This window comes from Lactuca virosa, chromosome 7 (assembly GCF_052849685.1).
Source record: "Lactuca virosa cultivar CGN04683 chromosome 7, Lactuca_virosa_CGN04683_v6, whole genome shotgun sequence".
Lineage (NCBI taxonomy): Eukaryota > Viridiplantae > Streptophyta > Magnoliopsida > Asterales > Asteraceae > Lactuca > Lactuca virosa.
Genome location: NC_136432.1, coordinates 244043035 through 244115123, shown reverse-complemented (window position 1 = coordinate 244115123; position 72089 = coordinate 244043035).

The following is a 72089-nucleotide window of genomic DNA, read 5'->3' as shown; positions in this document are numbered from 1 at the left end:
TTGCTCACTTACTTAAACAAAAATCACGTGCACTGAAAGAACTGTTCACTGTAGAAATGGCTAACGGAAAAACTGAGAGCACTAGCTGTATATACATAGGATGTACTCTAACTCTAGATATCCATTCATTCCCAATCGACCTCATGCCTGTCTCAATTAAAAGTTTTGACGTCATTATTGGCATGGATTGGTTGAGTCTTCATCGTGCTGACATCATGTGTTATGAAAAGGTCATTCGTCTTAATCTACCATCTAATGAAACTCTAGTTATCTATGGCGACAAACCCGACACGAACCTTCGTATCATCTCGAGTACACAATCCCAGAAGTACTTACGAAAGGAATGTCATGCATTCCTTGCTCATGTAGTCGATATGAGCCAAGAGATGAAAGACATAAAGAACATCCCAGAAGTATGCGACTTTCCCGACATCTTTCCAGAAGAACTACCAGGATTACCACCATAGCGTCAAGTCGAGTTCAGAATCGACTTAGTTCTAGGGGCTACCCCAGTATCCAAATCGCCCTATCGTCTAGCACCAGCTGAGATGCAGGAGCTATCCGGTAAACTTAACGAACTGCTCGCTTTATTAGACCAAGCTTCTCTCCCTAGGGAGCACCGGTCTTGTTCGTGAAGAAGAAAGACGGATTGTTCCGTATGTGCATCGACTACAGAGAACTAAACAAGCTTACCGTCAAGAATCGTTACCCTCTACCTCGCATAGACGACTTGTTCGACCAACTGCAAGGGGCGAATTACTTTTCAAAGATTGATCTGAGATCCGGGTATCACCAGTTACGAGTGTTAGAGGAAGATGTTCCCAAGACAGCCTTCCGAACTCGTTATAGACACTACGAGTTTATAGTGATGCCATTCGGATTGACCAATGCGCCTGCCGTATTCGTGGACTTAATGAATAGGGTGTGTCGTCCTTATTTGGATCAGTTCGTCATTGTATTCATCGATGACATACTTATCTACTCTCGAAGTAAGGAGGAGCATAGTCAACATCTATGTCAGATCTTAGAAACACTACGATCAGAGAAACTCTACGCGAAGTTCTCTAACTGCGAATTTTGGATTCGAAGAGTCGAATTCTTGGGTCACGTGGTTAGCGAAGAGGGAATTCACGTGGACCCTTCCAAAATAAAGGCCATTGAGAACTGGTCAGCTCCGAAGACGCCAACAGAAATTCGTCAATTTCTAGGCCTCGCTGGCTACTATCGCAGGTTCATTCAGAACTTCTCTAGGATCGTGAAACCGCTTACTACACTGACCTAGAAAGGCGTGGCCTTTGACTGGGAAGAGAAACAAGAAAAGGCGTTCCAAACGCTGAAGCGAGCCTTATGCAGCGCACATATACTATCCCTCCCAGAAAGGATAGAAGACTTCGTGGTTTATTGCGATGCATCCAACCAAGGGCTTGGTTGTGTTCTTATGCAACGAGGTAAGGTCATCGCCTATGCCTCAAGACAGCTAAAGACACACGAAGTCAACTACACTACACATGATCTTGAGTTAGGAGCAGTAGTATTTTCTCTGAAGATCTGGAGACACTACCTGTATGGTGCAAAAAGCACTATCTTTACAGACCACAAGAGCCTTTAACATATATTCGACCAGAAGGAGCTCAATATGAGACAACGATGGTGGGTCGTGCTACTCAATGACTACGAATGCGAAATTCGTTATCATCCGGGTAAAGCCAACGTAGTAGATGACGCCCTAAGTCGGAAAGAATACTCTGGTCGTAGAGTCAAATCATTGACTATGACTATCCATTCACATCTGTCCACACAAATTAAGGAGGCTCAGCTAGAAGCCTTGAAACCTGAAAATGTGGCGGGTGAATCCCTGAGAGAGATGGATAAAAACTTGGTAGTCAAGGGTGGTGGAGCCTTATATCTCATGGATCGGATTTGGACACCGAGGCACGGTGGTTTCAGAGACTTGGTCATGACCGAAGCGCACAACACTCGATATTCCGTCCACCCAGGTTCAGATAAGATGTACCTGGATCTCAAAAAGTGATACTGGTGGCCTAACATGAAAGTAGAGATTGCTACCTTCGTGAGTAAGTGTCTTACTTGCGCCAAGGTTAAGGTCGAATACCAGAAACCCTCAGGTTTACTACAACAACCAAAGATACCGGAATGGAAGTGGGAGCGGATCACAATGGACTTCATAACCAAGTTGCCCAAGACAACGGGTGGTATCAATACCATTTGGGTGATCGTAGACAGGTTAACAAAGTCTACACACTTCCTGCCTATCAAAGAAACTGACAAGATGGAGAAACTAACGAGAACCTACATTAGGGAGATCGTACGACTGCATGGTGTTCCCATATCCATTATCTCTGATAGAGATAGTAGATTCACTTCAAGGTTCTGGCAGTCGCTACAAGGTTCCCTAGGAACTAGGTTGGACATGAGTACAGCCTACCATCCGCAAACCGACGGACAAAGTGAGAGGACTATTCAAAATTTGGAAGATATGTTGCGAGCTTGTGTGATAGACTTTGGGAAGGCATGGGATACTCATTTACCCCTTGTCGAGTTCTCCTACAATAACAGTTATCACACCAGCATAAAGGCTGCTCCATTTGAAGCCCTCTATGGCTGGAAGTGCAGATCCCCTCTGTGTTGGGCTGAGGTGGGTGACACACAGTTAGCTAAAGGATGAGTTCCTGACAGCACTCTCACGGGTCCGAAAATCATTCGGGAAACGACAGAGAAGATCGTCCAAATTTGTAAACGATTGAAAGCCTTTAGAGACCGACAGAAAAGCTACGCAGACAAGAGAAGGAAACCTTTGGAATTCCAGGTTGGTGATCGTGTTTTATTGAAGGTCTCACCCTGGAAGGGCTTGATATGCTTCGGAAAGCGTGGAAAGCTAAATCCAATATACATAGGGCCTTTTGAGATTCTTGTTTGAATCAGCCCTGTAGCTTACAAACTCAAACTACCTCAAGAACATAGTAACGTACACCCTACTTTCCACGTTTCGAACCTGAAAAAGTGTCTATCCAATGAGACTCTTGTAATCCCACTCGACGAAATCGAGATCAACGAGAGCCTCAACTTCGTGGAAGAACCAGTAGAGATCATGGACCGAGAGGTCAAGCAAACGAAGCAAAGCCGTATCCCGATAGTGAAGGTTCGTTGGAATGCCAAGCGGGGAACTGAATTCACTTGGGAGCGGCAGGATCAAATGAAACTGAAATATCCACATCTTTTCCCCTAGTTATCTGTATTTGCTTAAACTCTAATTTCGGGACGAAATTCTCTTTAACAGGGGGATGATGTGACAACCCAAAATTTCTATTGAAGCCATTCAATTCAATCAAAAGTCAAACTTGTTTCTGTTGACTTTTAGCTTTGTTAAGGGTCTGTTTGAGAGTTCTAAGCCTAGTATACTCAAGGATTGGGTGTTAGGAAGTATTTACTTGAGTTCATTGAGTTGCAATTGAGCCGGAACCACCTTCACAAGGAGTTCACGGCCGCAAACTAGGGTTTACGACCGTAAACCCATGTTGGCCGTGAACCCCTCTTCATTAGTATGAAGATCCTTTATTATTCTTCATTTCTCACATCTTCAAGTCAAGAACTCTCATTTCTCTCTCAAGTATCATCAAGGATATCCTCCTTGATCTTCAAAAGTGTAAGTGATTCTTCAATTCTTTCTTGATATCCTTCTTATTCAAGTGAAACCCTATGATTTCATCCATGAATTCAACTCTTTTTGGTTTAGATTTTCAAATCATCATCTTTACACCAATAACACCAAGAACACACACTTGTTCTTGGGGCCGTAAAGACATTCAAGACTTCCATTACGTAAGTATCTCTTCCATATATTTGTTATCCATTAGAAGCTCTTGATTTCCAACCAAGAAACAACCACTTTATGCATGATCTTCAATAGTTTACGGTCGTAAACCCTTCATTGGGCCGTAAACCCTTCAAAGATCATACGGTGGCCGTGAACCCTTTAACCCATGGCCGTAAACCCTTCATAGGATCAAGCCTAGGGCCGTAAACACTTCATGTGTGGTCGTAAACCCTCATATGGCCGTAAACACTTATAGTGTGGCCGTGAACACCCTTTCATACAATCATATATGATTGTAACACCTCATTCCAAGTGTTTCCTAGCACCTAAGATTGTTCCCTTTCATGATTAGTTGTTATATACACTAATTATATACATATATGTGTCCTTATATGCTTAATAGGATCCGTTTGTGCTCGAGACTTCACTTGGCATACTTAGCATCCTAATCGATCTTTCATTCGAATCACTCACTACAGGTGAGTTCGTACCCCTAAACTTATCTTTTAAATGATTTTAAATGCTTTTATGGGGGGAGGGGATACAAGTAGAAAACATTATAGTTATAGTATCAATCACATGTGATTTATAACTATCAAACAAAAGGATTTCTTAGACTTCAAAACTGTGTTATCAAACAAACTGTTTCAAATCATTTTATAGATTGACATCAAGTCATCAATAGCCATTCAAATGGTTAAAACTCTTTTATATGATAAACTCTTTATCGTTTTTTACAAAACTCTTTTAAACTTATATATTGTCAAAAGCATGTCTATATAGATATAGTTATATAAATAAGGTTGAAAGGGCTTAGGACTGATAACTCGCTTTATTTCCTGTTCCTTGTTTGGTTGTGGACTTAGGGTATCGGTTGTTTGTCCGAGTGTCGTTTAAATCTTCGTTATATATATATATATATATATATATATATATATATATATATATATATATATATATATATATATATATATATATGTAGATATAAAAGTTCTTCCAATCAGTTCAATACCTTTGGGTAGCAAAGGTGTACAAACATGATCAGTCATTCAAACAACAATACTAGTAAACTATAATAAGTATAGTTTAGAGGATTACTACTTACTACTTCTAGAACGTTGAAACTTCAAGAGTCAGTTCATACATGAGTTAGTTCAAACATACTATAACGAGAACAGAAAGAACATACTATACACTAGAACAGAAGGAACATACTATACACTAGAACAGAAGGAACATACTATACACTAGAACAGAAGGAACATACTATACACTAGAGCAGAAGGAACATATTACACTAATACAAGAACAATATAACATTAATGTGAGCCACTACTTCATGACATTGGCAATATATTGTTGTGTCACGTTTTGTAACCAGAGTCTCCTGGAGGGAGAGCGTGAGTTTGTGTATAGATCTATACGGGATTGACCATCCTACACCTTGCTGCTAGCTACAGTGGGACCGGCAGGTCTACGGGTGACGAATGTCATACCATTTCGATGTCTTTGGAACGTCGTGTTTTATACTAGTCAATCAAGCATGGTTATAACCTCATCACATTTTACCTTAATTAAACAAGTTGGTCTTAAGGTAGTTAGTACATCTGTAGTTACTATATACAATACTACTGTACATCTTCATTTTCCCATTACATTCATATAGTGATCTTCTCACATAAACGGTAATGTAAACCATTTTCTGATAAAGATAGTCATACACTTGGGAAAACACTCACTTTTACAAAAGAGCAAACATACAGAACAGTCGGGTCTTGGTAGAAGACTACTCTCCATTTTAGTAGAAAATATAGGATTTTCTAGGAAGTATACAAACATTTACATCAAACACTTACAAACTTTACATCAAACACTTACAAACTTTCATCAAACTTATACAAACATTTGACACTAAAATACTTATGAACTCACCAGCTTAAATGTTGATCTACTCTTTCAAAATAACTTGTATTCTCAGGTCACCAGTAGACAGGTACACCGCTGACCAGGTTTTGAGAAGACAGAGCATGTTCAAGACTCGTTTTTTATATTGATTCATATTTTGGTGTCTTTCAAACTTTACACAGAACACACTTGTATTAAATTATATTATTAATGCAATGGATGATGTTGTTGCTTGTTTTACTATTGTGCATTGTTATGATACTGTACATGACATCCTCCGCCCCCGAACGTTTCCGCCGTTCTGGTTTGGGGGTATGACAGTTTCAGATAACATACTACTAACCAGTCAGCAAACAGACAAATAGATCTCACAGATCACTAAGCATAGCAACATCCTAAATACCAGGATACCAACTTAACATTACTACAACACTATAGCATGCACAACAGGATATCAAATCTAAAGGTCCAGCCTTGGTGCCTTCGACCCGCAAGTACAATGAGGAGACTCACCTCACAAGTTGTGCAGAACTGTTAAGGTCTGACTTTGAATCTCAGTTCCCAACTCAATGCCTACAACCATCATAACCAAACCCATCAAAATCCCGAAATACCCAAAATTCCCTCAAAAGTCCAACTTCGTCAACCATGGTCAAAGTCAAAGTCAACGGTCAAGGTCAACAGTCCATGTTGACCCAACTCGTCGAGTGCACCAATAAACTCGTCGAGTTTCTATAGTACTCAGAAGGTCGGGAAAACCCTAGCCAACTCGCCTAGATGGCTGGAAAACTCGCCGAGTTTTCCCCAGCTTAACACATTTAGATGATTCTTCAATTCCAGGGACTCTAACTCAGCTAAACTCCAAATGTGTCTAAAAGGATAAAGTTTCCAACTTTATCCTTTGGGGCTACTCCAAATGCTCAAAAACCCCTCCACGATGCTTGAAAACTCAAGGGATTAACCATTAAGCACAAATCCTTGAGATCTGAAACCCAACTTTTCCAGAAGAGATTATAGCCTCAAAAACGTCCCAAAGGTTGGTGCTTTATAGACATGTATGTCTTGAACCCAAAATGGGTCTAAAAGGGAAAATGACCTAAACTCCATGCATGACATCAAGGCTAGGCTAAAGACCAGATCCAACCCACTATAAGGTCACCTTGACCTGGAGATTCATAAAGTTGCAAACTTTATGAAGTTCATCCATTTCAACATCCAATAATAAGAAGAAAAAGGGACAAAACTCAAGATCTAGCTACAAAGACAGATAAAAATCGATCTTGAACACTTACAAGGTCCAGAAAAGATTCAAACCGAAGACAAGAGTTTTGCTTGCTAGATCCTTGCTTCCTTCTCCCAACTTTCTCCTTCTTTTGCTCCAAAATGCCACACTAGCTCACAATATGAGAGGGAATGATGATTATGGAGGCCGATATGAGAGTCTGGAGGCTAATAAAAGATCAGCCTTAAGGTCTTAAGGAGGTTATATAGGGTGAAAAACCCTAAAATTTAGGCTTTCTCACCCAGCCACCAACACATTGAGTTCTCCTCACCAACTCGACGAGTTGGTCCAAAAAGATGTGCGGCCTAAAAACCTTTCAACACGTCGAGTTGAGGCCATCAACTTGCCGAGTTCCAAAGGAAACTTGCTTTTAAATAATAAATCTCACACCTGGAAATCGGGATGTTACACAATGGATGTTAGTTCTTAGCTCCATGAGGGTCCCTTGATAATAAAAATGCAAACTTTGTGAAAGATTTTGGTCTATGCAATTATTAAGACCCTTATTAAGCTTCTTTTTAAGTGTTGAGTCCCTTTAAGGCATGTAAGAGTGTAAAGTTGGCAACTTTATTGTTTAAGACCTTGTCTAGGGATCAGATCTATGTTTGGACAACTTGATGTAGCCCATTAAGAGCTTAATGTTGATTTTTGGACTCTGATGAGTAGGTTGGGCGTACATGCGAGTACGCTCAGCGTAATGCTGGAATCTTGCATCAACATCTTGTACATTGTGCTTCATGGATGAGTACGTGGAGCGTATGTCTCTGGTACGCAGGGCGTACTCCCAAAGTTAGATATTTTGGGCATTTTAGGGTTTGGGCCTAGTTAGGCCATTGGTCTTCTGACTTTGGGCCAAGGTTTGGTTATGGGTTTTCTTAGAATCGGTCCATGACAGTTTTTGGGCCCAATTAGGAAGTTGGGCCATATTGGTCCTTGGGATGTCATTTAGGAAATTGGGCTTTTTGGAGCAAATGGACTGAGCCAAGGTTTTGGGCCAAGTAAGAAAATGGTAAAATGGTCTTTTACCCTGGTTATGAGTTAAGTAACTTAGATTCTTAATTATGGGTCGAGATCCAATTATTAATTGGATAATTATTTGATGGTGCTAGCACGCGGGGATTTCAGGATCAGCAGACTGAGATTATATAGAGAGATTCAACGGCTTAAGGTGAGTTTTCGCACTGTGTTTAGCGGTCGAAGGCACCAATGCCGGCCCATGGTTTGTTATGTTAGGATGCTAGATGTGTGCATGACTCTTGCATGTGTTTTGCGCTTGTATGCTTACCGGGTGGGGCCCGATGATCATTTTGTATGCTATTTATCTTTGTGATTATTTCATGCGTTATGTGTTTACCTGTTATATGATTATATGTTTACCGGGTGGGGCCCGGTGACTGACAGATTTGTATACCGAGCGGGGTTCGATGTCGGGCGGGGCCCATTATATGTTTCTTATGTATGGTATGTGTTATTTTGTGGAACTCACTAAGCTTTGTGCTTACGGTTTTCAGTTTATGTTTCAGGTGCTTTTGGTTTCAAAGGGAAGAGCTCGGAATGACTGCATTGCACACATCATATTGTTTCGCATTTTATATGACTCTGATGTACTTGGATATTAATTGACACACTCTGATTTTTAATATGGTTTAATGATATTGATTGGGTTGATGGTTTATTTAATATAAAAATCGAAACTTTTGGTCTTAATTTTTGGGACGTTTCATATGCCAGAGGTGAAATTTCGGTCATGGAGAGAAATTAAAAGGGTTTGTGATTGATTGATTTGTAGAAACCTAAAATCTGAATACCTATGAAGGTCCCAAACCCTAAAACTTATGTATGAATCTAATAGAAACACAGAATAATAACACAAGTATTCAACAAATAAAAAACAGTTTAGTTTGTTGGGTTTTACGTTTAAGCACAATGATTCAAAAAAAAAAAAATTGTAATCCTATCTAAGAACTCCTAGATCTCTCTACAGAAACTCTTTCACTCATAATAAAATAAAAATCATCAATTCTCAACTAATGAGAGCAGCTAGTATAAATACTAGTCTAACCTAACTGATTATCACTAAGATAGGAGATAAAAGTTTTTATAGATTTTTCAGATCTTCTGATAAAATTAAATCTTTGATTTAATAGGATTGAATCTTCTAAGATAAATACATATATAATATTTAAGGAATTGATCATATCAGATCTTCAAAATACTTCTTCACCAAGTAATTCTGATATGCTCTAGATTCAGACATCGACACCAACGTGTCATCTGTTGATCAGGGGCATCAGCATCAGGGATTCATCCGCAGATCAGCTTCATCTTCAACTCAAGCAGTTTCAACTTCAATAGATAATATATGATCATATGCATATATAGTCTTCACCATATCATATCATTGGTGTGTTATAAGTATATAAGAACTTCAGCGTGTGGATACACTGATCATTCATCAATACCAGCAGATCGGGTCTTTAGTGAATGGATAGTCTTCGTGCCGATAATACTTTTAGTGCCTTTCATGTTGACAGTGCCTTCAGTTGGATCACATGATGATAACTCCATCAGGGCCAAATATGTCATCAACATGTCTTCAGTTCATATCATCAGGTGATATCTTCATATTAACTAAATAAACAAACTCTGACAGATCAACTTGTCTAAGTTGTATTATTTACACTTTCTTAGACAAGATTGACTGTCTACAATGAGAAATAAAACTATTGTTGGATAAGGTGTCTAAGTCCATAACTATTTCTGGTATGTACTTGACCCGACCCGACATGGTCCATTTGGGTTGCATGGCACCATGCAATTGGATAAACTAAAATGAGAGAAATAACACTTATGGTTTATTAATATATTATAAGTTCTAATATATTAATAATATTATTTAATTAGTTTGATCAAGAATTAATTTAGAATTAATTAAGTGATCAAAAGATAACTAATTAAATATATGGGTAGATTATGTAAATCTTCCATATCTTATATAGTGGGCTAAGAGGCTCCATGGATTATCAAGTTGGGTTCCACCCATAGGATGCTCCATGGATGCTCCATGGGAGTTACAAACCTATGGGTCATGGAAATGAAGAGTCATGACACATTAGGGTTTACATGGTGTAACCCTAGATGTGTCAACACTATATAAGAAACTCATTCTCCACCAAAATAGGCTACACATAAGAAACAAGAGGGCTAGAGCCGATTTTGCAAGTGTAAGATTCTCTCAAAGTTTACTCCTTTGCATTTGGTGTTGTGTGAAGCATTTGAGGCATCACACTTGGGGTGCTAGGCTCACAAGGTTTCAAGGATCATAATCAACAACAAGGTAAGTTATTCTATCTTTCATTCAAGTTAAAAATGTTCCCCATGTATGCTAGATAGGAATATAACCTTGGAATTCAACTTTGCATGATTATTAGACAAACATAGATCCAAGGTTATTAGGGTTGCATGTACACTTAGGAAGTGTTAGAATGCTCAAAACCCATCAGTGGTATCAGAGCGTAGGTTTGTTTGTTGTTTTTTTTTGTGTGCAAACAGCTTGAAAAAAAATCGTTTTCTGTTTTCTGCTCGTATGAAAGTTTGCACATTTGTTGCTGGAAATGGACTAGAAACATTACCCTAAACTGTTTTGATGTTTTAAAGCTTGTTTTAGATGGTGTAATGTTTATGCTAATCCATTTACAATGGCAATTATTAAAATTACAAGTTTTTTTTAAGTGTAATTTTTTGATTCTTGAAAGTGTTCATATTCATGTTCTTGAACTTATGAAGATTAGATGATCATAGGAATTGTTTGTAACCTTCATGGTAGTTTAATTCATGATCATAATGTGTTTTAATGGAGTCCATAACTTGTCCTCAAGTTATGGAAAACCAAAAGTCTCACTTTTATTAAAGCCATTAAAAGAACACAAGAGTTATAAAAATGAAGAGTCTTCATTTTTATTACTCAATTAATTCATAAGTTATAAGAAATGAAAAGTTTTGGAAGTTTACAAAACTTGCCCTCAAGTTTTGGAACATGTAAAGTCTTGATTAAAACTTTAGTTCCAACCCTTAGAATTTTAAAAGTTAAAATTCAACCCTTATACTTTATAATATTATAAGTTACTAATATATATATGTATAACGTCAAGTCGTCTTACCGCTAGTACGCCTCATTCACGAAGCCGGTCTATAAGGGGGGTATAAGGTTGTTGCCTATAAAATGGCAACTTAATGGGTGTCCACTCTCACCCACCGCTTCCTTGATCGGTGGAGGGTCGTTAGCCGAACGGGTAGGACAAGGACTTATATCATTAAAAGTATGATGAATATTATAAAGTAACTAAATGCTTTTATTAAATTCCCAATCTTAGTTACTTTAGGAAAATGTGAATAAGGTGCTAATCCATGAAATTACACTTTACACTTTGTTTAAGTCGTTAGTGGAGCTCGTGTGGTTAACCGGCACACTAACTTGGACTTAACAAGGTAGGTAAAGGGTGACTTAAAGTTTATTATAGGTCGGTGGAGCTCGTGTGGTTAACCGGCACATCGATTGAGTAATAAACATTAAGTGTACCAAGTGATTTGCATGGTTACTTCACACCTCGTTTTGTGATCCTCGGTATCCCAGTCACAAAACTTTGAGGGCACACTCGAGATTGAAACATGCCTTTGAAAAGTTCATTGAATCTCAAAAGAATCTAGGAATTTCTAAGAACCAATTAAAAACCTAATATTTATATTTCGTTTTTCATGGTGGAAATTGGTGAATCGTCATTCACCTACCTTTCAAATATGTTATAGCTTGGGTTACGGCATACCTCTTCTAAGTTATAATATATTGTGATTGGATCCTAGCCTTAATATTACATTTGGGTGTTTTATTAAGGACTCTCTTAATATCTAAACTAATCTTGTTCTCTTCTTTCAGATGTCTTCAAACAATGCTACTTCTGGCTCTAATCCTAATGGCTCCTTTACCCTTATGAACTTGTGTGGGAAAGTCACTTTTGATGGATCCAACTTCAATGAATGGATCAGAAACATCAGGATGATTACCCGCTACGAGGACAAAGAATATGTCCTTGACAAGGAGCTTAAGGAGATTGATGAGACCACTGCAACTCCCTAGGAGATCGCTGACTTCCGGGCACATGAAAGGGATGCTACAAAAGTGGCATGCATCATGTTGGCCACCATGACAACGGAACTCCAAAAGTCCTATGAGGACTTCTACCCTTTTGAAATGCACCAAGATCTGATGGAAAGATATCATCAAAGTGCACGACAAGAGAGGTATGAAATCATATGCTCTATCATAACAACCATGATGAAGGACGGGCAATCCGTCACGAGCCACATGCAGAAAATGCAAAGGTATGTGGATCGGTTGCTGAAGCTTAATGTGAACTTCCCTGAGGAGCTTGCAATAGATATCATTTTGCACTCCTTACCATCGTGCTATGATCAATTCCGCATGACATATCACATGAATAAGGAAGAGGTCACACTCAGAAAACTTCAGGGACTCCTCAAGACCGCAGAAACAGGTCTTAAGGGTAAGTCGGTTGTTAACACTCCTACTCCAAACTCCGCCCCGGTTTTGGCAATCGGGAAAGGTAGAGGGAAGAAGAGGAAGAGCTCTTCGAAGGGTACCAAGGCTAGGACCCTTGATGGCTCTTCTTCAAGTGGAACCAAGAAAGGTTTTGTCACTCCTTCTTCTGACCCTAAAGAGGCTGAATGCTTCTATTGCCATGAAAAGTCACATTGGAAGCGGAACTGCCCAAAGTACCAGCAAGATGTGAAGGATGGGAAAGTTAAACCCAACCATGCAGGTATTTACATTATCTTATCTAATAACACACCCCATTCTAACTCTTGGGTCCTTGATACCGGTTGTGGTATTCATATATGTTCTGATTTGCAGGGACTAAGAAGAAGTGAGAATGTGGAGCATGGAAGAATAAACTTAATCATGGGGAATAGGAAAGCTTTACCTGTCACCAAGATTGGAGTTTATACTTTATCGCTAAGTAGTGGGTTTAGTTTAGATTTGAATAAATGTTGTTATTCGCCAGAAATGGCAAGAAATATTATTTCCTTTCATGCATTGTATAAACAAGGTTTCACCTTTTCATTTGATAATGAAGTTGGTTCGATTAATGCTTTCTTTAATAATGTTCTTTATTTTAAAGCATTACCTTGTGATGGTGTGTATGAAACTGTATATGTGGTTGATAACTTAGGAAATAATGTATTGTGTATTGATTCTGTTATTGATAATAACTTGGATAAAGCATCATTATGGCATTGTCGTCTTGGACATATAAGCAAGAAACGCATAGGCCAACTCCAAAAGGATGGAGTATTGGAGTCATTTGACCTAAAGTCAGATATTAGTTGCGAATCATGCTTACTTGGAAAAATGACAAAGTCACCCTTCACAGGTTCTTGTGAGAGGGGTGAAGGTTTGTTGGATCTTATACACACGGATGTGTGTGGGCCCTTCAAACATGCCACAAGGGATGCTAATCGTTATTATTTGACTTTTACTGATGATTACAGTAGATATGGATATGTCTACTTAATCAAGCATAAGTCAGAGACTTTTGAGAGGTTTAAAGAGTTTAAACAGGAAGTCGAGAATCAATTGGGCAGGAACATTAAGATGCTTCGATCTGATCGAGGTGATGAGTATCTTAGTTCAGAGTTCCTCGACTATCTTAGGGAATGTGGGATTGTCTCACAATTGACACCTCCCAGGACACCGCAGTTGAATGGTGTAGCTGAGAGGCGTAATCGAACCTTGTTGGATATGGTTCGTTCCATGATGAGTCGAGCTTCGCTACCAATCTCATTTTGGGGGTATGCCTTAGAGACTGCCGCCCATATCCTTAATCTAGTTCCCACAAAGAAAGTTGCCAAAACTCCTCATGAGATGTGGACTGGTAAAGTACCCAAACTAGACCACATTAAGATTTGGGGTTGCGAGGCTTTCGTGAGACGCGAGACTCATGATAAGCTCGAACCTCGAAGTGAGAGGTGTATTTTCATCGGCTACCCACAGAAATCCTTTGGTTACCTCTTCTACAGACCTAGTGAGAATGTGGTCTTTGTAGCTAGGAGGGCTTTCTTTCGAGAGAGAGAGTTCATAAGCCAAGGAGACAGTGGGAGGCAAGTTGACCTTGAAGAAATTCAAGAGTCAAGTGGTGAAGGAACTTCAAACCCTAGCACTCAACTTGAGGAGGAAACTTCTGTTGAGCCAATTGACAAGTCTGTACCTCTGAGGCGTTCCACAAGGGTTAGGAATGCACATGAGCATTACTATGGATTCCATATTACTGCGGAAGGTGATACACTTATCAGTGATGAGACACTGATAGGTCTGGATGAACCTAACAGTTACGCGGAAGCCATGGCAGGCCCTGAGTCAGCCAAGTGGAAAGAGGCAATGGACAGCGAGATACATTCCATGTATGACAATCAAGTTTGGAACTTGGTTGAGAATGTACCAGGTCGTAGGACTGTAGGGTGCAAATGGATCTTCAAGAAGAAGACCGACATGGATGGTAATGTATACACTTATAAGGCACGACTGGTTGCAAAGGGTTTCTCACAAACTCTGGGAGTTGATTATGATGAGACCTTTTCTCCAGTGGCCAAGATTAAGTCTATTAGGGTTCTGTTAGCCATAGCCGCATTTCATTACTATGAAATATGGCAAATGGATGTCAAAACCGCTTTCCTTAATGGAAAGTTGGCTGAGGATGTTTACATGAGTCAGCCAGAGGGTTTTGTCAACACAGAGTACCCTAATAGAGTGTGTAAGCTTGAGAAATCCATTTATGGGTTAAAGCAAGCACCTCGCAGATGGAATCTTTGCTTTGATGAGAAAGTCAAGGAATTTGGCTTTTCTAGGAGTGAAGATGAATCTTGTGTATATGTCAAGGCTAGTGGGAGTATAGTTAGCTTTTTGGTATTGTATGTGGATGACATACTACTCATAGGAAATGACATCCCAACTCTGCAGGAAGTTAAGTCCTAGCTTGGGAAGTGTTTCTCTATGAAGGACCTAGGAGAAGCTGCCTATATTCTAGGGATAAGGATCTTGAGAGACCGGAGTAAAAGACTAATTGGACTTAGTCAGAGTACTTACTTGGATAAGGTGTTGAAGAGATTTGGCATGCAGGACTCCAAGAAAGGAGAGTTACCCATCCAGAGTAATGCCAGATTGAGTAAGACACAAAGCCCTAGTACTGAGGCTGAGATAGCAGAAATGAGTCGAATACCTTATGCTTCGGCTGTAGGATCGATCATGTATGCTATGACGTGTACTCGACCTGATGTAGCCTTTGCTTTGAGCATGGTTAGCAGGTATCAGGGGAACCCTGGCAAGGCACACTGGACTACGGTAAAGAATATCCTCAAGTACCTACGGAGGACTAAGGACTGGGTCCTTACCCTCGGTGGGAGTGAAGACTTGAGAGTTGTAGGGTATAGTGATGCTAGCTTTCAGACTGATAGGGATAATTTCCGCTCTCAGTCAGGCTGGGTCTTTACCTTAAATGGAGGATCAATTTCTTGGAAGAGTTCCAAGCAAGAGACAGTGGCTGATTCAACTTGCAAATCAGAGTATATAGCAGCTAGCGAGGCAGCAAAGGAGGCGATATGGCTGAAGAACTTCATTGGAGACCTTGGAGTTGTACCAGCTATTAAAGAGCCAATGGAAATTTTCTGTGATAGTGAAAGTGCAGTTGCCTTAGCCAAGGAACCAAGGGATCAAGGGAGATCCAGACACATCGACAGAAAATACCATTTCATCAGACATCGAATAGAAGAAGGACTCCTCGTGGCAAAGAGGGTATCATCGGATGAGAATCCAGCAGATCCCCTCAAGAAAGGACTGACTCGGGTTAAGCATCTCCAGCATGCTCGGAGCATAGGGCTGAAGGATGATATTAGATTTAGTAGTTAGATAACCTTGAAATTTGTAAAGTGTAATTGACATTAGATGATGAATAAAAGGTGTTTTATTTATGAGTAAAGTGTTGCTATCTCTTGTCGATCGTTTACTATATTTCTTTTGCATCTTTTGACTTCCAGAATAATTATGTTTGGTATATCATATTATTCGAACCTCCACAGTCGGTCATATGTCGGAAGTAGGTATGAATCAAGACTGTCATGATTGGTTGCAGAGGTCTAAGTTGTTGGACATGGCTACAACACTCATGAGTGCTCATAAGTTCTGAGCATTTGACTCAACCCACACTCACTGGAATCACTTCATGGAATTTATCTCGAGTGATCGTGCGACGGTAATATCATATAAGTCTTCAAACCTAGATATATGATTTGTTACTTATGAGTTGGTTATGCATTGATTGTACGAAAACGCATTGGTAACTCGATGTTATAAAACGTGCTCTTGTGTATAATTCAATGAGTAGTAGAACAAACATATGAGTCGAAGTTTATCTGTTCCTTCTTGGATTAGAAGCTGATATCTGGGCCCCTCGATGATTTTGTTTTGACCTATGTACTGGGCCCGGTCAGAACTAAGTTGATGTGTTCGATTGAGTTCTATGTCAAACAAATCGGAAATCGGGAAACAAACTCCTGGACACAAAGTAAGACACTGTTCCATGTATTTGTCCGGCTGATATCTAGAACAGAGGATTATATGATCACTTATCTTAAATGACGTATCATCATCTTCTCAGTTCCGAGAGACCTTGAAAGAGCTACGATTGCCGATCGGTTCCTGAAGTATTGCAGTTATAGTTATTAGACTTATCCAAGTGGGAGACTGTTGGATAAGGTGTCTAAGTCCATAACTATTTCTGGTATGTACTTGACCCGACCCGGCATGGTCCATTTGGGTTGCATGGCACCATGCAATTGGATAAACTAAAATGAGAGAAATAACACTTATGGTTTATTAATATATTATAAGTTCTAATATATTAATAATATTATTTAATTAGTTTGATCAAGAATTAATTTAGAATTAATTAAGTGATCAAAAGATAACTAATTAAATATATGGGTAGATTATGTAAATCTTCCATATCTTATATAGTGGGCTAAGAGGCTCCATGGATTATCAAGTTGGGTTCCACCCATAGGATGCTCCATGGATGCTCCATGGGAGTTACAAACCCATGGGTCATGGAAATGAAGAGTCATGACACATTAGGGTTTACATGGTGTAACCCTAGATGTGTCAACACTATATAAGAAACCCATTCTCCACCAAAATAGGCTACACATAAGAAACAAGAGGGCTAGAGCCGATTTTGCAAGTGTAAGATTCTCTCAAAGTTTACTCCTTTGCATTTGGTGTTGTGTGAAGCATTTGAGGCATCACACTTGGGGTGCTAGGCTCACAAGATTTCAAGGATCATAATCGACAACAAGGTAAGTTATTATATCTTTCATTCAAGTTAAAAATGTTCCCCATGTATGCTAGATAGGAATATAACCTTGGAATTCAACTTTGCATGATTATTAGACAAACATAGATCCAATGTTATTAGGGTTGCATGTACACTTAGGAAGTGTTAGAATGCTCAAACCCCATCAACTATAACTATAAATTATATCTTTTGCATCATCAAATCTATACAAATATTTACCTAACAATCTGACCCTATTTGAAGTTGTCAAAACCAAACTAATAAAGAATGAAATAACTAAATCAATACAATTGAAATAATCTGTTGATTTCATGTCCCCCTCAGATTTTGCTCCGCCTTAGATAAACATCTGAGGTCTGCTCCTCCTTAGATGTATAACTGTCTCCTTTCAAGAGTGTATGTTATTCTATGAATGAACAAGTGACACTATAGCAAAACTAATAAACATTTCTCCCCTTTTTTGACGACGTCAATAATCCCACCTTTTTTTAGAAGACAATAGTACCTGAAATGAAATAAAACATCAAATAAAGTTCAATGGTGGGATCTTTATGTCCCATTTGTTATATGGTGTAATGCAGGTGTTCTTTGACATGTGGTGGTTTGATGCTCATATAATGTATGTTTTATTACAGTAGTTCTTAGACATCAGTTTGTTTGTCATGTCTCGCATAATGTATGGGGTAATACAACGTGTTCCTAGACACTGGGTTGCTGAAACTCCCTTACCGTATAGTTTAATACATAAATTCCTTGACATCAATGATAAGTATGTTTCACTCACCATCATTGTCATAACAAGATCATTAACATGGGGAAAAGACTTTCATTAACTGTTGGTTTAACAGCCAATCATTAACATCAATGAGTAGGATAGTAAGAGATAGGAGAATAAGATCCACCATCAATTCAGATAATGATACTATGTCATACCTCAATAGAGGCCAAGGACATAAGATACCCATTGTCTTGAAGGACCAAACAAGTAACTCATACTCTGATAACTATGCAATCAGGGTAAGCCACTAGGTAATGCATAGTTATTCAATAAAACACTAGACTTTGCAAATATGGTGAGCATGCTTCTAGGTACAAGGTCAGGAAAGAAATGATTAATCAAGAAAATAAAAACCTAAGCCTTACAATAATTTTCTGATTTGGACCAGGCAGTCTCATGCTGAAGGATATGTCAAAGCATAACAATCAGTGTGAGTGGGTGACTCAATGTCATATCAGTAGATGGTCTCGCTGATGAGATACTTAGAGAGATTTGTGCACATACAATAGCATGCTTCTAGGTATAATTTATCAGTCCAAAGATATATGAAGAAAAAGATTGGCTAAGAGAGGGGATAACATCCTTGCCTTATAAGAATTTTCATTTGTTACTAGAAAAATATCTCTAGGTGAAGAATAGACTTTGCTATCAGTTTCAACATAAGAGATGGATGGCTCATTTAGTCTCAACGGATAGGAACATGACTTGTTGGGTTAAGGGCTTTTGAAGAGAGGTCTCATCAAGTCATTAATTGCTAGAAAACACGAGACTTAAGGCATATGCGGCAACATTTGTTCCAGGGACAGTGATTTGTCAATAGTTACATACGTGGCATATGAAATATCACCGTCAAAACATAAAAGGTACGATAATTTGAAAACTAGCCACCATACCTGATGAAGCATATGTTTCAGCTTCAAAAACCATTTTTACCATCTTGTCAATTTTCCAGCTCAGTTGCCATTGTCAATATTAGTTGCTCCCCCTAAACTTGTGGTTTATTTTTCTAACATCTTGAGACACTTTGTCAACTCAGTATATGATCATAAAGCATGACATTTCTTAGAACACATAGTTCACCATTAATTCTATTAAAGTGGTGAAATAATCATAACGTACGACCTGGAATAGGAAACTTTATGTGTTCAGGATTCTAAATGTCTAATTATTGTATTAGAACTGACATATAATGTTTTAGGGTGATACGGAGGATTGTGTGTCTAGTCATAACTAAAATCTTCTCGGGGTAATAACGAGGATTATGCGTCTAATCATAACTAAAATCTTCTCTATCTTAATATACTCACAATTCCAGTACCCTGAACGATTGTTCTGGTGTAAAGAACATCATGGTAAGGACTCAAAGTGGATTAGGAAACGATAACATGAATCAGCAGGCTGAAACCTGACATGTAATTGAGTGTGCACCAGAAGTCATGCCGGCAGTTGAACCGGTCACGATGGATGGAGTTCAATCCATGATCTAGGTTATGCTAGGTGAGCAAATGGAACAGACTACTCAACTACTCCAAGGTAAAAGGAGAGAAGTCACTACACCAATTTATGAACCAGTATTGAATGGAGGTCAGTCCGAAGAAGGAAGCTACAGTAGGACTGTGGACCAAGCTGAACCACGAAGGGTTAGTGTAACACCCGTTTCCTAGGTACTTTTCATTTATGTCTAAAAGTATAAAATTCTTGCAAATATGGTCCTACGCGGTGCGTAGGTGGTTTTCTACGTAGGGTGTAGAAAGGAGAGTCGATACGGGCATTTAGAGCCCTACGTAGGGCGTATCCTTGTGTATGTAACGTGTAGGTGCGCTAATTTAAAACCCTAATTTTTAGGATTGTGACCCTATTTAAAGAACTTAACTCCCTTGATGTCCTCCCCATAATCAACCTCCACTCTCCCAAGTAGCCAAATTGAAACCCTAATCCCTTGTGAGCTTGTTTTGAGCCTTTTTATGTGTTTTGGTGCATTTTGAAGAAGGGGAAGTCTATCATAGTGGTTTGTTGTGGCTCAGGCTTGAAGATCTAGAGCTTTCATCTCATTTGCCAACTTTGGAAGGTATAAAGTTTGAACCTTTATGATTCCTTGGGTTAGATCTAGGATAGCTTATAGATTTGCATGGTTTTGGTCCCATGAGTTTGGCTTTGTGAGTAAGAGCTACTCCAGAGCTTAAGGTTATCATTTCTTGTTGCTTCTGAGGTTCATATGTCTTAAAAATGGGATCATGGTTGCTATCTTTCACCCATGAAAGGGTTTGAGGTCATTAGAGGATGTTATGGAATTAGGGTTTGGTCTTGAGCTCCATTAAGCTATACAAAGGCATAAAGTCAGGAACTTTATCACTCTAGACATTCATTAGGAGCAGATCTGAGATTTATATTGGTTGTCTTTACGGATTAAGAGCTAAAAATGGAAAATTACTTATCAACGTCTACACGATGCATAAAATAGGCTATGCCCAACGTAGCCTTGATTCTTCGTGATTTTTGTTAAGCCCTCTAAGCAAGGAACAGAGGCATGGTGTACGTAGGGCATAGCATTAGAGGGCATGTTTCGTCACTTAGGGACATTAGGTCATGTTTGGAAGAGTCTAGCCTTGAAAGGGTAAAATGGTTTTTTATCCTAGAGAGAGAAAGTATGTAATGGACCCTTGATTATGGATTTTCACTTTAATTGCCAATTAGGGTTGTATTGGATATGTCTAGTATGAGGAGGTTCTCATACCAACAGCTCGGGTGTGAGACGTATATGTTATCAATTGAGGTGAGTCTTTTCCCTATATTGTAGGACACTAGGTGTTAGTGGATTGCTATTGTCTTTGTGACTCTTGCATGTTATATATATTGGGCGAGGCCCATTATGTATTTCGGGTGGGGCCTGTTAGTTGGGCGGGGCCCGATGTATGTATGGTATGCGATATTTTAGGGAACTCATAAAGCTTGTGCTTACGGTTTATGTTTATGTTTTAGATACTTCCGATTCCAAAGGGAAGAGCTCGGCGTGATTGCAGCGCATCCACTAGTGTTCTGCATTTTATGACTTGTTTTGTACTCTGATAACTATTTGATACATTTCTCTACTTTGGGCTTTTGGAATGAATGAATGGTTTTTTTGGTTGACTTAAAAACAAAATGTTTACTTACTATTTTTGGCACCTTACAAGTTGGTATCAGAGCCTTGGTTTGAGGGTTTCAGGCACACTCTCGAATGTGTCCAAACTCAAACTGAGGAATTGGTAATTTTTCAAAACAAAATTATTTTCTAAAAGGGTTTTTAATAAAAGAAAAGGGGGTACGATGCATGCAATCAACCGAGCCCAAGTAAGTATTCCCCAAAATACATTTACATGTTTATTTGTTTAAGTATGTGTATATACATATAACATGCTAGATTAGGGCTAAGGATCTGCTCAGAATTGCATGGTAGAATGCTATGATCAATGCCTTTGTATGTCTGTTATATGAGCCTTTAGAACTGAAAGGATTTAGGTAAAACAAATAAACTTAAAAAAAACATTTAAGCTCACATGCAACCTAAAGGATCTATGTTTTCACTATTGAATCTATAACTATGAACATCAAATAAGAAACCCTATAAACCGTAGGTTATTTTCGAAAATACCAAAGAAGGGTTTAGGATTATATACCTTATTGTTATTATAGTAAATTACAAGAATCATTCACTTGTAGATCTCTTGAAAGCAATCACCATAATTGTCGTGCCTCTAATAGTTCACACTCAAGCTAGCAAGAAAGCGACTTAAGAGAGAGGAGAGTGGAGTGTGAGATTTTTTGATATCTCTTAAGAGAAAGATAGATGGTAATTACTATATGTGAATGTACAAGTGGATAATGCATAAGTCGTGCATTAAAATTTATACTTTCACATATAAAAGAGGAAATCGAAAATCAAAGATGATGGGCTAACCATGTGCGATTTGGGTGGCTAGTTTGCATATTTTTTTTTTTTTTGCTAATTTTTACAAAGTCATTAGTATTTTTGGCTAAATTAGTAAAATTCTCTTATATTAAAGGTTACTTTTTCTCAAATATCTCAGTATTATCAAAAATACTTTCACTATTTCATGTTAATCGAAAAGGTTTATAAAATAGCAATTTGTCTATCATTCATGTAACTTTCAAAATATTTCTAATGAAATAAGAGTACAAAACTAGATGCAAACACAAAGAGACAACAAATAATCAAATAACACCGGAGACAACAAATAATCAAATAACACATTATCCATTAAACCATATTTAAACACATGAAATTCAAAGATTTTAATTAATAGATTTTGAGTCCAGTAAAATGATTTTGGTTTCTTTAACAAATTAAGATTTTATTTTATAACTTTTGTAGGCCGTATAGAAAGCAAATTAAGATTTTATTTTATAAAAAACGTCGTCCGCACTCAAGGAGACTACGAAATAAGACGAACGTTAAAGAAAAAAGAAATGCAAACCTACGTTGAATTCGTAGCAAAGTGGTTATAAATAAATAAAAATCGTCTAACCTAAGGTAAACGAATACATATTCAATAGTAAAAATATTTTAACAAAATAGTAAGACTTATGAAAACTATATAATTTTGAAACCACATCTATTTTGTTAATATTTTTAAAACTATAATTATTTGGTAAATTTTTTTTGTCAAAAACTCAACAAAAAAACGGTATGAAAAAAAATATCGGTGCTTTTTATTTCTTTACCCCAATATACATCGACATGAAAAAATTATATAATGACTCGTTATCTAGCAAAATCCTTCTATGATAAAATATTTAAATATTCGATACACAACAAACTAATTTTGGTACATAAAGTTCGGTTTGGAGAGGAATTTTGGTACATTAACTTAAATTGTTGGTTAATCTACAATCCTACATTACAATGATATGCATCCAATCCAAACACTTGCGAGTTGCGTGTACATCTCAAACTTACAACCTTAATTTGAAGTTTACCAATTTTCATAAATGGTATCTTTGCTTTTTAGAATATCAAATTTATTCTTTAATTTTTTTCCCTTCTTATTAAATATCTTACGTTTTCGATTTCTATGGTAAATAATTCATCCGTATAAATAATTTATTTACCTTATTTATTTATCTTACGGTTTCAATTTTTATCGTAAATAGTCATTCATCCATATAAAATAACTTATTTACCTTATTTATTTACATTTTTATCTTTTTTTATCGCAACAATTAAAAAAAACAAAAAAACAAATACTACGTCCACCTCTCTCTCTCTCTCTCTCTCTCTCTCTCTCTCTCTCTCTCTCTCTCTCTCTATATATATATATATATATATATATATATATATATATATATATATCTTACAGTATTCATCCTTAAGATACTACCATCGGTCAACACCACCAGACCTCCGTCATCACTGGAGCACCGTCAAAAATTAAAACCACCGTCGGGGATCGTATCTACCACCACAACCTTTATCTTCGTTAACCTTACACCATCACCCCTATCCCTCCATTCCAGCCACCACCAATTCCATATTTATTACCTTTATTACCTTCTCGGGAGGCAACTTCCACCCACCATACAAACAACCAAACACCACCCTTATTCTTCTTTTTAACCATCATTCTCCCACCATCCTTACCATAAAACAGTTAACCATCCTTATGTTGGATTAGGTGTCTAAGCCCATAACTAAAATTAGTATATACTTGAATTGATAGTAGCACAGTCATTTTGTGTTGCCTTCAAACCTAGCAACCACAACCTTAATCTTCGTTAACCTTACACCATCACCCTTATCCCTCCATTCCAGCCACCACCAATTCCATATTTATTACCTTTCTTACCTTCTCGGGAGGCAACTTCCACCCACCATACAAACTACCAAACACCACCCTTATTCTTCTTTTCAACCATCACCCTTATCCCTCCATTCCACCCACCGTCGGAGATCGTATCTACCACCACAACCTTTATCTTCGTTAACCTTACACCATCACCCTTATCCCTCCATTCCAGCCACCACCAATTCCATATTTATTACCTTTCTTACCTTCTCGAGAGGCAACTTCCACCCACCATACAAACAACTAAACACAACCTTTATTCTTCTTTTCAACCATTATTCTCCCACTATCCTTACCATAAAACAGTTAACCATCCTTATGTTGGATTAGGTGTCTAAGCTCATAACTAAAATTGGTATATACTTGAATTGATAGTAGCACAGTCCTTTTGTGTTGCCCTCAAACCTAGCAACTATAACCTTTATCTTCGTTAACCTTACACCATCACCCTTATCCCTCCATTCCAGCCACCAGCATTTCCATATTTATTACCTTTCTTACCTTCTCGGGAGGCAACTTCCACCCACCATACAAACAACCAAACACCACATTTATTCTTCTTTTCAACCATCATTCTCCCACCATCCTTACCATAAAACAGTTAACCATCCTTATGTCGGATTAGGTGTCTAAGCCCATAACTAAAATTGATATATACTTGAATTGATAGTAGCACAGTCCTTTTGTGTTGCCCTCCAAACCTAGCAATTTAGACAAAATAAATTTGGAGAGAGAAAGATTAATTTATTATGTGAATAATAAATTATATAAATGATTTATTAATGTGTTATGAAAACAATATATTAATTAAAAATCATATTATGTAATTAATAACTAATCAGAAATTAATTAGAATTAATTGAATTAATTAAAAGTACATTGACTGTTTTGTTATTTATTAATAGTTGAGAATGGAAGACTCTAGAACCCCTTGGAGGAGGTGAACGAAAATCTCTAGGGAATCCATAGAAGATTTGTCCAAGGCCTCTTGGGCAAGGGGTTATGGACTGCTTGGTCACCAAATAAAGGATCTAAGGGATTTCCCTTTAACCATAGCTTTGGAACCAAGTTTCCTCAACTATATAAGGAGCCTCCAAGCCCCTTATTTCCGTCACTTGTTCTTTGGCAAAGGCCTGGACGATTTTTCCCTCCACTCTCCTAATTCAGTCTCTTGGTAGCTTGGGTGTGATTCCATTAGAGGCACGACAATTGTGGTGCTTGCTTCCAACAGATCTACAAGAAAGGTATGTAATCCTAAAACCCTCTCAGATGAATTTCTAAAATTGAATAGGGTTTCCAGGTTTCTTTTTGATGTTCTTAGTTATAGGTTCAATAGAGAAAACATAGATCATATTTAGGTTGCATGCGAACTTAAGGTTTTTATTTTTTGTTTGTTTACCTAAATCTCATCAGTGGTATCCGTAACGTCCTAAAAATAAGACTCGAAAATTTTCATTTTTAAATTAATAAAATAGTAAACCATATCATTTTCATAAAACCAAGGTAAACAAATTGTATCAATACATCATCAATCATCAGAGCAAATCACAAAATGCGGAATCAAGTGGTGTTTGCTCTGCAATCATCCCAGGCTCTTCCTTTTGGAATCAAAAGCACCTGAAACATAAAATGAAAAACGTAAGCACAAAGCTTAGTGACTTCCCCAAACATACTACATACCATACATAAATAAACATATAACGGACCCTGCCCAATGAGTGTAATGGACCCTGCCCAATGAGTATAACGGGCCCCGCCCAAACTCGCGTATCGGCCCCCGCCCACTAAGTATAACGGGCCCCGCCCAAACTCACATAACGGGCCCCGCCCAACACATAAATCACATAAGCACATACACATACGAGAGTCACACATACATCTAGTATCCTAGCATAACGGATCATGGGCTGGCATTGGTGCCTTACACCCGCTAAACATGGTGAGGAAACTCACCTCGCACTGTTGAATCTCAAAAATAAATCTCTGGCTGCTGACCCGCTAAAAATCCCGCGATAACAATCACAAAATAATCATCCAATGAATAATCGGATCCCGACCCACACAAGAGTCCAAAATAGGGTAAAAGACCTTTTTACCCTTTCCTTAACTTGGCCCCAAGGCCAAAGCCCAATCCAAATGTCCAAAAAGCCCAAAATTCAACAATGATTACCCAGAGCCCATTTATGGCCCAATTTTCCAAGTTGGGCCCAAACCCTTTTATGGGACTTAAACCAAAATCCAATAAACCTCTTTAGCCCAAAATAGAATTATGATGGCCCAACAAGGCCACAATCATTCACAGTCCAATCATGGTCCAACACCGTGATCCCAAACCTTCTGAAGCCCAATTGCTAAGTACGTGGGGCGTACTTAGCTCGTACGCTAAGCGTACTCGCATGGAGGCTTATACGCGCGACGTACCAGCTTGTACGCCCAACGTACTCCTCATCTTTTCGAACCTTCCTTATTCAACACTTATTTGGTTAAGATTTTGACCCAAAACCTAGATATGACTTCTCTAAGGTGGTTTATCACATAAATTTGCCAACTTTATGTGCATGCATGGCTTAATGGGGCTTTAGAGCTCAAAATAACTTAACCAAGGGTCTTAACACATGCATGAGTCCATAAACACCTCCAAGCTTGCATTTTTATAAACAATAGGACCCCAAAATTCCTAGATCTACAAGATTAGGCTTCTGAAACGATCCTAGCTCACAAGAACCACCCAAAAGGAACTAAAATGGCCACAAACAAGTCCAAAAGAAGATCCATACAAGGAGTTGTCAAGATAATATCTTTATACCTCAAATGACTAGCAAAAGCAAGGATGATTCTGGATATCTAAGCTTCCCACCAAGCAATGAACCTTCAATCTTCTTCTATCCCTTCAAAATGAGTAATAAAACACCAACTTTTCTTCTCAAGAGCTCAAAGAAACAACATGATGGCTATGGATCGATATTTAGGGTTTAGGGCATATGGAGGCTGGTAAGATGGCCAAGCTCATGGGACTTAATGAGCTTATATAGGGGTTAAACCCTAAAAATTAGGGTTTCAAGCTGGCTAGATTACACCCAGCGTAACCCTCGTACGCCCAGCATACGAGGCTCGAACCCGCGATCACACCCTCGCTAGTACGCTAATCGTACACTATGGTACGCCCCACGTACTAGCCTCAAAGACCAAAAATCCAATATTTTAAATACGAAGGGCTAAAAGGAAACATACCCAATTCAAGTGTTACAATTCTCCTCCACTTGAATCAGACTTCGTCCTCAGAGTCTGATGCTCCAAATAGTTCCTGGTAGTGCTCCCTTATCTCATCCTCCGGCTTCCAAGTCCACTTTGAACTCTTGCGGTGCTGCCATTGCACCTTCTCCAACTCAACAACCTTGTTCCTCAAGGTTTTCTTCTTCTGGTCAAGGATCACCACCAATCTCTCAATATACTTTAGGCGGTCATCCACTTGAATATCCTCCAACGATATCACTGCGGAATCATCCACTAAGCACTTCTGCAGCTGAGAGACATAAAGCGTGTTATGAATCTGGTTGAACTCATCTGGAAGATCCAAGCGATATGGAACCTGGACCACCCGAGGCAAAACCATGAAAGGAACAATATACCTGGGGCCTAGCTTGCCCCTCTTCCTGAACTGGATGACACCTTTCCAAGGTGACACCTTCAGGAGAACCATAACCCACACCTGGAACTCTAAGTCTGACCGGCGTCTGTCGACATAACTCTTCTGCCGAATATGAGCTGTCTGGAGCCTACTTCGAACCTACTGAATCATCAGTGGTCTTGAGTACCACCTCGATACTCCCCATGACCCGCTAACTGACCTCGCCCCAACAAATCGGGGTCCTGCATTTCCTCCCGTAGAGCATCTCAAAAGGAGGTCAATCAATGTTGGCGTGATAACTGTCGTTATAGGAAAATTCTTCTAACGAAAGATACGTATCCTAACTCCCACCAAAGTATAAAACACACGTCGGCAGCATATCCTCAAAGGTCTGAATAGTCCGCTCGCTCTGACCAACGGTCTTCGAATGGAATGTTATGCTGAAATGGAGACGAGTGCCCAACTCGTCATGGAACCACTTCCAAAACCTGGAAGTAAACCGGACATCTCTATCAGAAACCACCGAAACTGACACCCCATGACGTGCCACAACTTCCTTGATATAAATCTTAGCCAATTTCTCTGCAGAAATACTCCCTTGAATCGGAATGAAATGCGCGCTCTTGGTCAATCGATCCATGATAACCCATATCGAATTCACTCCACGCGCAGTCTGGTGTAACTTCATGATGAAATCCATAGCAATATCTTCCCATCTCCATACGTGAATCTCCAACGACTTCATCTTGTCGTGAGGTATCTGATGCTCGGCCTTGACTTTCCTACAAGTCAAGCACTGCTTCACATACCAAGCCACATCCCACTTCATGCAGGGCCACCAATAATCAGGACGAAGATCCCTATACATCTTCGTTGCCCCTGGATGAATGGAGAACCTAGACTTGTGTGCCTCCTCCATCAGAACTTGGCGCACACCTCCCCAATGCGGAACCCAAACCTGCCGATGCAGAATCAACAACCAACAACTATCATAATCGAAGGAAGCCACCTGACCCACAACGCTCACTCTGTCAGTGCTCTTCCTGCATAGCCTCGACATGAGCCTTAAGAATCTGCTCCAAAAGCAGAGTAATCATAGTCATCCTCAAACATATTTCTTTGATATGAGACGCGACCGCCTTGCGGCTGAGAGCATCGGCCACCACATTGGCCTTCCCCGAGTGATATAGGATCTCACAATTATAATCCTTCACCACATCCAACCACCGGCGCTGCCTCATATTCAAATTCGGCTGATCCATCAGATAGCTTAGGCTCTTGTGATCCGTGTAAATGGTACAACGGACCCTATAGAGGTAATTCTACAAAATCTTGAGGGTGGAAACCACAACCCCCAGCTCTAAGTCATGCGCCGGATAATTCACCTCATGAGGCTTCAGCTGCCTCGAAGCATAAGCAATCACACAACCCCTCTGCATTAATACCGCTCCCAAACAAGTGATCGAGGCATCATAATAAACCACAAAATCCTCAACACCCTCCGGCAGGGTCAGAATCGGTGCCTCATACAACCGTTGTATTAAGGTCTCAAAAGTGATGAGTTTTATACAAACAATCTTATGTGTGCATGCAACCTTAGATTGGATCTATGTTTTCTCTATTATACATACAAGCATTGAACACAAAATAGAAAACCCTAATATGCATCTAATATTTCGAAATCTACATAAGAAATATTAGAACACATACCTTTGTTGCTATATAGTAATAACAACCAATTCTTGAAGATCCTTGCTTTTGAGAACAAGTACCACAAGCGTAGTACCTCTAATGGCTCACAAACAAACTAGGGCAAGATGATGAATATGAGAGAGAGGAGAGAGGAGTCACTTGCTCAGAAATTCGGCTCTTCTTGGGTTTCAATGAGGTGCACGAATTCAAGAGGCCAAGGGGCTCTATTTATACTTGAGGCTAGCTAGGGTTTTGAGATAGAAACCCTAATCCCTTAGCTTAGGGCCTAAGCAAGTCCATGGACTCTCTTACCTTAGGGCTTGGACGGAAATCTATAGAACCTTCTAGGGATTTTCAACCCTCCCTAATAAGGGTGATCCAATGGCCCAAAACCACAACTATCAAATAATTTCAAAACAGCCCCTGCACTTTTTAATCAGTTCCTTTAATCCCGAAATTAATTCCAAATTAATTTCTGATTAAATACTAATTTAATATGATTTATAATTAATATATTATTCTTATAATATATTAATAAATAATTTTTATGCACCAGTTTATTATTCCAAATAATAAACTCAGCCTCTCCCTCCAATAGTCATCCTGTCTAGTTGCTAGTGTGAAGGCAACCCAAAAGGATCATGCTACTATCAAATCAAGTATATACCAATTATAGTTATGGGCTTAGACACCTAATCCAACAAAAATTTGTCTGCTGCTCAGCCCCCCAGTGAAATGTAACCGTCTTCTTTGTCAACCGAGTCAAAGGAACAACTATCTTGGAGAAATCCTGGATAAATCTTCGATAGTAACCAGAAAGACCATGTAAACTCTGAATCTAGGATGGAGACCTCGGAACCTCCCACTGCATCATGACCTCAACCTTGGCCAGATCGACCAGAATACCATTTTGGTTGACAAGGTGCCCTAGAAACTGCACCTCGCGCAACCAGAACTCACACTTGGAGAACATTATGAAAAGTCTCTCACTCCTCAACATCTCCAGCACTTCCCTCAAGTGTTCCTCGTGCTGCTCCTGAATCTTGGAATAGACCAAGATATCATCGATACACACAATCACAGACCGGTCCAACATTGGCCTGCACATGTGGTTCATCAGATCCATGAACGCGGCTGGAGCATTGGTGAGCCCAAAAGGCATCACCACGAACTCGTAATGACCATACCGAGTCCGGAAAGCTGTCTTTTGCACATCCTCCTATATGACCCTCATCTGATGATAACCCGATCGTAAGTCAATCTTGGAAAACCAAGATGCACCCTAAAGCTGGTCAAGAATATCATCAATCCTCGGGAGTGGATAACGGTTCCTCACCGTTACCTTATTCAGCTCCCAGCAACGATGCACATACGATGAGACTCATCCTTCTTCTTCACAAACAAGATCAGTGCTCCCTAAGGAGAACTGCTCAGTCTAATGAATCCCTTGTCTAACAGCTCCTGCAGCTATGTAGACAACTCCTGAATCTCGGGAGGAGCCAACCGATATTGTGCTTTGGCTATCGAAGCTGAACCTGGAACCAGATCAATCCTGAAATCAACCTGCCTCTTCAGAGGCACCCCAGGCAAATCCTCAGGAAACACATCGGGATAATCTCGTATAATCGGCACATCATCCATGGTCGCCTTACCCTTATCCCTGGTGTCCATAACATAGGCAAAAAATCCTGAACAACCATGTTGAATATAGCGTCTGGCCCTCACTGCTGAACACAATAACGGCCCACTCTGAGCTCTCTCTCCATGAACCACTAACTCTCCCCCAACTGGAGTTCGGATTCGGACTAACCGTTGCTCACAATCAATCACCGCCCCATTGGGGCTTATGACATCCCAAAATTTAAGGCATAGACTACGAACGATTAAATTACCGTAAATCTGTTTGTAATTTAACTCATTCAATTTTAGTACATCTAAAGTAAAATAAATAAGTTTACTTCAAATAATATAAGATGTCAAAATGATACCTTACTTCCAAATGACTAAAACTGTTAACCAAATCAAACTGCAACACTGATTAATGCGTCTGAAAAACTGAAATATTTTATTAAGCAATTTTGAGAAAAAAAAAATATTAAATAGTACATGTTCCCCTGTTTCTGAAAATATAAAGAACGTCCAAAACGGAGTTCGTATGCAAAAGATACGACAGTTTTAAGAAAACAGACAATAAAACATTGTTTTTTCTTTTATCGTGTAAAACCAAATCGATCCACTCAGACACTTACGCATTGCCGACGGGATTTCCGAGAACGTTTTTGGAATCATAATATAGTTTATTATTTAATTCCATACTCGAAATATTTTTAATGAAAATCTTTACAAAAGTCGCGAAAAACGGACTTTACAACTATTCAGACGCGAAACTTAGAATGCGATGTCCCGGAGTTCCGTAACTCGAAAAATTAATCCGTTCGGGTTTTTGGAATCCTTGAATTAAACTCTATCTATCGGTACTTTCGAAAAATTTTCTCAACTTTCGTATCCCGATGCATCCGGTTTGGAGTGTTTTTGGGCATTTAATGGGGGTATAACCCCATGTGGGACCCACATGTGACTCAAGAGACCAAAATCTATGTTTTCCCTCCTTTGAATCAAACCCACATGGACTTCCTTCTCCTCCCTCTCTTCTTCTTGAGTGTAAGTTTTCCCAAAGAGTACAAGTGATGGGTAAGGGTATGGCTTGACTACGGATGTGTGTGTGGGTTTACTATAAATAGAGGCATAAGGAACCTCTTAACTCACTCAATTCATCAGCTCACTTCTTCCTCTCTCAAATCTCCCCCTCTCCCTCCATATCTATCTATCCTAATTACCACCACAACACCTTCCTCACACCCCTCTCCCTTCCCCTCACTGTTTCTGGCAAGAAAAAGGGAAAGAAACCCAAGACCGCCACCCTCCCGCCACCATCAAACCTTCACTGCCACCACCCCACCACTCATTGCCACCACCGTAAAACACCATCCCCAACCAGTGGCTGCTACTGTTTTCGATCGCCACAGGTCTCTCCCTCCTCCCTTACATCATCTTCGTCGAGTTAAGCAAGAAATGAGCAGCAGAAGGCCACCAGAGTAGCCTCCTGGCACCTTCGTCACCCCGAATGTCGCGGCTTTGAAACGCCAGTCACCACCGCCATCCACCATCTCCACCGGTTGTAAGTACCTTCCACCACCTCCTTAACATTTCTTAGTCGATCTTGTAACATTCGTCGATCAAAACCGAAGCCATAGAACCATTTACGTTTTTTTTTTACGATCGTGTATGGAACCGAACACAGGAGGTATACCCTCCTGTGTAACTCAACTGTACAAACATCATTACCAATTAAATAAATATAGCCCCCTGCTTCGTATATGCCCAACTTTAGCCCCTCTCTCACAAAAATTGTTTTCAAATCTAGTCCTAAACACCTAAACTATCATTTAAAATATTCAAAACCTACCCTCCATCAAAAATCCTTTTCAAAACAAATACAAAGCACACAAACTTTCATTTTATTTATTTAAATGACACCCTCCTTGTGATTTGTTTGCAAAATAAGCCCAAATATTTTAATACAAAGTTTAATAAATATTTTTTTAAATTTATTTAATTTAGATTAAATAAACCTTAAATTTAATCAATTTCTAAAAATTATTAAATAAAATTTCATTTTAAATAAATTCTTAAATTAAAATTTTGGAAAATATTAAAATAAATTTTTAGATAAAATTTATTTAAATAAATTTTAAAATTTACAAAACTTGGGAAATTATTCAATAAATCATTATACTTAGTCAAAATACCAAATCACTCTCAAATGTTAATTTATATTGAAATTTTCTAGGAAATTAAATATATCCCGGAGTTTTGAATTCACGACGACACGTCCCTTTTCTCGCATCTAATACTCAAAACAACTTGATAACCGCACGTTAAGGTGAGTGTTACGACGCCTTTTTGTATTTACTTATTTTGGGGGAGAATACATGTACGAAGTATTATAAATAATACAAAAATATTATTACACTACATTTTGACTGCTTACGATACGGAGAATCTGGTTTGAAGGGCCGCATAGGGTTGTTGGATTTCAGAACGGTTGAATTGGTAAAATGGTCCTACCCTCCGGTGTTTCATGTCTGACCCTCGTCTATGCATAGTAGTCGAAAAATATTGTTTAACACTCATATATTATAAGTAAACAATAAACCTCAATATGCTAGTATGTTATGTTGTTAGAACAATACAACTATTGAAATAGCATATGCCTTTTTATGATAGAGTTTATAAAGGAAACATACTTTGTTATAAAATTTAGTGTCTTATACTTTACACACATGTCAAACATACTCGGCTTTTATAAACTTGATGTCATGAAATTCATTATGCCTAGAACTTACCCACAATTAATTTGGGGTTGAGAGTTATTCACAAACTTTCTAGTTAAGGGCTTTTTAGTGATACATTATTCATTAGCTGAGTCTAAACACTTAGCACACCCACACTACTATAACCGTTAATCTTCGGAGCGACATATATATATATATATATATATATATATATATATATATATATATATATATATATATATACGGGGTTGACATCCCCACCTACGGTTGCTAGCTACAACCTCGACTGATCAATCGAAGCGGGTGATAAGTGTCTACAATTTTTACTGCAACGTCCGATGAAGAGTTGTGGTCAGGTATACTCAAGTCACATAGCTCGGTTATAGGACTCACTATAAACATTAACTCGAATATATATATATATATATATATATATATATATATATATATATATATATATATATATATATATATATATATATATATATATATATATATATATATCACTACAACTTCTAAACTTGGTTTGTTTAAAAATCGTTTTAAGCATGAAATTACTTATGTTAGGATACTGTTTGAGTTTTCAAAAGCTTATTTAAATATGGTTTACTTATAAAGAAAATAATTTTTGAAACGCTTTTAACAGTATTATTACTGCGGCTAGCAGAAAACCTGTGACTCTCACCAACCTTGGGTTGACCCTCAAAACTACATGTATTCTCAAGAAATCAGTAATCAAGCAAATTCAGACGACGGATACTCAGAAGCCAATTTAGTTTACTACTATTTATTATGTCCGCCTACCTGTTTAAGGCAATTCCTATATTATATGTTATCGTTAAGAACCATGTATTCAAACATCAGGATGGAATATAAATATTGTTTTGTTTATTGTTTTACTTGTGCTATATATTCAGTTTATCTGTGATCCATGAACTTAGTCGCAGATCCCGACATATTTTGCCGCCTCGGTTGGGGGTGTGATAGGGCTCAACCAATCCATACCCACAATAACCTTGTTCCTACGCAAAGGAATAGGCACCAAATCAATCGAATACTCTGCACTGAACAACTGAAAGGTACAACCCCGATGAACCCTCGCAACCCGAACAGACCTATCATCTGCGATCTCGACATCAAACGGACAATCCAGCTCCCCCGGAGCTCCAACAAGCTTCTTGCTAAGTGCAAGCGATACAAAGGATCGGGTAGCCCCCGAATCAAACAATACCAAAGCAGAAATATTGTTCACGAGGAACGATCATAAAATAAAACACATAAATATAAGCAGACAAATCAATATAATTAAAGAGATAAGGAGAAGATACATACCCGTCACCATGTTTGGAGTCGTACGAGCCTCCTCGGCTGTCAACTAAAAATCCTTGCACTTCACCACAAGTGCATATGCCCGGCCCTGGTGGTCGTCAGTAATCCGAAAAGTTATAGGAGCAGGTGCTGACACCGGTCCTGCTGCAGCCAAACTCAGACAATGGGCCTTCTTGTGGCCCCTCTGATTGCAATGAAAGCAAATCAAATCAGTTACCAAGGTGGTGATGGTAGTAGCAGTGCAATCCCTGTCAAAATGACCTGTTCGACCGCACTTGAAGCAGCCATAACCACCCACCCTGCACGCCCCATTGCGCATCCTGCCGCACTTGTCATAGCAGCCCTGACCCTGCTTGCCCTCCCTTATCACATCAACAACCTTGGGCCTCTTGCCCGAACCCCCAGATACCTGAGCCTCATCCGACTTCCTCTTCCTCTCCATCTCAAGGTCAATCTCTCTCTCCCTAGCCCTCGCTATCATATCCTCCAGCGTTCTATAGCTAGATCGCCTCACAAACTAACGAATATCACTCCTCAACATCTCATGATACCTAGACTTCTTCATCTCCTCATCCATTACATACTGCATAACCAAAAGTGCCCTCTCCCAGAACGTCGCAGTGATCTCAGCCACCGTCTCAGTAGTTTGGCGTAGGTCCTGAAACTCTCATGCCAACTGCTGCACCTCAATCATCGATGCAAACTCAACCCTAAACCTAGTCACAAAATCATCCCAAGTCATCGAATCAACCGCAGCGTCACCAACCGAGCGTCGAACCTCCTCCTACCAATCTCGTGCCCTGTCCTTTAGAAGACAAGAAAGAAGTCTGACCTTTTCCCCCTTGAGACAACTGTTGGTGCGGAATCTGCTACATCTCCTACTCGCTATCGGTTCCTTCGCCCCATGACAGTCCGGAGCTCCACATGCTCGGAACTTTCTGAAGGTCAAAGAACGCACTCCCACCAATGCTACCATCTCAGAACAAAACGAGCTCAAACGCTCATCTAAAATCTCCAGAATGCCCTCCTTGACCGTATCAAAGATCACATGAGTCTGCTCAAGAATGCAACGCGTGATCTCAGACGAGATGAACTCCCTAGTCTGATCATCTAGCTGCACGACTCCAGAACCTGAGCCCGAGACCTCTCCAGCACCAACACCAGCACGGAAAATAGGTCTTCCCCGCAGAGTCACCATACTGAAAACAGACCATATAAACCATCAGAAAATGCATCAGAATATATCGAGGGATCACAATCTCTTTAGGCTTCCTGATTTCATCGCAGCTCTCCTTGACTCGAGTACGGATCCTCTGCTTCCAGTAGTATGGGAATAATTATACCTTCCACATCTATCCGTACTTTTCTCAATGATTGCCTTAAATCAGCCAAGTCACTTTATATCCATACAATTAACCCTCCTCAGAACAAGGCTCCCAACACTAGATCTCATCTTAGGTTTTCCTAGGACAAATCCACACAACTCTCCGCCATCATCTGTAAAAGGAACTCCCGCTAACTTCCTCTAACTAGCTCACGAATACAATTACATATCACTAAAAATAGATAATTCTCCGAATGAGAGGTCTCACACTACAACAGTTGGACTCAAACAAGAGCTACACAATAGAGTTAAAACCTAACCTTCTAAAATTATTTAGTTCCCATTATATGTAACTTAGCATATTTTCTAACTAGTTAGCTAAAGCTAGTGAGCACTCCTAAAAAGCACAAACCAAGCAGCATTCGAGCGTCAAGTAATTGTTGGATTAGATGTCTAATCCCATAACTATTATTGGTATGTACTTGACCCGAGAGTAGCATGGTCCATTTGGGTTGCATGGCACCGGAACAATCTGAAGGATGGATAATTGAGAATAGGTTATTTATGATTTATTAATATATTATAAGTTCTAATATATTAATATGAAATCATATTATTTAATTAGTATTGGTCAAGAATCAGTTTAGAATTAATTTTGTGATCAAAAGGGACTAATTAAATATATGAGGATTGATTATGTAAATAATTCATTATTATAATGTGGGCTTGTGATCCATGGTTCCTTATGTTAGGCTAAACCCATGTGGTGACCCATGGATGATCCATGGAGGTTTAAACCCATGGAGCATGAGGAATATGGAAAGTCATGCACATTAGGGTTTGCATGGTGTAACCCTAATCAAGCCACACTATATAAGAACCCCTCTAGCTCATGAAATTGGCACTAGTGGAAACACAAGAGGGCAAGCCGATTTTATGAGTGCAAGTGACATCTTCTCAAGTTCATCCATTTATTGGTGGTGTTGTGTGATTCCATTTGAGGTGCAACACTTGGGGCACTAAGTTCTTAAAGGTCCAAGGCTTTCAACTACACTAAAAGGTATGTCATCTAACTTGTATTCCATGTTGTTTATACTCCATTATATGCTAGTTAGGATGATGCTTTGGAATACTGAATGTATACATGTATAATAGAGAAAACATAGATCCAAAGCATCTAGGGTTGCATGTACACCATAGGAGTGTTAGAATGATAAAACATTTCAGTGGTATCAGAGCCTAGGGTTGTTTTCAATTATACTTGATGCTACTTGTTGTTTAAGCTTGAAAAATCGATTTTCTGCTGTTCTGGACAGTGGACTCGCCGAGTCCACTGGTGGACTCACCGAGTCCAAGCACAAATCTGACCAACTCGCCGAGTTTGTTCTTGCACTCGACGATTTGGTGCTCCAGAGTGCAAATTTTCGACTTTTAAGCTTAGAATTGGACTAGGATCATTACCCTAAACTGTTTTTGGACTTATAAACCTGTTTTTGATGTGGTAATGATCATGCTTATCCAATTCATAAGATAATTGTCAAAGTTTCATGTTTTGTATTAGTATATATGATTAGGCTAATCACATGAAATTTGTTTGATATGAATTATCTAGTTCATGTGAGTTTAATCTAGATCATGGACATTATTTGACATGCTTGTTAGTTTATTTGATGATCTTTATGGCCTTTGATGTACTCCATAACTTGTCCTCAAGTTATGGAAAATGAAAAGTTTTTCTTTTAAAAGGTCATTAAAACTCATAGGTTATGGAAAATGAAATGTCTCATTTTTAAGAGTCATTTTAAATGGTTTTGAAGTCTTCCATAACTTATCCTCAAGTTATGGAACTTGAAAAGTTTTTCATAAAAACCATATTAAACTCATAAGTTATGGAAACCAAAAGTTTTGACAAGTTTCAAAAGTTGCCCTCAAGTTTTTGAATTTGTAAAGTTTCACTTATGAATACTTTAATTCCAAATTAAACCCTAGAATTTTAAAAGTTAAAATTCGACCCTTATACTATTATATTATTATAAGTTTATAATTATATATATGTATAAGAATAAGTCAGTCTTACCGTTAGTAGGCCTCATTCACGAAGTCGGTCTATAAGGGGGGTATAAGGTTACTGCCTATAAAATGGCAGTTTAATGGGTGTCCACTCTCACCCACCGCTTCCTTGACTGGTGGAGGGTCGTTAGCCGAATGGGTAGGATAGGACATTAATTCTCATTATAAGTATAATGATAATTATAAAGTAACTAAACTTTTATTAAATTCCCAATCTTAGTTACTTTAGGAAAAATATGAAAATGGTGCTATTCCATGAAATTGCACTTTGCACCTTGTTAAGTCGTTAGTGGAGCATGTGCAGTTAACCGGCACCCTAATCTGGGACTAACAGTCCTTCCTCTGACTGTTCAACGATCAGCTCAGGTTGTTCAATAGGCATCGAAGGTTCATCCCTGTTATTCAGTAACATTTGCCTCATTTCTTCCCTCTGTTCGTCCATCATAGCCCGAATCATGGCTTATACTCCAGCCATTGTGACTAGCTCGGGCGTAACTTCTACTATTGGCACTTGTTCAATCCCTTATGGTTGAGGCAGCTGATTCCTATTCCCACCTGCGTTTCCGACTCCACTTCGGGTCCTTGCCATGTCGATCTATACAACAAATTAGGTGCATTTAGATATTTATTTACGATAGACGTTTAAATTTTCCTCATTACCCTGAAAAGTTACATGCCAGTTCTAATACCGTAATTAAACGTTTAGAAATCTAAACACATAAAATTTCCAGATCCGGTCGGCAATAGACCATGGATCCGATCAAATAATAGCACATAATTCATCCCTATTGCTATAACATGAAACATTTAGCACATAAAAGCATTTTAGGCATCTTTCCTAAAATAAACTAGTGCTTGTGTCTACAATATGGTAGACACTCATCTCACAATCATTGCTTAACATTCTAAGTTTAAGTCTAGAAATCCTACAAATTCCTAGTTCGCTTAAACTAATGCTCTGATACCAACTGTGACATCCCCATTTTTCACGGCCAGAAAAGACCGATTTTTTTATGCTTTATTTTGAAAATCAGAGTATCTTTCGAAGAAATATGTTGTGGAATTCGTTCCCAGAAAAAATGATAAATATGTTATCAAATCATTTTCGAAGAAATGTATTTTTATTCATTTTAAAACATTGGGATGTCATCGTCAATTCCGAAACATAAGCATAAACAGACCATACATTCATTTACACTAGTGATTTGCATCTTCTTTAATCTCTCAATGTAATTTGATTTCGTATCGAAACCTGTGATACAAATAAACTGAGTGGGTCAGGTTGGGAAACCTGGTGAGTACATAGGGTTTTCAGTCCACAATAATATTATTATGTTTAATCATCAAACAATCAACCCAATTACCCATCCCCATTATCTTCTTTATTCTTAAGGATTTACCGTACAAATCAGTTATCCTCCATTCACTCATTCCTAAGGGTTATTCTAAGGAATATACGTGAATTCCATCACTTCTAACATCATCTATTAGGAACATCTGCCAGTATTATCCTTCAGGCACAGCTGGCAGGATGGTGTTGTTCTCAACTACGCGCAGCTGCCAATATCATTTACTAGGCGCAACTGCCAGGATTATAGTGTTATCTATTAGGCGCAGCTGCCGATATTATCCTATAGGCGCAGCTGCTAGGATGTTTAGAATACATCATATTTCATAATCATCTACAGGTTGTGGTGCAGCTGTCAATATTCATCTATATCATCTTTCATCCCTCATCACTTATCAACCCATGTTCTACCCAACATATTTATATATAAAAAGAAATACAATTCAGATCTGAAATAAAGTCTAAATCTTTCATCCAGCATAGATCTGAAGATATCAAATACATATACAACTTAGATCTGAAAAACAATGTTTGAATCTTTCTTTCAGTCTAGATCTAAAGATACAAAATACATATACAGCTTAGATCTTGAAAAAAACAACGTTTGAATCTTTCTTTCAGTCTAGATCTGAAGATACAAAATACGTATACAGCTTAGATCTTGAAAAACAACGTTTGAATCTTTCTTTCAGTCTAAATCTGAAGATACAAAATACATATACATCTTAGATCTTGAAAAACAACGTTTGAATCTTTCTTTCAGTCTAGATCTGAGGATACAAAATACATATACAGCTTAGATCTTGAAAAAAACCAACGTTTGAATCTTTCTTTCAAACTAAATATGAAGATTATAAAATATATATACTGCTTAGATCTGAAAAACAAAGTTTAGATCTTTCATCCAGCATAGATCTGAAATACACATACAGCTTAGATCTGAAGAAAAGGTTCAGATCAGAAAAGAAGTTTAGATCTTTTATCCAACATAGATCTTAAGACATCAAATACATATACAGCTCAAACAAGTCTAAATCTTTCATGTAACATAGATCTCAAATACACACACAGCTTAGATCTGAAAAAAAGGTTCAGATCTGAAAAGAAGTTTAGATCTTTCATTCAACACAGATCTTAAATAAACATATAATATACACACATAGTACGTATAAAATACTTCATATCTATTTGTAAGTTGAAAGTGACCATGCACTCACCTGATAAGAAGTGATTCGGACAACACTTCGCTTCTTAAAACAATCTTCTTTGACGAAACTGGGAGGTTCCCTTGAAAACCGGGCTCTACGCGGGCAGAGTTTCAAACCGAAAAACTCTTTTTCTCGGAGACTCCGGGCACTCCGGGGCTTTCTTCAAGTGCTAGGGAAGTTTCCTACGCTTTTGGGGATGCTTTGGGAGGTTTAGAGAGTAAGTAGAGAGGGAAAGAAAGGGTAAAAAGTGTGAGAAACGAAGGGGCTCTCGGGTGGTATTTATAGGCTGGAAAAGGCTCCAACTCGTCGAGTTTCTGGCCCAACTCGTCGAGTTTCTGACCCCCAACTCGTCGAGTTGGTGCCACGTTTCGTCATCAGATTGCGCCACGTCACCCATTTCACTGCAGCATCCTGCCGACTTCTAAACCCCGTAACTTTCTCATACGAGCTCCGTTTTCGACGTTCTTTATATCCACGCGTAGGTGGGAACATGCTCTACAACTTTCCTTTAGAATCCATCGGCTAGTTATCGACCGATTTTAAATTTAACAGTATGAGAAGATTACACTGCTAAACGACCGTGTAAAATTCATAACTTCTACATACGGACTCCGTTTTCGACTGTCTTTTTATGTTGAGCTTCTATTAATGAGATCTTCAATTCTCATTTAGGTTGTATCGGCTAAAAATTGCTCGATCTAAAATTCGAACTCCGGGCTGCACACTGTTGTGCCGAAACTTGGAAAAATCATAATTCTTCATACGAAGTCAGATTTAGACGTTCTTTTTACGCACACTCTCGGTTTAGCAAACACTACGACTTCCGTTTAGATCGCTAAGGCTAAAAAAAGCACTTTATCATAAACTCACCGTTTACGTCAAACAGTGTCGTGCCGGTTATGTCGCGAAACTTCGACAGGTCATAACTTCTTCGTTATAACTCGGATTTCGGCATTCTTTATATACTCGGAACCCTTGAGACATGTACTATCTTGGTTAAGATTATTTAATCTAAATAACCTTCTACCAAAAAGTCATTTTTAATGTTCATTGTCTTTAAATTGACTAGCCGAAATCTGCGGGCGTTACATAAAGCAGTTTTGATTGGAAGATCTACTCCCCAAATTTCCATGGACATTGACAATGGTAACATTGGAAGTCCAGAAAAGCTTTCTCTTCCCAATGGAAAGGGATCAGCCATAGTCAAGTCATTTGACCAAATGGTAAAGAGAAAGGCTAAGTCTGAGATAGTCTTGTGTACCATTCCCAAAGAGTTCATGTGTTGCCAAGAGAAGGGGCATTGGTTGCGAAGCTGCCGTATCTACCTGAAAGACCACAATGATGGTAAATTCAGAGTGTATGACTCTACTTCAGGTAAAGACCATTGTCTAACTCTATTAAGTTCCTATTTGGAGATTCTTAATACATGATGTGACTAGGTCGCATTTTGATGTTTCGTAGAATTGAAGAAATGAAAGGGAACTTAAAGGAAGAGTAAGCTGATTCTGATTGTGAATAGATGGAATTCGATCGCATGGTTCGATGATCAGAATTTTGAGCTACTGTTTAAGAGTTATGATAGATTGCTTAGGAATACATAACAACATAGTTTTCATTTGTATTTCCATTGTAAGGAAAGGTTTTTCCGCAGTTTTATAAATAAAAGAATTTTTTTTAAAGTTATTTATTTTTAAGTTTCCTTACAAAGGCATTTGTGAAAATTGTTGTTTACATGTTTCCATTGATAGCAATATGAATGTCATTCTTTCGTTTGTGGTAGTGTCAAGATTTACCAAATAAGGAAAGATTCTCATCACCCAAGTTTCAGTTGGATAGAAACTTGGAATCATGCAACTTGTATTGTATGATGAATGAGAATTTTCGTCTTTGGGAAATTAAGACTAATTGCTTGTTCACATGTATATGTGAGTCAAGTGAAGGACTAGGGGATCAGATGCACTTGGTTGTGTGTTGGTCAGGTCCAACACAAAGAACGATAAGACTATTCGTCATGATTTACTAAAGTTTAGTAAATATGGTTATGCTTACAAGTTTAAGTATAATTCTGAATCATTGGAAAAGTTCAATGTATGGCAAAACGAATGAGGGGAATCAAATAAGGCAGAAAGATAGAAGTTTCTCCAATCTGAAAAGATGGGAGAGTACTTGAGTATCGTGTTTTATGATCATCTTAATGATTATGAAAACCATGTCACAATTGATCCTCTAAGGACATCTTAGTGCATTTGTATGACTAAGAAGAGGAATCGTGAATTGTTTGAAATGGTTAAATCAAAAAAGATGAGTCATACTTCGTTCCAAGAACAAGTCTTAGAGTCATATTCCAAGATTGTAACTTGAGTGACATAATCTTAAGAAGGTTTATAACACTTATCAAATGTAGAGTAAAATGTTTTCTACTCTTGTACATTTGAAATTGGTAAGTTGTGATGTTTTGGGTAAAACAAAGACCAACTAAGACCAATTGTTTGAAGTGTTAGTCTTGTTTAGAATTCGCACTAACTCTTGGATATTTGTTTGTCAAGTAATGTTCCTTGACAAAGTGAATCTTATATGTCAAGAGGTCAGTAGGAGTCTTAAAGATCTTGAAAGTTTCAACAACTAATCAAGAGTAAACCTATTGTTAAACACTAGCACACGACTTAAGGTTTATAACCTATCGTGTTGACATATTCTTATTTCTGTGCCCATTCCAGTTAAAGTTGACTATGCATGTGAGTTATATGAGTTCTCAATTGTTTGCATAAACAACTTGGAAGACATGGTAGGCCCTTGGGCTACCAGGTGGCAAGAAATCAAGATTGAACAAATTCAGTCCATATGAGTTTGGATTTGTCACTAACCTTGTCTTTTGATTATGGTTTGACAAATTCACACGGATAGGAACACATACACCATAGAATCTAAGTGTCATAAGGTTTCTCTCCGATTCATGAAATGATGGTGAGGAAACGCTTTCACTAAGTATATTTTAAGGAGATAGCAATTGTGATATTTTCATTCTCAAATTTGATTATGATTACGACATCCCTTTTCATAATTCGAATTGTGAGAAATGGCAAAAGGTCTAAACATTGGAGACTTATTGTTGTAAGTTCTTAAATTGTTTAGACACACATGTGAGCTATCTAAGGAAAGGTGTAGGAGTTTAAGAGGCCTAGATAAAGTCTTATCAAAGCATCTCATATCAAAAATCTGAACTTTGGTAAGAAAGTCAACAAAGTGTTGATTTCTAGAAGTCCAGCTGATTTCTGATTACATGTCAAAGCTAGTGGGAGCATAAGTGTTATGCTAATAAGGATGTAATTATTATGCTAGTGGGAGCATAATCAATTATGGTGAATGTTGCACGTTAGAAATGTTAATTATAGAAAACAAGATTTTCAATTCGCAAAGTTGCAGAGTTGGAAAAAATTGTTTTGCTATAATTAAGGGAGAGGAAATTGTACTTCATCTCAAATCTAAAAGCTTAGATTGTGAGATTTTAATCAAATTTAGTCAAATATATATGAATGTTATGTTGGAATGGTTCAACATAAGGAAATTCTATATATGAAATGTTAATTGCGTTCTCAAAATTCGATTACGATTACGGAATCCCTTTTCATAACTCAAATTGTGAGAACATGGCAAATAGAAACATTATAGCAAAAGACTGGTCAAGTATCATGTTTTTATGTGAGACATCATGAATCGTGTCCAATATGCTTCAGGTATAGGATCGATTACATGTGCTATAATACTCATCTGTTCTAAATTTTCCAAATGCCTAGGGAATTAAGAGGGAAAAAGGACCAGAACCGGATATGACTAAATTGGTTAAACGACTGTTAAAGGACAATCTAAGGTTCGCCAAGGATTGGTCGCTTAAAGACAGTTGGAAGTATAGTAATTGATTGACTATATCAACATTATTATAAATAGAAAGTACTTTATTAATAATGAGTTGTCATATGGCAAATATGGAATGTTTCCATACTGGGTGTTGGATATTAAGAATCTGTGGTAAGAAACTTTTATGCAAGAAGGATGTTCAAAGGAATGTACTTTGAATTTGAGACTTCGCTTCCATGTAATTTTCTTGAAACAAACTCCAAAGGAATATTTTGTAATATCTTTGGTCAAGTCTTTGTGACTTTTGGTACCTAGACATTACAAAAGAATCATTGCATGATAGTTTAGAATCTAACACTTTCTAGCAGTGACAAGAATTTGGAATTCTTACACTTGAAATAAGGATTTGGATTTGTGAAATGAGCATCATTGGAAAATTTTCAATTGATCTATTTCACAAAGGAAGGACCATAGACAAACATAGTGTGCATGCTTGGAGCATGGCATAACTATTGTTTTAATTCAAGTATTAAGTTGATTAATCAAAACATTATACAATGAATAATGTGTAATCAATATGGTGATTAAATAAAAGGTGTTTTATTTATATTCATAAGTTCTGAGACCATATTGGATTCGATTATTCTTGTGTTTCACTTTGCATGTTTTGACTTCCCGAATAACTAGGTTATTCAAACCATCCACAGTCGATCATACTTTGGAAGTATGTATTGAGGCAAGACTGTCATGAATGGGTCTGTAGAGGTGTGTTAGTCATAGCACAAGTTTGCTACAGTGTTCATGAGTGCTCCTGGAATAAGATTCGCGTATTGGATTCAACCCACGCTCATTCGAATCACTTCATGGATTTTATCACGAGTGATCATGAGACGATAATATCATATATTCTTGAAACAGAGACATGTGAGTTGTAGTTGCGAGTCGGTTGCACATTGACATATGTAAACGTACCAGTAACTTGGATGTTATAAAATATATTGTTGTGTGTAATTTGATGAGTAAGTACAAGCGAGCATTTGGGTCAAAGTTTATCTGTTCCTTTTACCCCATGTGGATAAAAGTGATATATGTGGGCCCCTCGATGATTTAGTGATGACACACCTAAGTGCTTGGCCAAGCCTAGACTGATTTGATTTGTTCAATTAGTCAGTCGTCATAAATCAGAAATCGGGAAACAACAAATGGATAGAGAGAATGATTAAAATCCATGTCTCAGTCCATATGATATCTAGAATGGAGGAATATATGATCCCTTATCTAATGGACGCGTCATTGACTAGGTCAGAGTTTGACAGCGGCTTTTAAGAGCTACGATTGCTAGTCGAGTTGGAGTCATGCTTGCAATAATAGTTATTAGACTTATCCAAGTGGGAGACTGTTGGATTAGATGTCTAAGCCCATAACTATTAATTGTATGTACTTGACCCGAGAGTACCATGGTCCATTTGGGTTGCATGGCATCGGAACAATCTGAAGGATGGATAATTGAGAAGAGGTTATTTATGATTTATTAATATATTATAAGTTCTAATATATTAATATGAAATCATATTATTTAATTAGTATTGGTCAAGAATTAGTTTGGAAATAATTTTGTGATCAAAAGAGACTAACTAAATATATGAGTATTGATTATGTAAATCATTCATTATTATAATGTGGGCTTGTGATCCATGGTTCCTTATGTTGGGCTAAACCCATGTGGTGACCCATGGATGATCCATGGAGGTTTAAACCCATGGAGCATGAGGAACATGGAAAGTCATGCACATTAGGGTTTGCATGGTGTAACCCTAATCAGGCCACACTATATATGACGGGTTTTGAGCATTCTAACACTCCTATGGTGTACATGCAACCCTAGAAATCTTGGATCTATGTTTTCTCTATTATACATGCAAATATGATTTTTCCAAGGTTCTCATCCTAACTAACATACCATGGGGTACTTGTAATATAAAACTTAGTGGGATGACATACCTTTTCTTGTGGTTGATTCCTTGGAGCTTCAAGAGCCTAGCACCAATAATGTGGATGCCTCAAGTGGAATCACAAATCACCAAAACACCTTGGAAAACTTGAGAGAATAGTAATCACACTAGAAATCGGCCCACTCTTGTTTACTCACACACTAGTGCCATTTCATGTGCCAAAGACCTCTTTATATAGTATGGAGGATTAGGGTTACATTCATGTAAACCTTAATACCCATGACCTTTCATTTCATAGGATCCATGGGTTAAAACTCCATGGACTGTCTATGCAAGTTTAGCCCAACCAAAATGAACTTGGCCCATTCCATATATGTATATAAGAGTCCATATTTAATTAGTTCCTTTTGATCACTAAATTAATTCTAAATTAATTCTTGATCAATACTAATTAAATAATATGATTTCATATTAATATATTATAACTTATAATATATTAATAAACCATAGACATACTATTCTCAAAAGACTATCCATACAAACTGTTCCGGTGAAGTGCAACCCAAATGGACCATGCTACTCTCGGGTCGAGTACATACCAATAATAGTTATGGGCTTAGACATCTAATCCAACAATATAAGAACCCTTCTAGCTCATGAAATTGGCACTAGTGGAAACACAAGAGGACAAGCCGATTTTATGAGTGTAAGTAAACATCTTCTCAAGTTCATCCATTTGTTGGTGGTGTTGTGTGATTCCATTTGAGGTGCAACACTTGGGGCACTAAGTTCTTAAAGGTCCAAGGCTTTCAACTACACTAAAGGTATGTCATCTAACTTGTATTTCATGTTGTTCATACTCCATTATATGCTAGTTAGGATGATGATTTGGAATATTGAATGTATGCATGTATAATAGAGAAAACATAGATCCAAAGCATCTAGGGTTGCTTGTACACCATAGGAGTGTTAGAATGCTAAAACCCTTCAGTAATAAAAAACAAGCATCACCTAATCAGACCATTCTATCACTGAATGATCAGTACTAGCATGCAAGCCTACAAGCTCGTACTATAGGCATACAAAGGCATCTATCCTAGCAAATATTAAGCATATCCTTAGCTCTAACTAGCATGTGATTCACAGATTCACAGATCAAATCATATCACATAACATGTATGGGTATTTTGGGAACACTTACTTGAGTTTGGTCGATTGCATGCACCACACCCTTTATTGTATTAGAAAACTTGTTTTGTTTTTCTCATTAAAACATTTCTTTTTAAAAAACTTAACCAACCCCTCAGTTTGAGTTCAGACACACCCGAGAGTATGTCTAAATCCCTCAAACCAAGGCTCTGATACCAACTTATAACGTCCCAAAAATAAGACCAAAAAATTTTCATTTTTAAATTAATAAAATAGTAAACCATATCATTGTCATAAAACCATGGTAAACAAATTGTATCAATATATCATCAATCGTCAGAGTAAATCACAAAATGCGGAATCGAGAAGTGTGTGCTCTGCAATGATCCTGGGCTCCTCCCTTTGGAACCAGAAGTACCTGAAACATTAACTAGAAACCGTAAGCACAAAGCTTAGTGAGTTCCCCAAACATACCACATACCATACATAAATAAACATATAACGTTCCCTACCCAATGAGTGTAACGGCCCCCGCCCACACTCATATAACGGGCCCCACCCAATGAGTATAACAGGCCCCGCCCAGACTCACATATCGTGCCCCGCCCATTGCGTATAATGGGCCCCACCCAAGCTCACATAATGGGCCCCGCTCAATATATAAAACACATAAGCACATACACATACAAGAGTCACACAGACATCTAGTATCCTAGCATAACTGATCATGGACCGACATTGGTGCCTTAGACCCACTAAACATGGTAAGGAAACTCACCTCGCACTGTTGAATCTCACAAATAAATCTCAGGCTGTTGGCCCTCTAAAAATCCTGCGATAACAATCACAAATAATCATCCAATGAATAATCAGATCCCAACCCACACAAGAGTCCAAACTAGGGTAAAAGACCTTTTTACCCTTTCCTTAACTTGACCCCAAGTCCAAAGCCCGATCCAAATGTCCAAAAAGCCCAAAATTCCACAATGATTATCTAAAACCCAATTATGGCCCAATTTTCCAAATTGGGCCCAAACCCTTTTTATGGGCCTTCAACCAAGATCCAATAAACCTCTTTAGCCCAAAATTGCATTCTGATGGCCCAACAAGGCCCTAATCATTCATAGTCCAATGATGCCCCAACACCGTGAGCCCAAAACTACCGAAGCCCAACTGTTGAGTGCGCGGGGGGTACTCAGCTTGTACGCTAAGCGTACTCTCATGGAGGCTTGCACGTGCGGCGTACCAGCTTGTACGCCCAACATACTCCTCAGCTTTGCCAACCTTCCTTATTCAACACTTATTTAGTTAAGACTTCGACGTAAAACCTAGATCTGACTTCTCTAAGGTGGTTTATCACGTAAAGTTTCCAAATTTATGTGCATGCATGGCTTAATGGGGATTTAGAGCATAAAATAACTTAACCAAGGGTCTTAACACATGCATGAGTCCATAAACACCACCAAGCTTGCATTTTTATGAACAAGGGGACCCCAAAATGCCTAGATCTACAAGATTAGGCTTCTAAGACAACCCTAGCTCACAAGAACCACCCAAAAGGGACTAAAATGGCCACAAAAAAAGTCCAAAAGAAGATCTATAAAAAAAAGATTTGTCAAGATAAGATCTTTATATCTCAAATCACTAGGAAAAGGAAGGTTGATTATGGATCTCTAAGCTTCCCACCAAGCAATGAACCTTCAATATTCTTCTGTCCCTTCAAAATTAGTAATAAAACACCAACGTTTCTTCTCAAGATCCCAAAGACACAAAATGATGGCTATGGATCGATATTTAGGGTTTAGGGTATATGGAGGCTGTTAAAAGGCCAAGCTCATGGGACTTAATGAGCTTATATAGGGTTAAACCCTAAAAATTAGGGTTTCAAGCTGGCCAGATTACACCCATCATAACCCGCGTACGCCCATCTTACGAGGCTCGAACCCGCGATAACACCCTCACTAGTGCGCTAAGCGTACACTATGGTACGCCCCGCATATTAGCCACAAGGACCAAAAATGCAATATTTTAAATACTAAGGGCTAAAAGTAAACATACCCAATTCAGGTGTTACATTATCAGAGCACTTGGTTTGTTTTCTGTTAAGTAGCTATAATAGAAGAATAGATCAATTAGGGTTTATAGAAAATAAACCCTAAGAAGCCATAAATTTCGACAAGGGCTAGGGTTTTAAGAACCCTAGCCTCTGCCTCTTAGTTTTCGATTTTTGGGGCTAGGGTTTGGAAACCCTAGCCTTCCTCCCTAAGTTTTCGAAATTGACAAGGGATTTGAGGGTTTCCTTATTTGATAATTGTTAGTTTATTTGATTGAAAGGAATAATTATAAATTTGGAATCCTTAATCGATTTATTTATTTAATTGTTAATAATTAAATCATTTATTTTTAAATTTAGTTAATTGAATATTAATTTCAAATTTTAAAATATAAACCCTAGTATTTTGAAAAGTTTAAAATACACCTTATACTATATGTAAAATTAAAAGCTTAATTATTACTATATATATAAGAATAAGTCAGTCAAATCGCTAGTACGCTTCATTCACGAAGCTAGTCTATAAGGGGGTATAAGGAAGCTGCCTATAAAATGGTAGTTGAATGGGTGTACACTCTCACTCATTGCTTCCTTGATTAGTGGAGGGTCGATAGCCAAACGGATTTCATAGGACAAATTAATTCTCATTAAAAAGTATTATGCTATTAAAAGTAACTAAACTTTTATTAAAAATCTCAATCTTAGTTACTTTAGAAAAATGTTTGTATGCTAACCCATGAAATTGCACATTGCACTTTATAAGTCGTTAGTGGAGCATGTGTGGTTAACCAACACACTAATAGGGACTTATAAAAGAGTTGTAATGGGTATCTCAAAAATTATCATTGTTGATGGAGCATGTGTGGTTTATCAGCACATTAATTGGGATGATAAATGACAAAAAGGTTACAAGGCACATTTGCATGGTTATTCACATCTTGTTTGTGATCCTCGGTATCCCAGTCACAAATAGAAGAACATAATCCGAGATTAAATATGTCATTAAATAGTTTAAATATATCTCAAAAGACCTAGGAATTTCACTTAACTTAATTTCTTTTAAATTTCGTTTTCTATTGGTGGAATTGGTAAATCTTCATTTACCTACCTTTATAGAATTTGCAATTAGATTACAACATCCATTTTCTAAGTTGTGAATTATGTAGTTGGATCCTAGCATTAATATTTTATTTTGGGTTTCTATATTAAGGATTATTCTTATCTAACTAAAACTATCTTCTTCTTCAGATGTCCACTTCAAATGATGCTTCTGGTTCCTCCTCCTCAAACCAAAACTTCTTGTTGTTGACCATCTGCTCAAAGGTGACATTGGATGGCACCAATTACAACGACTAGATGGGCAACATCAAAATGGCCCTTCGTTTCAAGGACAAGGAATATATCCTTGAAAAATAACTAATTAAGACTGAAAAAGAGAAGGCCACTCCAAAATAATTAGCCACCTACACGACGCACTGCAATGATGCAACAAAAGTTACTTTCATCGTGATAGCCACCATGACTCCTGAGTTGCAGAGATTTTATGAAGACTACTGGCCATATGAGATGAACAAGGAACTTGTGGAAAAGTTCCACAAGCGAGCTCGTCAAGAAAAGTACGAAGTGGTCAAATCCATGATGGCTTGCAAGCCCAAGGACAGAGACTCTGTCTGTACCCACGTGAAAAGGATGCAACGATACATGGAGCGCCTTTTTAGGCTTAACATACATTTTGATGAGGAGATGGCTATTTACATAGTGTTAAACTCCTTGCCAAGTAGTTATGATCAGTTCATCCTGGCTTATCGCTTGAACAACAAAGAGACTACGTTGGCCCATTTGCAAAACCTTCTACAGACAGTTGAAGCAAGTATAAAGGGAAAAAGTATTGCCTCATCTCCTACTAGTGCTTCCGTCCTATCCATTGGACAAGGAAAGGGTAAAAAGAAGAAAGGTCCTCCCAAGAAAATCTGGAAGGGAAAGTCTCATGTAGGGTCGTCTAGTAGTGGCCCTAAAGGAAAATCCAGTTCTGAGCATCCACCCACTTCTGATCCCAAAGAGGCTATCTGCTTTTACTGCGACGACAACGGTCGTTGAAAACGAAGTTGCTTGAAGTATCTACAAGATATCAAAGATGGCAAAGTGAAGCCAAATTTTGCAGGTATATACACTATTTCATCTAATAACTCATCATCTTCTCGTTCTTGGGTCCTTGATACATGATGTGGATTTCACATTTGGTCTGATTTGTAGGGTCTAAGAAGAAAGAGGAGGCTGAGTACGGTAGAATGAACTTGATCATGGGGAATAGCGATCTTCACCTGTCACCAAGATTGGAGTTTATAGTCTAGTGCTTATTAATGGTGTTGGTTTAGATTTAATAAATTGTTGCTTCTCGTCAGAAAAGACAAGAAACATTATATCTTTTCATGCTTTTTATAGACAAGGTTTTAGATATTCATTTAATGATTTGATTGATTCTATATCTGCTTAAAAAGTGGTGTTTTTTATTTTGAAACTATACCTTGTGATGGTGTGTGTGAAACTATAACGTGTGTTTATAATTTATATAATAATGTGTTTTATATTGATTTGTCTAATGGTGAAGACAAAGCATACTTGTGGCACTATCGTCTTGGACACATCAACAAGAAATGCATCGCCCAACTCCAAAAGGATGGAGTGTTGGAATCATTTGACCTAAGGTCAGATGATGCATGTGAATCTTGTCTTTTGGGAATGATGACAACATTACCTTTCACCGGGTCTTGTGAAATAGGTGAATGTTTATTGGATCTCGTACACACAGATGTGTGTTGACCCTTCAGATCATCCACAAGGGATACTAATCGATTTTATGTGACTTTTACTAATGATTATAGAAGATATGGTTATATCTACTTAATCAAGCATAAGTGAGAAACCTTGAAAAAGTTCAAAGAGTTTAAGCAAGAAGTCGAGAATCAATTGGGTAGGAAGATTAAATGCTTAGATCTGATAGAGGTGGAGAGTATCTTAGTATCGAGTTCCATGACTACCGTAAGGAATGTGGAATAGTTTCACAACTAACACCTCCTAGGACACCACAACTTAATGGTGTGTCTCAGAGGCGCAATCGAACCTTCTTGGACATGGTTCGTTCCATGATGAGTCGAGCTTCTCTTCTAATTCCGTTATGGGGGTATGCCTTAGAGACTACCACCCATATTCTTAATCTTATCCCAACCAAGAAGGTTTCCAAAACACCTCACGAGATGGGGATATGGAAAGTTCCCTCATTAGCACATATCAGGGTTTGGGGTTGTGAAGTTTTCATTAGACGAGAAACTCACGACAAGCTTGAACCAAGAAGTGAGAGATGTATTTTCATCGGCTACCCATAGAAGTCCTATGGATATTTGTTCTACAGACCTAGTGAGAACGTGTTCTTTGTAGCACAGAGAGGAGTCTTTAGCGAGAGAGAGCTCATATGCAAAGAGGACATTGGGAGTACCATTGACCTTGAAGAAATTCAAGAATAAAACAATGAAGGAACCTCTAAAGAAGCTAGGGTTCAACCAGAGGAAGAGATTCCAGTTGAACCAGTTGACGATTCATTACCTCTTCGTCGCTCTAGTAGAGTTAGAATGCCACCTGAGTTCTATGGTTTCCATATAACTACAGATGGTGATATGTTTATCAGTGATAGTGCACTGGTAAATTTGGATTAACGAGCTAACTACAAGGAAGCAATGGCAGGCCCTGAGGTGGAGAAATGGAAAGAGGCAATGGACAGCGAGATCAAGTCCATGAATGATAACTAAGTTTGGAATTTGGTTGATCAACAACTTGGTAGGAAGACAGTTGGTTGCAAATGGATCTTCAAGAAGAAGACTGACATAGATCGTAATGTACACACATTGAAAGCATTACTGGTTGGGCTTTACTCAAACCCCAGGGGTTGACTATGACGAGACCTTCTCACCAATGGCTAAGATAAAATCTATTAGGATATTGCTAGCCATAGCTTCCTATCATGAATATGAAATTTGGCAGATGGATGTCAAAACTGCTTTCCATAATGAGAAGTTGGTTGAGGATGTTTACATGATTCATACAGAGGGTTTTGTTGATGCAAACTTTCTTGATAGAGTGTGTAAGCTTGAGAAATAAATCTATGGATTAAAACAAGCATCTCGTAGATGGAATCTTTGTTTCTACGAGAAAGCCAAGGAGTTTGGTTTCTCAAGAAGTGAAGATGAGTCCTGTGTATATGTCAAAGATAGTGGGAGTATAGTAACCTTCCTAGTATTGTATGTTGATGACATACTTCTTATAGTAAACGACATTCCAACTTTGCAAGAGGTTAAGGCTTGGCTTGAAAAGTGTTTCGCTATGAAGGACCTAGGTGAGGCTGCTTATATTCTGGGGATAAGGATTCCAAGAGACAGGAGTAAAAGACCAATAGGACTTAGACAAAGTACATACTTGGAAAAGGTACTGAAATTTTTTAGTATGAAAGATTCCAAGAAGAGAGAACTGCCCATCCAGAGTAATACCAAATTGAGTAAGACTCAGAGTCCGAGTACTGATGCAGATATAGCAGAAATGAGTCGAGTTCCATATGCTTCCGTCGTTGGATCGATCATGTATGATATGACATGTACTCGCATTGACGTGTCCTTTGCTTTGAGCATGGTCAGATTTTATCGGGGAAATCCAGGTAAAGCTCATTGGATAGCAGTTAATAATATTCTCAAGTATCTGCGAGGAACTAAGGATTGGGTCATAGTACTTGGTGGTGGTGATACATTGAGAGTGTTGTTGTAAAAATGTCGACTAGGTCCTGATTAATCTCCGATTAATCCTTAGGCGCTACCCGGCCGATTAGAGGGCGCCTAACAATTAATCCATGCCTAGAAACTGAGTGAATCGGTAGAAAAAGATAAAATTTTAACACTTGAAGAAGTTCTATCTTAATAGAACCTATTTAAGGAATGATTAGTGTTATATTAATCATATTAATCGATTTTATTATGATATTAGTGGTAATTACGAACTTTGTTATGATATTAGTCATATTTATTATTTAAAAATTTAACGAATTAACAATTAATGGTTCCCGATTAATCCCCGCACAACCGATTAATCCCTTAACCCCGGTCCACCGAATAGCAAAAATCCTAACGTTTTATACAACCTTGATTGAGACTAACTGGGTATAGTGACGCAAACTTTCAAACGGATAGAACTTATGTTCTCAGTCTGGCAGGGTGTTTACCTTAAATGGAGGAGCAGTCCCTTGGAAGAGTTCCAAGCAAGAGACAGTGGCTGATTTTAGTTATGAATCAGAGTACATAGCGGCAAGTGAAGCATCAACGGAAGCAATTTAGTTGAAGAACTTCATATGAGATCTTGGAGTTGTTTCAACCATTAAGGAGTCGATGGAACTTTTCTGTGATAATGAAGGGGTAGTCGCCTTGAAAAAGGAACCAAGAGATCATGGAAGATCAAGACATATGGATAGAAAGTACCATTTCATCAGACATAGAGTAGGAGAAGGTCGCCTCACTGTGAAGAGAATATCATCTAAATAGAATCCTGCAGATCCACTCACAAAGGGTCTGAGTAGGGCTAAGCACATTCAGCATGCCAGGAGCATGGGTCTGAGAGATGATATTAGTTTTAGTAGTTAGATAGTTATTTTGAAACTTGTAACAAAGTAAATGTAATTGAATTTTGGTGATTAAATAATGGAGAATTATTTATGAGTTATTTTTACTATCTTTTGTCAATTGTTTATTCCTGTGTTTCATATTTGCATGTTTTACTTCCCGTATAATTCCATTATTCAAAAACTCCACAGTCGTTCATACTTTTGGAAGTAAGTAGTGAATTAAGACTGTCATGAAATGGATTGTAGATTATCTAAGAGGTTAGACATGGAAATAGTATTGTTGCAACATTCATGACTACTTATATAGAAATGGAGATTTAAGTATTAGATTAAGCCACTCTCAGAGAATTACTTCATGGAATTTATCCCGAGTAATTCTGAGACGATAACATCTTATAATCTTAAAACGGAGATATATTAGTTGTAGTTTACAAGTCGGTTGAGCATTGATAAACCGTAAACGCATCAGTAACTTGATGTGATAAAACATATTGTTGTGCATGATGTGATGAGTAAATGGTGCAAGAATATAAGTCAAAGTTTATTCCTTCCTTTTTCCATAACGGGAGAAGTGATATCTTTGGGCTCCTCGGTGATTTGGTGTTGACTTATAGTGTTGAGCCCGACCAGGACTAAATTGACGTGTTCAATTAGAAGTTCTATGTCATTAAAATCAGAAATTGAGAAATAAAGTCTTGGACAAGAGAATAAATCTATTCCATGTCTTATGTCCGAATGATATCTTACAGAATGGAGGATTATATGATCACTTATCTTAGGACACATAACTGACTGGGTCAGAGTTCGACATCAGATTTTGGAAGCTACAATTTGTTGATCGATTCAGAGGTTATATTGGCAATTATAGTTATAGCCTTATCCAAGTGGGAGAACTGTTGGATTAGGTGTCTATGCTCATAACTAAAATTGGTATATTCTTGAATTGATAGTAGCACATGCCTTTTGGTTTCCCTCGAACCTAACAATTTGGACAGAATGATTTTGGAGAGAGAAAGATTAATTTATTATGTGAATAACAAATTAAATGAATGATTTATTATGTCTTATGAAAATAATATATTAATTAGAAATCATATTATTAATTAATAATTAATTAGAAATTAATTGGAATTAATTTTGGGATTATTTGATTAATTAAAAGTATAGTGACTGTTTTGTTATTTATTAATAGTTCAGAAAGGAAGGCTCTAAAACTGATTGGAGGAGGTGGACGGAAATCTCTAGGGAATCCCTAGGAGATTTCATCCAAGGCCTCTTAGGCAAGGGGTTATGGACTACTTGGTCACCAAGCAAAGGATCTAAGGGATTTCCATTTAACCCTAACTTTGGCACCAAGTTTCCTAAACTATATAAGGAGCCTCCTAGCCTTATTTTCGTCACTTGTTCTTTGGAAAAGGCTTGGATGATTTTTCCTTCCTCCCTCCTAATTTATTCTCTTGCTAGTTTGGGTGTGATTTCATTCGAGGCACGACAATTGTGGTGCTTGCTTCCAAGAGATCTACATATGTAACCCTAAAACCCTCTCATATGAACTTCAAAAATTGCATAGGGTTTCCTGGTTTGTTTTTGATGTTTTTAGTTATATGTTCAATAGAGAAAACATAGATCCTATTTAGGTTGCATGCAAGCTTAAGGTTTTTATTTTTTGTTTGTTTACCTAAATCTCATCACCTTATCCCTCTATTCAAACACCACCACAACTTCAAATCACCACCAGAAAACACCTTCATCATCCACAAACCACCACCACAACCTTTATCAATTCACCACCAGCAACCACCCTTCCCATCCCTTGACTGCCACATGTAATAACACTATCCATCACATCGATGAACACCTAACCCCCCCCCGGTCATTAATAATTAACCACCACCATCGGAAAATGAGAAATTAATCATCATCTCTATTAGAAACTATCAATTTCAGGGCCACCACAGCCTTATGCTTGAATTCTCTAGTGATTTGTGGATTTTGACTAAATTTTAAGAGGGAAGTGGTGGTGGGTTCATCCCTCGGTGATGGGTGACATTGTAGAAGACCACCATTATGTAAGAAATATAGATATGGGTGGAGAAATACGACACTCTAGAAGAACATCGGAGGTAAGTGGCCACAATAGATGGGAAGAAGGTGATGGAGGGTAGACGAAAATGAAAATGAGGTAGTTAGGAAGGTTGTGAACGTCGATGGTGATATGTCTGAGCTTTTTGAAGTGAGACGACAACGGAGCGTTTTCAGAGATGAGGAGGGAGGAAGCGGAGCTCCTACTCCAACATTATTTATATACCAAGAGAGAGAGAGAGAGGGGGGGGGAGGTAGAGAGAGATAGGGGATAGAAGACATCCAGAAAATAGGGATTCATAATTTGATCTTGAGTAAGTGATAAACTGGTAACATGAATATTGTGATACTTAGAATATAATAATATTTACTATTAATTAGTATGTAAAAGTTAAAGGAATATTGATAAACTTACCTAAAGCATCAATTGTAGCTTTGAGCTCCTGGAATTGGTTGTTGATAAGATGGCACCCCTTCATATGTTGTTAGGGGCAGTAGCCCGTTGCTCAATGCCAACTACTGTCTATGTCAATCCGTAATGAATCGTGTGCAAGTGGGAGATGGTTGGATCAGTATGCTCAAGAGTCATTATTGAATGGTATTTACTAAGAACATATGATATTATAGGGTCACCCATTTATCAAGTTGATACATAATGAATATTTATTATTACTATGATTATTAATAAATACAATCGACTTTTCTATTTAATTATGTAATATTATTATTTTATGAAAGTAATGTATTTAGAGGTTATAAGTAGTATATGTCATATTGTATGATATAATATGGCATGTACTTATTTTGGGGCATACTGGATATCACTAGATATTAATATGTACATTAGTTATATTGGGTAGAGTGTAGGACACACCTTTCCCCCATCTTTGTTGACTTTGGTTGAATCCATCCATAAGGGATGGCTTGTTTTTGTTTCACTTCACACTCCATGCACCATGCCTCTAGCTGTCTATCACTTCTCATTTATTGAAATTATGGGCATTAGATCTCCTTTATAAGTATAAAAGAGATGCATGGGGATTGCATTTGTGGTTGGTATTTTCCCGTGGTTTTTCTCCCTAAAATCATAACCGCTCAAACTCTCTCTCTCTCTCTCTCTCTCTCATTTGAAGACTAGTTTCAAGTGTTGGTGACTTAAAATTGTTTTTCCTTTAGTGCTTAATTGTGTCTTATTCTTCGTAACACCGGTATCCTCAGGTACGATTTCTAATAGTAAATTTAAGCCATTTATGCAATTTGGGTGCCCTACGTTGGGCGTAGGTTAGCCTCCTATGTTGGGCCTACGTCAAAGAGTCCATACGATGGTTTAATGTCCTATGTAGGGCATAGAGGCAACTACGTAGTGTAACGCCTGGTTCCTAGTACGCATTTAGTTATAATTTATTCACTTTTGTAGAGCTACTCGACGAGTTGGGAGCCCTAAACTCGTCGAGTAAAAACTAAACTGGACGCGGGATTTTAAGTCACCTACTCGACGAGTTGAGAGCCTCGACTCGACGAGTAGGGCTGCCAGGATGAAACCCTAATTTCGGGGTTTTGCACCCTATTTAAGCATCCTAATCCCCACTTGCTGGCCTAATTTCCAACCTCCAAGTCCCAAACCCTAGTTCCAGAAACCCTAATGCATTTGTGAGCTTGTGAGCCATTTTTAACTAAACTTTGTGTGTTTTTAAGCTTGTGGAAGAAGAAGAAGCTAAAGGATTCAAGGAGAAGATAGTAGATCTAGAGACTTCCTTTAATCTTCATCATTTTCTGGTAATCAAGTCTCTAACTTGCTTAGTAGTTCTTTAGATCTCCTTATTTTCACTTTATTGGGTTTTTGGTCCAAGAAGCTTGATATTTGGGATATGGACATCCCAAGTGAGTATACCTTCAGATCTGGGGTGATAGAGGGCTTTCATGGCATAAAGGTGCAAACTTTATGGCCATTGAAGCACCATGCAAGCCATAGGATGTCATTTTGGCCTTTTAAGCTCCAAAAGGCCATGCATGGAGTGAAAGGTGGAAGCTTTACGTGTCAATGTAGTGTTTAGGGTCTGGATCTCTGTTTGTAGGCTTTAGTTTGGAGTATGGATGGCTTGTGGACCAAGATATAGGTCCTAAGGAGTTAGGGTTTGAGCTAAACCCATTAAGGAAAGGTATTAATGAGTAAAGTTGGAAACTTTACCCTTAAAAGGACATTTTCAAGGTGTATGAGGAGTATGAAGCTTAGATCTGAAAAGTTGGGGCTTAATCTATTAAGATGGCCCAAACAGACTAAGGAACTCGGCGAGTACAGAGAGGGACTCGACGAGTTGAGTCGATTTGTCCCGATTCTGTACAAGGTAGAACTCGACGAGTTGGCTCGTGTTATCACGACTATGAGTAGAAAGAGAACTCGGCGAGTCAGGGGGATGACTCGATGAGTTGAGTCAACTCGGATTGTTGACTTTGACTTTGACTGAGTGTTGACTTTGACTTGGACATTGACTTTAACCAAGGTTGACCTGTGAAGGGGTCTTGAAGTAAGGAATGATATCTACGGGGTTGTTTTGTATAGGGCGTGAGTAGAGCCGGTTGCGGGAGCAAAGACGTTCAGCTACTTCACCCGACATTTGAGGTGAGTTTTCCTCCAGTAGGAATGGGGTGAAGGCACCAAGACTGGCCCATTTATGTATGTTAGTATGTTTCAGACTAAGGTCTGATGCCGGGTGGGGCCCGACGTAGGATTATATGTTTTCCGGGTCTCGACCCGATGTCGGGGCGGTACCCGAAGAATGTTAGTATGCTTGATGTCTTTGTAATTCTTGCATATGTTTGTATCTGTATGTTTCCGGACTACGGTCCGATGTCGGGGCGGTTGCCGAGGAATGTTTGTATGCCTTCTCGGATTTCGGTCCGATGACGGGCGGGACCCGAGGAACGTTTGTATGTTTATTATTAGGTGGTTACGCTCATGTTATGTGTATTAGTAGATATGCTAGTATGTATGCCAAGTTTTGCTCGATGTCGGGCGGGGCCCGATGCTAGATGTGGGGCCCGATGACGGACAAGGCCGATGCCGAGCAGTGCCCGATGTAGCCGGGCGGGGCCCAATGTATGTTATATGTGTTTATGTGTATGGTATGTGGTAGTTTGGGGAGACTCACTAAGCTTCGTGATTATAGTTTTCAGTTTTGGTTTTAGGTACTTCCGCTAGTAAGGGGAAGAGCTCGGGATGTTTGCATGGCACACACCACAACTTTTAGCCTGGGAGGATTCAATCTGATGTTTTGACATATGATTTTGATATATTGACAGATGTTATAATATTTTTGAGATACACGATTTATGAATTTTATATGATGAATGATACTTATGGTTTTTACTAATGCTTTAAAATGAATTTTTTGGACCGTATTTCTGGGATGTTTCAAGTTGGTATCAGAGTCTTGGTTTGAGGGATTCGGGCACACTCTCGGGTGTGTCTGAACTCAAACTAAGGACTTGGTATGAAAATTTTCAATGAAAGGCATTTTTATGAAAAGAATTTTGAAAAGAGAAAAGGATTTCGAAAAGAGAAAAAGGGTGTGGTACATGCAATCAGCCAAGCTCAATTAAGTACTCCCAAATTACCCATACAAGTTTATGTTATGATATGCTTATGAGAACTTCATGCTAGATTAGGGCTAAGGATCTAGGAAGGATGCCTTATGTTCCTATTATATGTGTATCAGCTTTATGAACTGCATGCTAGTACAGATTAGTCAGTAATATGATAGCCAGATTAGGACATGTTTGATTATGTGTACTCAATGCCCGAATGTTGCTTCCTTTGTGCTTTTAGGAGTTCTAGTTATCTTTGATTAACTAGTGAAAGAATATGTTAAGTTACATATTACGAGGACTAAATAATTTCAGAAGGTTAGGTTTAGCTCTATTTCTCAGCTCTTGTTTGAGTCCAACCGTTGTAGGGTAGGACCTCTCATTTGAAGAATTATCTAGTCTTAGTGATATATAATAGTATTCGCGAGCTAGTTAGGGGGAGATAGCAAGGACTTCTTATGCAGCTGATGGCGGAGAGTTGGTTGGTGATTACCCTAGGGCAAGCCTAGGATGAGATTAGTGTGTGAAGCAGTAGTAATAGAAGGGGTTTGGTGGAGTCAAGGCAATTCTTGAGGAAAGTACGGATAGATATGGAAGGTAGTATGGGCCCATACTACTGAAAGCAGAGGATCTGTACTCGAATCAAGGAAGGCTGAGATGAACCCAGGAAACTAGTAGCGTGTGAGGTCCCTCGAGTGATGATATGTATACTAATGTTTGTTATGGTGTATTTTCAGTATGGTGATGCTACGCACTAAACCAGTTGGCACTTCAGGCGCTGGTGAGGGATCATGCTCGGGCTTTGGAGCCGGGCAGTTGGACGAGCAGACGAGAGAGTTCATCTAATCTGAGGTCACGCGCAACATTTTAGACCAGACTCTTGTGATCTTCGGTACGATCAAAGAGGGTATCTTGGAGCTTTTGGATGAGAGGCTGAGTGCATTCCGCACTAAAGTGGCGGCCATGATGGGGTCGCGCACGCTGACATTCAGGGAGTTCAGAGCCTGTGGAGCTCCTGACTATCATGGGGCTCGGGACCCCATTGCTAGCGGCAGATGGTTGGCAGATGTCGTCAACGCCTTTCGCAACAGAAGATGTCCCGAGGGGGACAAGGTTCGACTTGCTTCCTGCCTCCTGAAGGACAGGGCACGAGATTTGTGGGAGTAGATTGGGAGAGCTATTGGTGATGATGTCGCTATTGATGCGATGACTTGGAGTGATTTCTCGGCCATGTTCAAGGCCGAGTTTACACCTATGATTGAGGTGCAATAGCTGGTGAGGGAGTTCGAGGAACTCCAACACACTACGGAGACGGTGGCCGAGATCACCGCTATGTTCAGGGAGAGGGCCCTTCTCGTTCCGCGGTACGTGGCGGACGAAGAGATGAAAAGGCCCGATATCATGAGATGTTGTGGAGTGATATCCGCCAGTTTGTGAGCCGATCCAACTACAAGACGTTGGAGGATATGATTGCTAGGGCTCGGGAGAGGGAGCTGGATTTGGACATGGAGAGGAAGAGGAAACCAGATGGGGTTCAGACAGGTAGTTCGGGCAAGAAGCCCAAGGTATCAGATCACAGATCGAGGAGCCAGCAGGGCCGCAGCCGGTGTGGCAAGTGCGGAAAGATGCACAAGGGAGCATGAAGGGCGGGGAGTTCAGGCTGCTTCAAGTGCGGCTGAACTGGTCATATGAGTAGGGATTGTACTGCTACCACCACCACCACAGCAGTTTCAGATCTGATTTGCTTTCAGTGCAATCAGAGGGGCCACAAAAGGGCCCAGTGTCTGGGTTTAACAGCGGCAGGACAGGTGGCGACGCCCGCTCCTGCTACATTAAGGATTACAAATGGAGGTCAGGGCCGTACTGAGGCGCCTACAGCGAGGAGCAGGGCTTTTCAGCTTACTACATAGGAGGCACGTGCAGCTCCCGATGTTGTGACGGGTATGTATTATCTCCTTATCTTTTTATTTATATTGATTATCGCTTATGTTTGCTTGTTTTGTTATAGGATCATTCTTAGTGAACGATATATCAGCTTTGGTATTGTTCGATTCGGGGGCTACCCTATCTTTTGTGTCACTCGCACTTAGCAAGCGATTTGTTGGAGCTCCGGCAGAGCTAGACTGTCCATTGCATGTAGAGATAGCGGATGATAGGACCGTTCGGGTTACGAGGGTGCATCGAGGATGTACCCTACAGTTGTTCGACGAGCAGTTTTCAGTGGATTTGGTCCCCATTCCCTTGCGAAGTAATAAGGTTATAGTGGGTATGGTCTAGTTGAGCCCCAATAGGGCAGTGATCGACTGCGAGCTGCAGCTAGTGAGAGGTCGGACTCCTAGTGGGGGAGGGTTAGTGATTCAGGGCGAGAGGCTGCAGTGTGAACTGACTTTGTGTTCGGCAGCGAGGGCGAGGTGCTACCTTCAGCAGGGTTGCGCAGGTTATGTCGCCTATGTTATGGATACCCGGGACAAGGGTAAGACGACAGTGGGTGATGTACCGATCGTACGGGAGTACCCGGATGTGTTCCCAGATGATTTGCACGGGATACCTCCGGAGAGACAAGTTGAGTTCAGGCTTGACCTAGTCCCTGGTGCGGCTCCGATAACCAAGCCACCATATCGGTTGGCTCCTCCCGAGAGGCAAGAGTTTTCTACGCAGCTGCAAGAGCTGTTAGACAAGGGATTTATCAGGGAGAGTAGTTCGCCATGAGAAGCCCCGATCCTGTTTGTGAAGAAGAAGGACAGGTCATATCGGATGTACATAGACTACCAGGAGCTGAATAAGGTAACGGTGAAGAACCGTTATCCCCTTCTGAGGATTGATGATTTGTTTGACCAGATACATGGTGCATCTTGGTTCTCTAAGATTGATTTGCGATCGAGTTATCACCAGATGCGATTCAGAGAGGAGGATGTGCATAAGACAGCTTTTAGGATTCCCTATGGTCACTATGAGTTTGTGGTGATGCCGTTCGGGCTCACCAATGCTTCAGCCGCGTTCATGGACCTCATGAACCGCGTGTGCAGGCAGATGTTGGACCGGTCTGTGATAGTCTTCATTGATGACATCTTGGTTTATTCCAAGACTCAGGAGCAGCATGAGGAGCACATGAGGGGGGTGCTAGAGACACTGAGAAGGGAGAGACTTTTCGCAAAGTTCTCCGAGTGTTAGTTCTGGTTGCGCGAGGTGCAGTTTCTGGGGCATCCCAGAAGGGTATTCTGGTCGATCCGGCGGGTTATTACCGGAGATTCATCCAGGATTTCTCCAAGATCGTTGTTCCTTTGACCCGACTGACCAAGAAGTCGGTGATATTCTGATGGGGGCCTGAGCAGCAGGCTACCTTCAAGACTCGCAGACAGCGGTTATGCGAGGCACCGATTTTGACTTTGCTGGAGGGAGTCGATGACTTCGTAGTTTACTGTGACACTTCGATCACAGTCATGGGCGCGGTATTGACGTAGCAGGGTCACGTGATAGTATGCTTCGACGCAGTTGAAGCCTCACGAGGCAAACTATCCGACGCATGATTTAGAGATGGGGGCCGTGGTTTTCGCCCTCAAGATTTGGCGGCATTACCTCTACGGGGTTCGTTGTACCATTTACACGGACCATAAGAGTTTGAGGTACCTCATGGATCAGCCAAATCTGAACATGAGGCAGCTTCGGTGGTTAGATGTGGTGAAGGATTATGACTGTGAGATCCTTTACCACCCGGGCAAGGCCAACGTGGTGGCTGATGCCCTGAGCCGCAAGGCAGTGGCGGCTTCGATTAGAGACATATGTCTGAGGATGACAGTGATTACTCGGCTGTTGGAGCAGATCCGAGAGGCGCAGGTCGAGGGTATGAAGGAGGAGCGCCGAAAGTGTGAGCGGATCATAGGCCATGTGGCCTCATTTGACTATGATAGTCGTGGGTTCTTGACCCTGCATGGGAGGGTCTGGGTTCCGTACTGGGGCGAAGTACGAAAGTGTTTGATGGACGAGGCCTAGAAGTCGAGGTTCTCCATTCATCCCGGGGCGACAAAGATGTACCGGGATCTTCACCCTGATTATTGGTGGCCCTGCATGAAGCGAGACGTAGCATGGTATGTAAAGCGGTGCTTGACCTGCAGGAAGGTCAAGGCCGAGCACCAGCGACCCCACGGCAAGATGCAGCCATTGGATATTCCCGTGTGGAAATGGGAAGATATCACCATGGATTTCATCACCAAGCTTCCCAGGACCGCACGTGGAGTAGATTTGATATGGGTCATCGTGGATCGGTTGACCAAGAGTGCTCATTTTATCCCGATCCAGGAGAGCATATCGGCTGAGAAGCTGGCTGAAATCTACGTGCGTGAGATAGTGGCACGACATGGAGTGCCTATCTCGGTGGTGTCAGACCGAGATGTTCGTTTCACTTCTCGATTTTGGAAGCGGTTTCACGACGAGATGGGTACTCGTCTCCACTTTAGCACCGCTTTCCACCTTCAGACAGATGGACAGAGCGAGAGGACGATTCAGACTCTCGAGGACATGCTACGCGCATGTGTCTTGGATTTCGGTGGCAGTTGGGATACGTATCTTCCGTTGGCGGAATTTTCGTATAACAACAGTTACCACGCCAACATAGACCGACCTCCCTTCGAGATGCTCTATGGGAGGAAGTGTAGGACCCCAATCTGTTGGCGCGAGGTTGGTCAGAGGTTCATGGGGAGTACGGAGGTAGTACTCAAGACCACCGAGAGGATCCAGCAGGTTCAGAGCAGTCTCCAGACTGCTCAGAGTCGGCAGAAAGCTATGCCGACAAGCGTCGTTCGGACTTGGAGTTCCAGGTGGGCGACATGGTCCTCCTGAAGGTGTCACCTTGGAAAGGTGTCATCCGGTTCAGGAAGCGGGGCAAGCTAGGCCCTAGATACATCGTTCCGTTAAGGGTTTTGGGAGTAGGCTGGGTTGCTTACCGTTTGGATCTTCCAGCAGAGCTCAGCTAAATCCACAACACTTTCCATGTTTCTCAGCTGCGGAAATGATTAGTGGATGACTCAGTGGTTGTGCCTCTAGAGGATACTCAGGTTGATGACAGTCTGAATTACATCGAGGGACCGGTAGCTATTCTCGACAAGAAGACGAAGGAGCTGAGGAAAAAAAGGGTGGAGCTGGTAAAGGTGCAGTGGCAGCACCACAAGGGTTCAGAGTGGACTTGGGAGCCCGAGGAGGAGATGAGGGAGCACTACCCGGAGTTGTTTCCCGACACAGCAGACATCGAGGACGAAGTCTAAGACAAGTGGGGAGAATTGTAACGCCTGGTTCCTGGTACGCATTTAATTATAATTTATTCACTTTTGTAGAGCTACTCAACGAGTTGGGAGCCCCAAACTCGTCAAATAGAAACTAGAATGAACGCACGATTTTAAGTCGCCTACTCGACGAGTTGAGAGCCTCGACTCGAGGAGTAGGGTTGCATGATGAAACCCTAATTTTGAGGTTTTGCACCCTATTTAAGCATCCTAATCCCCACTTGCTGGCCTCATTTCCAGCCTCCAAGTCCCAAACCCTAGTTCCAGAAACCCTAATGCATTTGTGAGCTTGTGAGCCATTTTTGAGTGAACTTTGTGTGTTTTAAAGCCTGTGGAAGAAGAAGAAGCTAAAGGATTCAAGGAGAAGATAGTAGATCCAGAGACTTCCTTTCATCCTCATCATTTTCTGGTAATCAAGTCTCTAACTTGCTTAGTAGTTCTTTAGATCTCCTTATTTTTACTTGATTGGGTTTTTGGTCCAAGAAGCTTGATCTTTGGGATATGGACGTCCCAAGTGAGTATACCTTCATATCTGGGATGATAGATGGCTTTCATGGCATAAAGGTGCAAACTTTATGGCCATTGAAGCCCCATGCAAGCCATAGGATGTCATTTTGGCCTTTTAAGCTCCAAAAGGCCATGTATGGAGTGAAAGGTGGAAGCTTTACGTGTTCATGTAGTGTTTAGGGTCCGGATATCTGTTTGTAGGCTTTAGCTTGGAGTATAGATGGCTTGTGGACAAAGATCTGGGTCCTAAGGAGTTAGGATTCGAGCTAAACCCATTAAGGAAAGGTATTAATGAGTAAAGTTGGAAACTTTACCCTTAAAAGAACATTTTCAAGGTGTACGAGGTGTATGAAGCTTAGATCTTAAAAGTTGGGGCTTAATCTATTAAGATGGCCCAAACAGACTGAGGAACTCGGCGAGTCCAGAGAGGGACTCGACGAGTTGAGTCGATTTTTCCTGATTCTGTACAAGGTAGAACTCGACGAGTCTGTGAAGGGACTCGACGAGTTGGCTCGTGTTATCACGACTATGAGTAGCAAGAGAACTCGGCGAGTTAGGGGGATGACTCGACGAGTTGATTCAACTCGGATTGTTGACTTTGACTTTGACTGGGTGTTGACTTTGACTTGGACATTGACTTTGACCAAGGTTGACCCGTGAAAGGGTCTTGAAGTAAGGAATGGTATCTAAGGGGTTGTTTTGTATTAGGCGTGAGTAGAGCCGATTGCGGGAGTAGAGACGTTCAAATACTTCACCCGACATTTGAGGTGAGTTTTCCTCCATTAGGAACGGGTCGAAGGCACTAAGGCCGACCCGTTTATTTATGTTAATATGTTCCGGACTAAGGTCCGATGTCGGGCGGGGCCCGATGTTGGATTATATGTTTTCCGGGTCTCGACCCGATGTCGGGGCGGTATCCGAAGAATGTTAGTATGCTTGATGTCTTTGTGATTCTTGCATGTGTTTGTATCTATATGTTTTCAGACTACGGTCCGATGCCGGGGCGGTTCCCGAGGAATGTTTGTATGCCTTCCCGGATTTCGGTCCGATGTCGGGCGGGGCCCGAGGAACATTTGTATGTTTATGATCAGACGGTTACACTCATGTTATGTGTATTATTAGATATGCTAGTATGTATGCCGAGTTTTGCTCGATGTCGGGCGGGGCCCGATGCCCGGCGGGGTCCAATGTCGGATGCGGTCTGATGTCGGGCGGGGCCCGATTCCGGATATGGCCGATGTCGGGCAGCGTCTGATGTAGCCGGGCGGGGCCCAATGTATATTATATGTGTTTATGTGTATGGTATGTGGTAGTTTAGGGAGACTCACTAAGCTTCGTGTTTACAGTTTTTAGTTTTGGTTTCAGGTACTTCCACTAGTAAGGGGAAGAGCTTGGGATGACTGCATGGCACTCACCACATCTTTTAGCCTGGGAGGATTCACTCTGATTTTTTGACATATGATTTTGATATATTGACATATGTTATGATATTTTTGAGAAACAGGATTTATGACTTTTATATGATGAATGATACTTATGGTTTTTACTAATGATTTAAAATGAAATTTTTAGACCGTATTTTTGGGATGTTTCACGTAGGGCGTAGGAGCACAACTTCCAAACCCTAATTAAGGGGTTGTAAGCCCTATTTAAAGGCTCTAACTCTTTGAGGGCCTCCCCATACTCAGCCTCCACCGTCATATTCAGTAACCTTGAAACCCTAGCCATCTTGTGAGAGCTTTGAGGCATTAGTGTGTTTTGTGAAGAAGGAGTACATTGAAGAAGCTCTTTGGAGTCCATAGCTTTATATATCCAGACCTTACACTTCATCAACCTTCTCCATGAGGTATAAAGCTTGCATCATGATGATTTCTTTTGATATATCTAATTAGCTTACGGGTTTTTATGATTTTTGTCCCTTAACCTTGGTCTTAATGAGTATGAGCAACTCCACACCCTATATGTATCATTTCTAGTTGTTTATTAGTTTGTTGAGTCATAAAAATGGGAACTTGAGCACTCCCATCCATCCATGTATGAGTTATTGAGCATTAGAGTGTGTTTTAAACTTAGGGTTTGGCCTTCTGCTCTTTTAATCCATGCAAAGGCGTAAAGTCTGAGACTTTGTTACCTAGGACGTTCATTAGGTCCATATCTAAGAATTGGACGCTTAGTCTTCGTGTAATAAGAACTTAATAATAAGTTGGCAAAATAATGTAATTACATGGGGCGTAACCTTGACTATGTTGAGCGTAGCTTGATGATGCCCTTTTTTTCCATCAAATGCTCTATGTTGGGAATAGAGCATGTTGTTACGATGGGCATAGCACCAGAAGGTCAATTTTTAGACAAAATAGATATTAGTTCAAGTGGAGTGAATTCTAATCTTGGAAGGGTAAAATGTTCTTTTACCCCAAGTAGAGTAACTATGAACCAAGACCCCCGGAGTGTGGATTATTATCTTAATTTCTGATTAGGGCCTTATTGAATATATGATTAGTGTGGGGAGTTCTAGTATCGATAACCTGGGTGTGAAAGTTGTCTGTCTTCATATTGAGGTGAGTATTTGGGTCGAAGGCACCAATATCAACCCACTAGATTATGTTATATAGGGTGCTAGTTGTCTTTGTGACTCTTGCATGTGTATGTTGGGTGGGGCCCATCTATTTGTATATTTGGTTGGGCCAATGTATTTGTATATTGGGCTAGGCCCATTTATTTGTATATTGGGTTAGGCCCATTTATATGTATGTTGGGCTGGGCCAATTTTCATGTTGGATTGGGCCCATTTGCTTGTTGGGTTGGGCTTATTGGTATGTATGTTGGGTTGGGCCCACTCCCGCATCCGCTCATCAATCGGCTTAGTATCTGCACCTGAGTCTGAACCCAAACCAGAACATCCTTCCTGAGTGCTCATCACCATACTGAAAAACAACATGCAAATGATCAGAACATACCCAAGAATCCTCATCCCACAAGCTTCCTAGATTCTCCGAAACTCCCCGCAATTCGAGTATGGATCCTGTGCTTTCAGTAGTACGGGACCAATACTACCTTCCACACCTATCCATACTTTCCTCAAGAATCATCTCGAATCCTCTAAGTCACCTTCTCAAACTGATATTCCAATTACTCGCTAAACAGGGCAACTAAACCCACTGAAGCACTTCCTAGGCTTTCCTAGGCTTCCGACCTCACCCTGCCATCAACTGCTGAAGTGCTCCCCATAATGTCAGTTAACCACTTTATGAATACAATCAGATGCAACAAAGCTTAGGTAATCCTTCGAGTAAAAGACTCGTCCCTATAATGGTTAGACTCAAACGAGAGCTGCGCAATAGGGTCAAATCCATCACTCTGAGATTATTCAGCCTTCATCACATGTGACTTAATATATTCACTTAATAGCTAACTCGCATCACTTAAGAGTTCCACAAAGCAAAAATCAAGCAGCATTCGTGCAGTAGCACTCCAATCCATAGAATAACCAAAGAACATTCAAATTCACATACTATAACTCATGCTAGGAACTTCCACTCTCACTGTCGGTTGCCTTATCCATGCAAATTATACACAATACAGGATCAAATAGACTGTCGAATAAAAGACTTTACCCTAGGACCACAACCAAACGAGGAACATGAAATAAGGCCAAATCAATCATTCTAGGGCTATATGATCCTAACCACATACAATTCTTAAAGCATACACTTAGCAATTACTGATATCAGTACATATTCCCAATCTATCAAAGCATCCAATGCTCCCTAGGCTACAAGGCATCACATATAAGGCCAATCTATCATGCAATTCCTGAGAGTGTCCATAGCCTCATCCTAGGATGAAAATCTCATAACATATAATCATAACAAACATGTATGGATATTCTAGGAATCACTTACTTATGCTCGGCTGATAGTACACACCATCCCTTTTTGTCTTTATAAAATCTTTTTAGAAATTTACTCGTTTTTACAAAATCTTTTAATAAACTCATTTTCTTTCAAAAGATTATCAACTCCTCAGTTTGAGTTCAGGCATACTTGAAAGTGTGCCTGAATCACTCAAACCAAGGCTCTGATACCAACTTGTAACGACCCAAAATTTATGAGGTAAAAATTTCATTTTTAATCCAACCAAAACATTAATTACCTTTAAGTCAACATCCAATATCCTTTCCAAATATTCAAAAGCACTTTATAAGAAAACAGTTATCAGAGTACAATCCCAAAATCATCATAATGTGGAAACATGGGAGGGTGCGCTGCGATCAAGTCGGGCCCTTCCCTTCCGAACCGAAAGTACTTGAAACCATAACCATAAAAATTGTAAGCACAAAGCTTAGTAAGTTCCCCAAAATACCACATACCATACATACCATTAGGCCTAGCCCGCATATTGGGCCCAGCCAACCAAAATGGGCATAGCCCTGCCAAACCATTGGGCTTTGCCCGATCATACAAATGCAAAAGTCAGAAAGATAGTTAGCACCTACATAATGTTCCATGGGCCTAGCCCAACACACAAAATGGGCCTAGCCCGTCATAAAATGGGCCTAGCCCAAGATACAAATGGGTCTAACCCAGCATCCCATGCAAGAGTCACAAAGACATCTAACATAACAAAACTTAGTGGCTCGGCATTGGTGCCTTCGACCCATGAGTACAGTCAGGAGACTCACCTTAATCCGCTGATAATTAAATGACTACTCGGGTCGCTGAATCGGATAACCTCACGCCAACTAACAATAAATAAAAGACTTAAGCCTCGTTTGAAAGACATCTTTCCAGGTCCAAACAGATCTTTCTGGCTGAATGGACCGGAAAGACTGTTTGATATGCACAAAAATAGGTCTTTCCCGGTAAGATATGTCTTTCCAAGAAAACTTCAAAACCATATCTTTCTGACTGAATAGGCTGGAAAGACAATTGTGCCCCAAATCCTGCCTCTTTCTTT